The sequence below is a fragment of the Tetrao urogallus genome (assembly GCF_951394365.1).
Source record: "Tetrao urogallus genome assembly, chromosome: 13".
Classification (NCBI taxonomy): Eukaryota; Metazoa; Chordata; class Aves; order Galliformes; family Phasianidae; genus Tetrao; species Tetrao urogallus.
The window spans coordinates 14,718,328-14,790,416 of NC_136826.1; the positions used below are offsets into that span (position 1 = coordinate 14,718,328).

The 72,089-nt window shown below is 42.8% G+C and overlaps 2 protein-coding genes across 4 annotated transcripts in view; one reads left to right on the plus strand and one right to left on the minus strand.

Annotated features, from left to right (window-relative positions):
• Positions 1-33,255: 33,255 nt before the first annotated feature.
• LOC306951396 (transmembrane 9 superfamily member 2-like) lies at positions 33,256-60,222 on the minus strand (the record flags this gene model as incomplete). The annotated part of the gene is made up of 17 exons (XM_079541888.1): positions 33,256-33,323; positions 40,392-40,563; positions 41,188-41,299; positions 41,761-41,912; positions 42,472-42,631; positions 44,921-44,978; positions 45,157-45,276; positions 46,826-46,958; positions 49,581-49,689; positions 50,585-50,664; positions 52,779-52,890; positions 54,043-54,170; positions 56,387-56,516; positions 56,732-56,859; positions 58,323-58,416; positions 59,595-59,662; positions 60,106-60,222. 17 exons carry the CDS (start codon positions 60,220-60,222, stop codon positions 33,256-33,258), a joined length of 1,941 nt encoding a protein of 646 aa, XP_079398014.1.
• A 5,317-nt stretch (positions 60,223-65,539) lies between these two features.
• RBMX (RNA binding motif protein X-linked) overlaps positions 65,540-72,089 on the plus strand; it is a gene marked incomplete at both ends in the record, with an annotated part of 8,637 nt that continues 2,087 nt past the window's right edge. For all 3 annotated transcript variants that reach the window (XM_079542091.1, XM_079542092.1, XM_079542093.1), the window contains 3 exons: positions 65,540-65,648; positions 65,836-65,942; positions 71,162-71,333. In XM_079542091.1, coding sequence (XP_079398217.1) covers positions 65,540-65,648; positions 65,836-65,942; positions 71,162-71,333 — 388 coding nt within the window. The remainder of the gene's footprint in view (positions 65,649-65,835; positions 65,943-71,161; positions 71,334-72,089) is intronic.

Consider the following 72,089-nt stretch of genomic DNA (forward strand, 5'->3'; position numbering starts at 1 on the left):
AATCAAGGGGGGGAAATCTGTTTCTAAATTCTGCCTGCACCTCTTATATGTATTTGCATTTCCCATTAATTTCAGTCACAAGGGAGGGAAAGTGGTTGTGTTTACCTCTTGGTCTCTGAAATGGAAAAAGAAAACATAATTCTGTCTTTATAACAAATATGTGGGGCAAAACTGAGGATGTTTTTCTTTTTTGGTTGCTTTTATTTTTCCCCTCTCTGCTTCCCGTAAAACAACATTTTCAGATGGGAAGATAATCTCGGTATTCTCTACATGAGGGCAAAACGTTGTCTGTCACAGAAAGGGAATTTAACCTGAGAAATCAGCTGGTCGCCTTCCAATGGTTTTTCTTTACCTTCCCGTTTTTATTAACCGGTTTAATAAATTCTGACAGAGCTCTAAAAGCCGGTAGGAGCTGTTCTGCGTGGAGTTACGACTGCCCAACAGCGCAGAACAGACCCACGGCTCTCAGCCCGAGCACTGCTCTGCTTTTAATGGCATCGAAAGAACAGCTGAAATCCAACACTTGTAGCGGCCCGTTCCCAAAGCACACCCCAGCACTTGGACTGTGTGCTCTTAGAGATCTTTTCCAATCTGAGTGACTCTGCGATTCCGAACTGCAGAAGCAGAGGGAAAGTGATTACGTTCCAGAAACTGCTTGGCTGGAAAAGCTAAATTGGAATAATACAGTCATAACAGACCGAAAGAACGGAGTAAGTTAAAATTGCAACAAAACTGGAAGAGGAAAATTAGCTATTCAAGAAATTGCTTTTCCAACTAAATTACTCAAAATAGTTTATTCTGTTTTCAGTCTCTCCTGTTTCTGTGCTTGCTCATAAAGCGCTTGCAACCAACACAGCACCCACGTCCCATTGCAAGGGAGCAAAACATCAGTTCTGAAATAGAGAACAAAACAGGCGAGCAGCACACGGCCGTTCGGAAGGCAGTGGGCACATGTGATGCCCGTGTCCTTTTGGGAGCAAATTGTGAGATATCGAAGGGAGAGCCACGTTTTTAAATGCCAAATTGGTCCCAGTGAAAAAAAAAAAATATTTCTCACAGCTTTGAGTCGTTGTGAACGTTGTTCTGTTGAGGTAATCGGTGCATCGAACGTTATTGCTGAAATCTAAAATGGATATGTAGATTTTTTCTTTTTAATTGAGATCCACAGAAAACAGAAACTAATTAGCCACATGTATCAAAATTATTAATGTAACCTAAGCCGTCTGCTTGCCTTGCATTAGCTAATATATGATCCAATAAATAAGGTACCGTAACACAACTAAAAATAAAGATTAGGTCTCAGAACAAATTAAACTATAAAGCATTATATTCAGTGCCTGAAAACGCCACATCTTTCACTTTAAGTTATAATTTAAAAGGCAATAAATGCGGTTTCGTAAAATAAGGAAAGCAAACTTGTCCTGGGTTGGTGCGAAAAATAATTGCATCGACCAATTTTATGGAAGGACTTTGCAGTAGAAAGGCACAAATAAAAAACAGTGATTACAAAATAGCCATCATCATCTGGGAGGCGTTTTACATGTTTGATGCTTGTAAAAATTGGAGATTATAAATGTACACTGCGCGCCATAAAACCCTGCGTGGTCGAGGGGAGGAAAAACACAATCGAGAGCACCGCTGCTCCACACGCTTCTACGTCACATGAATTCACTCTGGGAATGCTTCTAAAATCTGTCCGTAGGACAGGGGTTGAAAATGAAGGATATGTGTTTGCTCTGCTCCTTGTGCTTTTCTCACCGCAGCGTGAGAGCAGCCGCTGCGGTGCCCCATTATTCACAGGGCAGAGTTGGTCCCACTGACCCTCATCCTGAGCACGGTGAGGTCTGAGCCATCCAGAAACGGGGCTGTTTGCAACAGGATTGGCCTCCCAGCTGGAGAGGTGGGTAACGCCGGCTGTACCTGAACCTCCCTCCGCTCTCACACCAACCCAGGAGAAATCTCCTTGCACTGAGTGGATGTGAATGGAACCAAAGGGAAACAAGCAACTTGTGCTCTGAAGTGGCGGCAGAGTTACATAGAAAAAGCAGATCATGCCTTAAAGATTTACACAATTCTATTAGTATTTTCCTTTTTTAAGAGAGCACACATGTCCCAGCTGCATGCTTAGAAACACCCCAAATCTTAAAAAATTAACTGATGAAGGTTAATGACAACAACAGATGCGCAAAGAGAAATCCCTGCAGCAGCTTTCTGATTGCATCAAAGCATGGTGTGGGTGCAGCAAAAATGCTGGAAATCCACATAAACTGGGAGAAGAATTGTTTTTCTATTTCGTAACCATGCCAGGCAAGAAAGCTGCCCCAAGAGCAGCTGCAGTTCCTATAGGTAAACTGCCCAAATCAACATCACATTTTTTTTAATACCTTGGTGCCCCCTTTTGGTCTGCACAGTTCAAGGCATTTCCCCATTTCAAAATGTAATCATAAAAATACAGTCACTTCACACCAGGGAGAGCACAGTGGAGAGCCTGGTGGCTGCAGGGACGGTCCCATGGCCGGTTATCGATCCACCCCGCACACAGATAGCACGAGGTCAAAGGAAGAGCTAATTTCTATGAGAAAAAACTGCCCCCCCCATCCTGCTTTATACAGCCTAGATGGAAGAGGGGAAAAGAAAAGAGAAAAAAAAAAAATACAAGACCCAAAGACCCATTCATTACCTTTGCTACAGTACACTCAGTGGGGGAAGGCCGGTGTGCGGATGGTGACTTTGTCTCGCTACATTTGTGCGTGCAACAGTGAGCAGAGGGCTCCCAAAGTGGTGGGAGCCTTTGCTCAGCTCCAGGTTGCCCACAATGTGCCCAGAGCAGTGCTGCAGGCCTTGCACCAAAACCCAGAGGAGAAGGAAACAAAGTTTGATTTATATTAATTAGACCAAAAAAAAAAAAAAGTCTTATCCTGACGACTTTCATATTGCAGCGCTAGTAATTATGCCACAGAAACAAGATCTTTCCACGTTCAACATCACTGTGTGAAGACGAGCTTATTTCCAGCAGGGATATTGAGTCCTGCCATCTGAAGGGCCAATCAAGTGTGAAGTACAGTATAGTTTTAGACTCAATTGAAAGGAAAAAGCTTGACTACTAGTTCATAGCATGACAACTTTCATGGATTAGCTCAGACCCTATTCTACTCCTTGAAAGGGTATCACAGCATGAAGACAGTTTTCAATGCACTAAACTTTAATAGCTGAGTGGGGGAGCCAAAGCTTCCTTTTGGTCTCTATAGAAACAGTACAGCCAAAATTTGAGGCAAAATTAAGATTCTTGGGTTTCAGTCCTGTATTTACCCTCCAAGATCCCTATTCACAAAAAGTCTTCAGACTTTATATACATGTAAAATGGTATAGATAATTACAGATGTGCTTGCATCTGACGCCTTTCCAGAGCCAGATGAAGTGAGTTAAGCCCGGTAACTAATTCCCCAGAGCCCCACTGCTGCTCCCCACTCTCTCCCAGCCCCAGCAGGATGCACTGGGTGCCCATGGAGCATCCTCCTCTGCCCCAGTGCTGTCCTCACACTGCCCTCTACTCCATCTCTCCCTGAAATCTTTGGGGCAGCGTTAGGATGTGGGCTCCCCTAGCAGCTCACCGAGGAACGCAGCACTGTGCTGGCTGCTGAGCAGCACTGAACCTCACACAGAGCCCTGGGAGGGGACAGAGGCATCACCTGCACAGAGCAGCACCAAGCGAGCGGTAGTACAAGTGTGCTCAACTTTCATTAAGTGCCAAGACAGAGGAAAACACACTCCCATGAGAAACTTTTCCCAAAACACGCAGAGATACAGGAGCCCTGACGTCAGTCTGCCTGGCCATGAAGAACCGTGAGCTGCTCTGCAGCATGACCCTCAGCCCTTATTTCACACTTGACTGTGAGCAGCTCCCAGCCCTCGCTAACTACAGCTCCCAGTAGACACCACTCCTACAGCCCGACACACGCGCCAACACAGTTTTCTCTTCCCACCTCCTCTCTGCAACCCTTCAACCCGCAATAGCTCTGCTTTTCCAGCTTCAAATCAAAACAAAACAGCAACAGGCAAAGCAATCTGCAAATGTTCACAAGAAGCAGAGGGGGATGCATGGAGGAGGGCTGTGCTGGGAGCCAGCACCTGGGACACACACAGGAGAGCAGTGAGGGATGTTACCTGCACGCACCCGCGCTGCTGTCGGTTTTGACGCCCGCGTCTGGGTTGAGTCGGCTGCTCAGCAAACTTGGCCGGGCCACAATGCTTCCCCCTCCCCTCCCTGCAGCTGGGATGTATGGGTGCCTCCTATGGAGAGTCTCCATCTCACTATAATGCTCCTACCCGTCCTTTGTAGAGCACTAATCCTGATGCACCGGAGCCAGGAACATGCTGTGCACAGTCAGAGAAGCGATCTTTTCCCCCTCCCTTTTTGGGGGTTTGAAGTTAATCCAGCTCTGGGCAGTGTCTGGTGGCAGCGTCCCCACGATTGCAGCCATGAATTCTTGTGCAGGCAGTGGTTTTCCATTGGGATTTGCCCCTGCAGGCACGGAGCTGCTCAGCACCCAAGCACAGCTCTCCTCGTCCACTCAGGGGCACATCCAAGAGCCAGTATCAGGCCAAGGCTGTCACCAACCAGGCAGGAACCTGCTTTGGGAATAGGACCTAGAAGCAGGGGTGGAGTTGCCAGAGAGTTCCCACAGTCAGGGATGGAAGGGACCCAATGGTCCTACAAACACCGTGTCGCCTCCAAGTCTTATCTCAGCAGCACTCCAGCAAGATTCAAGGCTCCTGATGCATGCTAAGAAATCCCACCTTTGCCAGTCAAGGCTCAAACACATCCTCCATCACTCAGACAAGCATTCTACAAACCTTTTCCCAGTCACTCCCCTCTGTACATTTGCCAAAGAGGCTCTAACAAGGCAAACTGAACTAAAAGCACTTCTACTCATAGAAAAGCAAAGATTCCATATTACCTCACCAGTCCAGCATGGTTCAAAGCTGCTCTTGTTCTTTTCCATCACAAAGAATCACAAGGTCCCAGAAGCAGCAGCTCCCTGCCCTCTCAGCATGCTTTTCTTGATGCAAACACTGATGCTGTCCATCCTGTCCATCAGGAGCCTCTGTCCGGCTGTTGTCTGATGAAAGTCAGATTCTGGAGCCACAGAGAGCAGCCAAAAGTCAATAGACACCAAATGACCTTAAAACTCACGTTCCTCACAGAGCATATCCCTCCTTGGGCATCATATCACTGTTATGCATATGGGCTGAGTTTCCCAAACATCACATCTGTGCTCTCCGGAAGATGTTCCTGGCCCATCTGCCGGGTGCCCACCACTGGCATTTGTGAGAAGCAGCACCAACGCTATTGCTGTGTCACACATAAGCTTGTTTTTCCCTTGGCCCCGCAGCCAGCCCTTGTATTCTTCAGGGCTAGACCATGGCCTCCAAGGGCACCTCCAGCTGCAGAAGTGTGGCAGCAGATCAGGGAAAAACACGTCCTTGGTGCTCAGGGCCTCTTCTTGTCCCATGGTGGAGAGGCTGAAATCCCTGTTGTGTCGGCACTGGTAAAACTGCCTTTGATGCTCAGACCCGCTTGTGATTAGGCCTGTAAGCAGAAATTAGAGAGACATGCTTACGGGTAAACACTCTTTCCTCTGTTGGATAAACACTGCCTATTTCTCCCTCCATTAAACACAACATCTCCAAAGCCCCAGAGTCTAATAATAACCCTGAACAGAGACTTTTCTCTTTTGTGCAGTGCTCGGCTATGCAGATTAAGTTTAAGTGATTTCCTTTCAACAGGTTGGAGACAGCCACAGGCAGCAGGGCAGCAGCGACACATGCAATGGGTCCCTGAACAGCGCTGGGACCCCTCTGCTCTGCGCTGGGCAGGCTGGTGGCAGCTTCATCTCCTCAAAAGAAGGCAATGTCCCTGAGAAACCTCCATCACGACAAGTCCTGGCTCTCTGCAAGGAGCAGAAAGTCCAAACTTTGGTCCATCTGCATGCACTGACAGCTCAATCGATGGCTGGCTCCTGCCACAGGCAGTCACGTGCACGCGGGCGGGCAGATTCAATGGTCCTATTTAAACCTGCTCCCAGAGACCTCAGGCCCTACATGTGTCACTGTGTAAGATGCCATTGATGCCGAGGCAACTTCTTTGCAGGACGTCAAAGCATAATGGAGCAAACCCCTCATGTGTGAAGAGAAAGCCGTCCTTTTGCACCAAGGCATCGCCTCTATTCAGTCGGGGAGATTTTTATGTTTGGAGTCGAACAAGACAGACGTCAGCGCGGCCAAGGGCACAAAACAATGGGGACAATTAGCCAGGGTGTAGCACAGCCACCCGTGGGATGTGGGGAAAGGAGGATTTGGGGTTGGCCAGTGGGAGGTGAGCTTGCCTTTTCCCCCAGCACCCAATGGGGAGGAGCCACCCCTTCCATGACAACCGCTCCATAAGAGTGGCACCACACACCAGCACCCCAGGCAGCAGTGGGGCCGCTCGAATTTTCCGCTTGGGAGTGAGATTGCAAAGGTAGCAGAGAAGAGCTCAGTGGCTTCTCCTTGCCTCCAGCCGTAATGCTGAAAAAGCTTCCCTAACACAGGCAGACTCTTCCCTGCCTGGGAGAAGCTCTGTGCAGGACAGGGGTGGCACAGTGCAGGTGACACGGCAGAGGCTGGCAGGAGAGATGCAATGGACATTAATAGATTGTCACATTTCCACACTGGGTGAGGCTCTTTCTCTGCTCTCCACAGCTTGCTGTCCCATACCAACCCCCAGCAAGCACTGAGCTGCAGACCCCTAAGTGAACACCAGTCTGATACTCCCTTTTACCAAGGCACATTGCCTTCCTCCTCTTTCTGCTCAGGCTGTAGCTTTGCCTTCCTTCTGGAAGCACCATCTGAAAGATCTCTCATGCTTTTTGCTGCCCGATTTTTGCAGCAATCTAGGTATAAACTACTTGGTAGATGCTGAAGGGTTTGTTTCCCCAAAAGGTGCTGTTTTGTTCAGCAGTCTCTTTTCCTACCTCTCTTTTCATCATTTTAACACGAAAACTAAAGCTTTTGAAATCCCTGTCTCATGTCAGGATGTTACATACCTGAACTCTTCCCACATTTGAATCCTGAGTCTGAATGTGATCTTACCCCAAAAACCTCAAGTTTGCAATTTAAGGAGTTTCCCTTGATGTATTATTTAAACGTACGTTTTAATTATTAATTGAGGCAGTTTAGTGCTGTCATTTTGCATCCAAACCCTACACTGGGCTCAACCGTTACCTGCAGCAGAGCATCTCTCCTCCCTGGCACGTGGCAACCTTCCTCCCCTCTGCTGCTGCCAAAACACTTCATTACATCATTTCAACAAGTTCCTCTAACTCGTGTTCAAGGTACTCAGTTAATGACAGACTTAAACATTTTCAAACCCAAACTAATTGGTTTACAAAACACCTGGAGCAAAAAAATAATGATAGTTTTGCACAAAATCCTGCTTCACGATGCATAACTGGAGGAAAGATTGTGCCACCTCTATTGTGTTTAATGAGGTTGTTGCCTGTTCCTTTGCGATGTCTTTATGGAGAGTGGCAGATTTCTTTTGCAAATGCATTGCCTGTTTTCTCCCTTTGTTTCCCCACCTGTGTGGCTGCAGCCACTGATTCCCCAGGAAGGGACCAGAAGTTCCACCTCAGACATCATCCATCCAGGTCAGGGCTTACCCCACGCCCTGGGTTTAGAGCTGCACGGTGCTTGGGGCAGATACAGGAGGAAGGGCTGTCTCTGCTTCTGGCAGCAGGGAGCTGGAAAGGGGATTTAGGGTTTTACGGCATGGAAGGCTCACAGCAATAGCAGGGACCTGCAGGAGCAACAAGTGCCGCTGCTGCCGGATGGCCACAGAGGAACCAGCAGGATGATTTATCACCTCTGTGCTTGGAGCCCGAGTCACATATTCCCCAAGCCATAATTAACTGCCATGCTAAAAAAAAAGTAAGAATCACACTGAACAAAAGCCCACGGGCTGCCCCGATGAGCATGAGGGCTGGCCACACAGTGAGTAGGGCCATTGGCACCAAGCTCACCCTCCCACTCCTCCTGCCTTTTGCTCCAGCACCCAGCCCAGCTCCCTTGGGCAGTTGTATGCCAAGCACGGGCATCCTAGGGCACATGAGTGTGTGATTTTGAAGTGATGGGATAAACCCATCCTAACAGAATGAGTTCCCCCATCCATTAGGTTTGGATAAACCCATCCTAACAAGCATGGCTCATTGGCACCGTTTGGAAGACTGATATTATTGTTGCCTCTTCTGCCCTTGGGCCCATCAGCTGCTCATGTCCACCTCTGCCCAGGTGTGATTCGCTCACCCTACACACGCCTAAAGCCACGGCGACCACAGCACAGATTTCCCCCAATGCCATGGGATGCTGCAAAGCGCTCAGCTCCTAAGAAACAAATAAATTAGCTCCACACAGTAAAACTGAATTTGGCTTCCTTTCCACAAAACCATGAAGATATTTATATATAATTTATCTTTCTAAGTTGTCATGTGGCAAAAGACCTCTCGCTGTGAGGCAAGCTTCTCTTCCTACTTAGGGAGAATTACGTGATTAAATAGAGACCTGAAAAGTTGTGAACAAGCATTGAAGAAGAAAAGGTTTTCCTCTTAAAGCCTTAATGAAGTGGGTTCATTCCTCCTCCAACATCAACTTAGCCTTGTGTAGTTTGTTTTCACTCTGGTTAATCACTGACCAAAGCTGTAGTGCGGACCACCAGTTCCCAATAACCCATAAAAGGCAGATCAGAAGCTATTGTTCTTTTCTGTAGGGCTTAGCAGACAACAGCTGAATAAACCTGTTCAAAGTCAGAACAGTCAAGGAGGAACAGAAGCCCAGTCATCAGCAAGGGGGGGATCCTGAAAAGGAAATTCATTTATTATGACATAATTGATAGCATGCGAAAACACAGACCTGGTGCAATCTTAGGTAATTAAATATGGAGCAATTAATAACAGTTACAGAAGCAATGTTATGGCAAAGAGGGAATTCACGCCCACCCGCTCCCTGTGGATGCAGGCTCCTGGTATCCCACTGCTGAGATTTTGGTTGAGACCTTCACAGGTTGGGGGGGAAGGAGATGAAGAAAGAACCAGATCTTTGGAAATTGCACTCTGTGGAAGCTGTACAGCTGAGAGAGGCTGATGGGGCTGCAACATGCTGGGAAGGGACGTGGTGCAGCTGCTGCAGGAGGAGCCGAAGGAAAAACACAAATTCAGCCTTGCTTGGGAGGCACGTTTTACCCTCTTGGTTCATTTGGAGTCACAGCACTCACACACACACCAGTCCTGTGCTTTGGCTGCTACAAGGGTCTCTGGTGCCAGAATGACCTGGCCCTTTCCAACTCAAAAGAAAAGACTTCGCAAGACCATAGCTCAGAAATACAGAACCATCGAGTAAAGCAGTAGGATGGGATTGTTTCCTCCAAATTTGCTTCTGCCCATACAGAGGCTGTGGGAGGGAAGGTCTCTCGCCCGCTGTCTCCTCCCAGCCAGGCAGTGGCTCATTCCCATGCCATGCTCCCACCACCCACTGCCACCAGTGTCACCTCTGCACTTCACAGGGCTGCTGCCAGCCGGTACTGCCTGTGCACAGCCAACACTGGGCCCTGGGGTGAAACACCCACCTGGGGGTGGCCAGGGCACGTGCAAAGCACCACAGCTCCCAGCCTGCCCAGTACAAATGGTGGCACCCACTGCAGCCAGGGCGCAGCACTGCTTGGGCTCAGGAGGGTGAGGGGAACACATGGGAAGGCTGGGGGAAAACCAGGAGCAAAGGCAGCTTTCCTCCTCTTTGCTTTCCCGAGTTAAAGCAAAATAAATGAATAGCACTGGTAAAAATGAAGATTAAAGACTGATCAGCAGATGAGGCTGATGAACAGCAGCAAAGGCTGAGGCTGAAAGAAGGATTTGTTGTCACTGCTGGGAGGAGGGAGAGGGGAAGAAGGGAGCAGGGCTTGCACTGCACACCATCAACTTTAAGTTTTAGACGTCATTTTCTATTTTTCAGCAGTTTATTCCTCTCACCTGCGTGCTCCATGGGGAAACACTGATTGCTTTAATTCTAACATTTGGAGTGGAACCCATTCACGAAACTTTCTGGCTGTGTGATTCAAACGAGCCTTCTCTTTCCTCTTTTTGTTCTCACAAGAAAATCAATTCACTTGAAGAGCCTCTTAATCCCATTTTTGCAATCAACAATTGCCACTTGTATATCGCTCTAATAGATTAAGAAGTGGGATGATGCGGTTGTCTGGTCTAATTCAACCCTATTCAGGTAACTGCAGCCCGAGGCACTTTGTAGTGCCAAGTGTAGAGCTCTACAGGAAGACTTTTGCTATCATAATTTCCTGTGGAGCTATGCACTGCCCCCACTGAGTAGCCTGAATTACTTTGAATTAGGCCCGACAACCACAGAGAGCAGAAATCCAACAAGCAACAATAACCAAGTCTTTGAGCATGACTTGCATGGGTTATTTTTTTCTTTGCATTAGAACAGAAAGGAGGAATTTCAAAACGCGCATCTATTTAAATGACAGCGACCTGCCATAAATCAAGTGTGAAACAAAAGGGGAAACAGTTTAAGTGAGGGAGAAGTTGAAGCGGAGGAAAAATTAATCAAAACAGTTTTCAAAAACTTCATCGTAAGAGCCTGTGAAAAAATTTCAGGCCTACAGCATCTCCATGGCAACAGAGAACAAGCACATGTTGGATACCAAAATCATAAAAGGTTTGTTTTGAGGGGATGAAACAGAAACAGATGGATCAGCGCTTACTTTTAGTTTAATTTGTTAAAACGTTTCGGGCTGTTTATCATCTGGAATGCCAAACCAGTAAAGAAATACTGGAAAAAAATGTCTGCACCAACGGTGCTGTGACGTGCAACCCAAGGAGACAGAAGGGGAAAGAGTGGATTTAAGGGCACAAACACACGGCTGAGAGCTCAGATCTGAGCTGAAAACCAGGCAGGCTTACAGCAGGTGAAACAACCCAACACTGCTCCTTGGGTGTGCATTTGGATCTCAGTACATCTACAAAGAGATGATTCCCTGCGCTGGAAAAGATAAAAACGTGGCACACGTTAAACTGTTTGTAGTTCAGAGAGGGAATAAACTGAGAAATGTGAGTAAAGATGCAGCATCTCAAGGAGTACGAGTTTAAAACATTCTGGGCAGCCAAACTCTAACCTTGGAAGGAGAGTTGAGAAGAGGTTTATTTCCTTTTCCCTTTTCTTTTTTTTCTTTAATTTGTCACCATCCCTTAATTATTACCAACACGGCAAAAAAAGAAAGTGAATGAAATCTAAATAAATATCGAAGGTTTCTCTTCTTAAGAGTTTCAATCACTATTCCTACTCTTTTACCTTTCTGTGTTCAGAAAATAAAGAGAACAAAGCGGGAGCCCTACTGGTTCAAAACTAGCAGAACAGACAAACAACAGAGCACAACTGTTCCCTCATGCATGCCTGGGATTAGGATAAAAGCAGAAAAGACTTCTGAGAAAAAGAAAACAACAAAAGAAACAGGAGTGCTGACAAAACTTTTTTTCTTTCTATTGAGGCAAAAGAGAGAGAAAAAAGGAGCTCTGCTAATAAAAAAAAAAAAAAAGAAAAAAAGAAAAAGAAAAGGAAGACAGAAAGAGAAAGAAAAAAAAGAAAGAAAGAAAGAAAGAGAGAAGTAAGAGAGAAAGATAGGAGAAGAAAGATTAACAAACAGAAGTAAGGGTTTTCACCTCCTGTTTTACTTTTTACTTTTAGCCCAGTCTGGGCGGGGGAACAAGGCCAGCACTGCGTGGTGCTGCCTGCAATCCCTGTCCTGGCCCAGCAGCGGGATGGGATGCTGAGCAAAGCCCAGGGTGCAGCTCAGCACTTGGATGCCCTGGCGCCTTTACAATCAACTCACACCAAAGTGTTTGCATTGGGCCAAGGAATAACAGTGGATTTTTTTCCCCACGTGCAGCTTCAGAGCCTTACATTTCAGCAGAATTTGCTCATGGAGGCCCACAGCTGCTTCAGGCGTTTCAGAAGCATCACTGATGCCCATGGAGCACAAGAAGGGTTGATCCACTTGGGCTGTGCCAGCTCGCAAGGGGCTCATCTCAGTCCCAGATTCTCAACGTTGGTTCAAATCTTTTGTACATCGAGCTTTTCATACCTTTACTTAGGAATACACGTGTGCTCCTGTGCACAGCTTATACCACCCATCTGTTATAGACAGATCCATGCGTAGCAAGATCAGCCTTTACCAAATACAGAGGGGAGAAGCCCAAGCTGTCTGCCCAACGAAACCTGCCCCAAACAGTCTGCAAACACAAGGACACGTAACGTCCTGCACAGCCCTAAATCTCTCTTGGAAGAGACAGGCGGTGTGAGCTCATGTGCTGAACACTGTGCTGAGCCCTCCAGAATCCTGCAGGCAGAGCACAGCAGAGCCCAGGTGGAGGCAGGCGCTGGGATTTCTGCTTTTGTTGGGAGAAAAGCGTCTGTGCCATTGCACAGCCCACCGCAAACAAAGAGCAGGGCGAGAACTTGGGAGTCTGAAAGACATCTTTGAGGTGGAGAGGAGGGAAAACAAAATAAGCACAGAGCGAGCCAAGTCTGTGACTTACAACACCTAGAAATGGCAGTTCTGTTCTGGGGTGTCCCAGTCCAAAAGCTCTGGTGGCCAGGTCACTCAAGACAACCCATGCACCTGTGGGACACAGATCTCCCTGGGGCCCAGCTGAGTTGCTGAATGACAGACCTCTGGGGAACGGGCACTGATTGCTTCCAGTCCTCCTTACATGAAATGCCTTACAAGAGGCATTCAAGCACGTGCCATCCGTGCCATGTTCGAGGTCGCACGCAATAAGAAAATAAAGGCTTTGGAGACCAGCAGTTCCATGTGGTGGGTGGAAAGAGGCTCTGGATTAAGCCTCTGAAGGTGCCATTCTCCTGCCGTTTACACCAAACACTGTCCTCAAACCACTGTCACAGCCATGTGGCTGCAGACACTCGGCCCAAAGCCACTGTGCTGGCATCTCCCTGACTTTGCAGTGCAACATATTGGAGGCTGCCACCCATGGGAGGCTCTGGCTGGGCACCCACTGCTGCTGGGGCAGATCTCTGCCAGCATGACCCCAAGGTGCTCAGCCCTGGCCTGCAGAGATGGCACTTGTCTCAGATTAGCCCAGCTGGCCACTGGTTGTCACTGTTGCACCATTAAAATCAAGCTATGTCCAGTTTATCCTGGCTGTATGTAATGTAATCCTTAATGGCAGGAGCTCAAAAGTATTTCTTGGAACACAGGGACAGTTATGCTCTTTGGCTGTGATGCAGCATTAGATAACTGTATCTTGATCTAACTCTGCTGGGCAATACCACTGCCACCAACAGGCATGTCTTCCACAGCAGTGCCCATCACTGCAGATCTCAAGTTTCCTTGCACCAGAAGGAAGTAATAAGGGTGTTACTGGAAAGAAAATCAGCCTGCAAAGTAAGGTTTCCATTATTTGGTTTTTAAATTTTGTCTATTATCAGAAGCTACCTTTCCATACAGCATTCCTTGCCTTCAAAACACAGCAGCATGCATTTCAAGGAGAACTGCTTGCAACATAACAAAACTACAGCAATCTTGTTGAGAAATATGTAAGAGCCAAACACAGACCTCCCCCCTCCTCCCTCCCCCCCCCCCCCCCCCCCCCCCACTTAAACTAGCCCACATTAAAAAAATGTATCAGGAAATTAAGAGGAGTAAAAAAGAAAGCTATCAGATGTCAAACACACCACTGAAATGCAACCTAATGGGTCTTCAAGATGTCTGGGACCCAGCATTACAGATGCTCAACCCGTCGGGTTCACCAGATGCCCCCTCTGCCCCAAGCAACACAAAATAGAGAGAAGTGTTCAAGTCATGCAAAGCTCTAATGACAGAGAAAAAGACAACCAGACACAAGTTAAATCATAAAAAAAAAAAGAGAAAACAAGATGGCAGAGCAACGGCTGCTCACAGGAGGGTAAGTTCCATTACTTAGCGACACAAGTGAAGAAAACGTGCTGATGCTGTAGTGCTGGCAGCAATTAGTGTGTCATTAAAACCATTCCTGCTCGTCTAAAGCACAAGCGCACGCTTCACAGTAACAAGGGACTCCATTCCCACTTGGGAGACCAGGATGCTTGAGCACACATTGAATTGCTTTGCTGCTTGTGGCATCTGATAGGCAGCTCTGGTTTGGGGTTTCTGCAGGAGCAGCTCCTTCACTGCCTGCATAGGCCGAAATCCTGCACTTACCCCAGGGGATGTGGAAGTTCTGATGTGTGGGAAATCCTGCCTGCATTTCCCAAGGAACCCACTCATCTCAGTGACTCATCTCCTGGCTTTTAATCCCACTTTCAAATCACACGCTCAAAAAAATCATGTAGAACTATCGAGATTAATAATGTAATCAAACCTCATTTGGGAAAGATATCATCTTGCTTGTGCTAATATTTGATTTATATTACAAAATCCTCGTGCTGTTAAAACCTTCCCCCTCCAGACTAGTTTGTAACACTTGCTGCTGAGGTTGGGAAACACCAAACCCCCACACAGAGGTAAACCTCAGATAATTATTTTGTGCATTTACATGGAGATAGCTCCAGTTCTTACAGTATACTGAAACACTGGACTACAAGCAAAATTAATCTGGCATAATTAAGATGGTTTCCTTGTATATTGAGGCTTAGTATATCTCACATCTCTGTTACAGGCAGATGCCAAGGACCAGAAAGGTTTTCAGATGGCAGCGTTGCTGTTTGGCAGGCAGCTCATTAGCAACAGAGCACTCGTTTACTACAATGCTGATGCAGCTACAAGTGTTGCATAAACTCCTATTAGGTGATCTGGGCTCGATGCCACACACTTCTTAGGCAGCAGGGTTTTTTGGGGGGGCAAACAGATTTTACTCCTTTCATGTTCAAATATGAAACACTTTCATGCCATGTAAAATTATGTTAAAACGCCCAAACTTAAACACTGAAGTTTATTTTCACCAGAGAGGCATCAGACACATATAGATAAAATGGAAGGATATTTCAGAGTTGCGTGTTATAAACATTCATTGAAGTCGAGCAGAGTGGCTTTCACTGACTTCAGCAGACATTGGATGAGATCTTTGAAGATCAAAGGGTGCAATTATATCTTACTTGCTGCTGTGAATCTGAGTCTTAAGCAAATTATTATGTTGGTCTCTTTTTGGAGAAAGCTTGTTCTGAAAAGAGAGAAGGGACAGCTTTGGGACTGAAGCCTGTAAGAAGGCCACAAAGGAATCGCTACGCCCCCAAAAAACATCTGAGCTGTCAGCCTCCTTCAGGGTGGGAAAACTTACATTTAGAGCCACGTTCTGTTTGAATTCCAGGGGTAATCAGCAGGAGGGGCACTCGCCAAGGGAGAGGGCAGGTGACAACTGAGAGCTGCTGGGTGTCCTGGGGGTGACACTGATGGTCTGAGTCAGGCAGGGGTCACACCAAGTCCCAGGGGCTCCTCTGCAGCAGGTACACTGGGCCCATGGTTTCTGCTCATTACCTGAATCGTGCACTCATTACGTTTACATGAAGGGAGAATGGCAGCACGCAATTATATAGTTCACCAGCTAATCACTTCCCATCAAAGTTTCCACTTGGCCTCTTTTATTGTGAGACTTCCCGACGCAGCTCACACATGGCTGAGCATCGCTCCTGGTGAGGACGCGGCTCACAGCTGGGCTGGGGCACAGCTCAGCACCTGCAGAGCCTCTGCACAGGGCAGTCACACAGCTGAGGTGTGAGGGTATGGGAAAGATGTGGACTTGTGCACATATCTTGTGCTGTCACAGCAGCATTGGCCTGAACTTTGGCTAGATTCGGCCAGCTAGTGCTTGGATGTGAAGCAGACACGGAGTGGAGCCTCATGCAAGTCTTCCTTTCTTCCCATCCGTTTCCCCTCATCCCTGCCCGACCTCCCCTCCCACCCCACAGCCCGTGCCCCTGCCCTGGTGCCTGTCTGATGGATACAGCTGCAGCCTCGTGAGCTGCTGTGGCTTTTTGCTCAGACAACACTGTCACCAGCAGAGCTGAACAAGAACTGCAGCTTCAGCTATGCTCCCACACAAAGCCTGAGACTTTAAGGAGCTTTTGGTGCTCAAACAAGAACATTTGCCCAGCATAGAGTCCTGAGATGGATGCTGCTGGGGAGAATCGGTGCCACATCCAGCAAGCCAGTGACAGCGTGTGACAGAAACCTCATCCTGGTGAAGGTGGGTGGCAGAAACCCTATATTGCAATCAAACAATATTCCTCCCCCCCAGAAAAAAACCCAAGGAGTGCTATCTGGAACCCCCCAGGACCAGCACTCAAATGCAACAACAGCTCAGCGTGGCAGAGGTTGAGCAAACGCAACTCACTGACAAACAGATCAAACCAGGCAGGATTAATTAATTAACATCTGTAAAGGATTTTGGAAAGAACAAGGAGCTAGAGCTTCTCCATGTTGGAGGGCAGTGGGTCCTGGAGCTGATGGCTATTTGGAAAGCCAGCATGCCAGCCCTGTCCTTCTTCCATGGGGAAGTGTGCTGCTGCTGGGAGAGCACTGGGGCACAGCGCTGTCTTTGAGAACAGAGCCTCTATTGCAGAGCCCTGAAGGTGCAACTTTATCCATCCCTAACAAATTCTGCAATTCACCTGCACCAGTAGACAGAACTGAATGAAATTTGCATTTCTATAGCATACTCCAGCCAGCCAGAAGCTCAAAAAAAAGCTGAAAACCCACTCGTGGAAAGCATTATCAGCCTTCCCAGCCCCTCACAGAGCCCTTCGTTGTCCCTCTGCCCTGCAGCCAGGAACACTAACACTGGAAGTGCAGCCCAAAGAGAGAGCCCCAAGTCTCTCTGCACCAGCCTCCAATCCCTGTGACTACCAAACCGTCTGGGAGGACAATAACTCTCCCAGTAATCAAGGAAATAGTAAATTAGCAGTAAATTATTGCAACGTGCACACCAATTCACAGTGCAACCCCACTGACTGCAGGGGCAGCCACGAGCAGAGCAGGGCCAGCTGACAGCCAGAGTTCAAACAGATAACACGGCAAAGATCAGCTAACTAGCCCCAAAGTAAGGAGTTCCTGTTTCAGTGTGTTTTACTGCCATGTGCCTGAACACTTTACTAGACCAAGCTTGCAAACCTCCCCCGCAACGGGAACCCCCCCACCCCATTCATGTGTATTCATTAAAATCCTGTCCTAATTGCTCCCTCATCAGCTATGAATTTAAGAAGCTTAGCTGTTAAGTGCTTAAACTGTGTTTGCTGACAGAAAATAGAATATTCACCAAAGATGAGATAAACGGTTAGGACTCAGGCTCATGTGAACAAGGCAGCAACATTTGTGCTGAAGGCCCAGGGATGGGATGCAGTGCCCAGCACTGCCCTACAGAGCTGATGGGAACAGCCCATTCTCTACATATTGGAGGAGGCACCCACAGTGTTTTAAGGCTTAACCCGAAAGAAACTCGCTCTGGTAGGAACGCAAATATTAGCTTCATGTTTTAGAGCCAATATCCCCTGGCTTCCGCTCAGCTGCTGCCGTGGGGCAGCCCTGCCTTGAGTGGTTGATGTATTTATGAAGTCCTAACTTTCAGAAATACTGCCAGCAGCAGGCCGTAATTCTCTGACGTGTGACCTATGGTTTTTAAATACTGACCTGAACAAACCGGCTACTGGAAATAGATGTGTTTTTTTTCCTTCCCAAGTTCTCCTCTGAGACATATTTACTGAAATACTTTATTACCTCATCACTGAGCATAATTTAAAACTGCAGTTAAGCACTCAGCGTTTAAGTAAAAGCATGCATCATTCTGACAGCATTCGGTTGGGAGGGGAGAACGTTTTCCAAACTATTAGCTCCAAAATTTCTGCAGATTCTCAGCTATCAGCTTTGCAGAAATGTTCCAACTTCGGCACGTTCGCCGAAATGCATCTCGGAGCTTTAGCTTCAGCCTGTGCTTTAAGGTAACTGTTGTGGGTTGGCAAAATGTGTGAATTTAATTAGTGTAATCTAAACAAAAGAATCATTTCAGGGCTGCTTTAATCCATATGAGACCAATATGTTGATTTGTCAATGTGAATTTAATTAGTGTCTTCGAGTCTAAACTCCAACTCCCCCTTCTTTTATCTAATTATCACATTTATAAAAAACATTATCACATATTTGTTGGCCTAACCATTTTGCCATGCAGTCAGACTGAAGTCCCAGAGTCAACATACACTTCTAATAAGCTCAATGTGCTTCGAGAGCACCGTGCAGAGCTAAATAGCATCCCACCCAACGCCTGCATGCCTCCTCTCAAGAGGCCAAGGGCAACTCAGCAGCCATTGTATCCTTCTCCTCTCCCTTGCCATGCAAAGAAAGTGAGATCCTTCTGGTGGAGCTGTCGATGAAGCGCATTAATCGTGCACCACTCCGGGGATGGCCACCACGAGGCATTCACTTACAGATGACTAATTGAGCAGAGAACAATTGCTATTCATTTCACAAGTGGTTCCCAAGGGCTGGAAGGGAACGGGCAGACTGCATCAGTTTGCTGTTCATCAAGTAAACATCCAAGTCATGTAAGCATGACCTACATCCCTCCAGAGTGGTTAAAGATGTTCTCATTTCTCCGCACAGCCCATATTTGTTAAAGGCAGCGGGTGGTTCATAAGGCTGGAGCACAGCTGCTGGCAGGGTGCTGGCCCTGGGGATGCCTTCAGTGGCCAGGGACCTAAAGGAAGCCCTGATGCAAGCTGCTGAATGTCCACATACCCACCCCATGGAAACAACTCCCATGCAGAGGGACAAGCAAGGGGAGTTCGCCATCTGGCCACTAAAGAGCACTGCACCCACCCTTGGAGCCTCTGTTGGGCCAATGCTCCCAATCTCCCCAGAACCTCTTCATCACCTGCCAAAAGTCCTCAGCCTGAGTGAAATCACCTGCTGGAGGCATGCATGGCCTGTTGAATCATAGAATGGCTTAGAGTATCATTAAGATTGGAAAAGATCTCTAAGAACATCTAATCCAGCCATCCACATACCACTAATTGTTGCCCACTAAACCATGTCCTAAGCATCACATCTCCACATTTCTTGAACACCTCTAGGGACAGTGAACCCACCATCTCCCTGGGCAGCTTGTTCCAGTATCTGATCACTCTTTTGGAGAAGTTTTTCCTAATATCCAACCTGAAACTTCCCTGGAGCATCTCGAGGCCACTCCCTACACTTAGGTGCAGGTATTGCTACACACCTGCAGAAGAAACAAGAAACTCACTCGCTCCTGGCTACAATTGCACTGCCAGGTACCTTTCCCTATAGGGAGAAGCCCTTTTGTACATTATTTGTCAGGGAGCACAGCGATACAGTTCAAGGGGGTTGAAAGTGTAGGTGCAGACATTATCTTACAAGTTAGGCAAATTACTCCCAAGTTCAGCCCATTGTAGATACTTCAAGATAGATAATGACAGGAGTGATCCCAGGTCATTTTTTTGTTTGTAGCCCCTACCCACATTCAAAACCACCTGAATCCTCACCCACTGCCTTCATCCTTTTCCTACCACAAGCTGAGGGAACCAAAGGCAAAGGTTTTAAGAGGCAGAACAGAGCATTTCTCTATCACAGCCACATCCCATCCTCCAGCTCATTCTGCAACCCACTCTCCTTCAGCATGACAGCAAAACATGGTACAGCAACACTGCAATACACTGCAAAACCTTCTGCCATCATACAACATTTTCCTTCGTGTAAAATCACTGCATTTCAGGACAAACCTACCTTCTGACTCTATTGTGATTATCAGGCAGAGTATGAGATACTCTCAAGGAACTTCATCACTGAAGCAAATAGCACAGGGCTTTACAGGGGTGCTCAGATCAGGTTTCTGCTCAGAAAGGCAGACAAGCTGTGCTTGAAGAGCTCAATCCTTCCAAAGCTCCTATTGCACTTTAAAAACTGAACTACTACTAGTTGGTGTCTGTGTGAGCAGTTCAGCTACTCAGCTCCTGCAGCTTGTGCCAGGCAAGGAGAGGAGCTGAGCTAACACAGGTGGATTGCATACCCACTTTAGAAACTAGGTGCCTGAAATTGTAGAAAGAAAAAAAGAAAACCTTCAGAAAATTGGTCTAGAGAAGTTATTTAGGTAAAAATTCCCTGGAAGTCTTGACCCGTGGAGGAGTGAGGAGCTGTTGCCCTCTAGAGATCTTGCCTTGTGTGTGTGGTCCTTGCAGATCTGGTCTCCTTGAAGCCAGCAGGGCAGCAGATAGGATGGAGATGGAGCAGGGGATTTGGGGGAGTTCACTCACACAGCTGGTACAAAGAGCAAAAGCCTAGTCTCACACTGGCTGGAGAGAAAGGGTTGCAGAAGGGTCAAAACCAAGCCAGATCCAACTGCTAAGCAGCCAAACCACTACAAAGCTTTCCAGAAACAAAGGATGAGGCCAGTGCTGGGAGTTGCACAGCCAGCCGTCTCCTCCAGCAGCTGAGAACAAGCAGCAGCCCGAGGTCTACACAAGCAATATGGAGTTGGACCAGATGCCCTGCTCCTTTCCCCTCCCTCAATATATCGTGCGAGCCTGCATCTCTACAAACACACTTTCCATGCTGCTCTAAAACCTGCCAGTGCTGGAGATGCCCTGGGCCATCCCATCCAGGGACTCCTTGCATCTCAGAAGGGCTTTCCAGCATGAAGCCCCACCCATTCCTGCTGCAGCTCAAACCCCTGACTCCTTGCCTTAACCCTAACAGGTACAGGGCACAGATCACTAATTTTTCCCACAGCATTTCGGGTATTTCAATGCCATGTGTTTTCTCCTGTGTGTGTGCGAGGCGGGGTGGCAGGAGAGGGGGAATCTCCATCAGCGAGAGCCACTCTTTGTCATGCAAAAAGATGAAATTCTTCTTTTTGGCAAGAATGAATTTTCATCAATTCCCCCAGCTGGAGGTTCACCATTTTCCAGAGGAATTTGGCCATTTTCCCAGTGTGCAAAGCCTCTGTGGGTTAGCACCAGCAGGGTTTCATTTTCACAAGATCAGCCTCCAAATACGCAATACAGCCTATTGTCTAAATGCAGTACGAGCGCAGCCAATGCCACCTGATCAGGGCCTGGTTTCCTGGCATTTTACTTCCCCCATCTGTTGGCTTTTAGCGTAAATTGGAGCGAGAGTGCCTGCTAATACTAGTCTCTCATTTGAACGTGCTCATGAAGCCATATTCAAACACGCAGCGCATGTTGGACCGCGTTCAGTTTATGCAAAGCACAAGGCACATCCCCAAGACAGAACTGAAATTGCTTTGAGGGTGTATTCTTTGACCAGACCACTTTCTGCTACATATGCACATGCTGGAGCCTTTTTTTATTATTTTTTTTTTAAGAAAGAGAGAAATGCATGTAAATGGGAGCTTCCCCCAGGCTAGCTCTGATCACGTTCCATTTCTCATCTGACCCCCAGACATCCCAAACGAGCTGGGAGGAATCAAGACATTACATGAAAGACACAGAGCTTCGAGTGCTGATCTCCCAGATTTCCTTGCATGTTAACAGCAGGGATGGAGTGACAGGGCTCTGTACCTGCACTCACCCATTGCCTTCGTTCTGCTCCATGTCACATCCTGGTGGAGTGGGGCCACTCGCGTGTCACCAGGGATTGCCAGGCTCACCCCAGACCCAGGTTTCTGAAGGTCAGTTTCCCCACAGCCCGGGCAAGGAGGGATCACGCTGATTAGGTGCCGATTTTGGTAAGCTTCTTAGACCCAGCCCCTGAAGCTTTTCTGGATTTGTGTGCCTGTAATTTCAATAAAGGAGCTTCTTCCATATGTGCACCTTCTCAGCATCTCCATTTGCCTTTATCTTTGATTCATCCTTCAAAACAACCACAAAAGGTGCAATTCACATTTCATCCCCAGTTTCTCAGAAGCGCCTTCCAAGGACAGAGGAGCACCCAACTCCTTTCCCAGAGACTGCATGTGCCTGCACTGATGGCATTCACACACCCACATGCATTGACTTGGCGATACATCCAATATTGCACCTAGGCCACCCCCTGGGCCCTGCTCTTTGAGCATCCCTCAGCACATCCCTCTTATGTCAGCATGTTATCTTCTATTTTATATTCCTCACAAAGTTGCCAAGACCCTATCTGCATCCCTGCAAGTGTAGAACAGACAAACTCCTTCTAGCCCAAACCTCCTCTCTTTCCCCACAGTGCCACATCTGGGTTGGTTTATATGCTTACCACCAGTCTGCATCACTGCCTGCATGAGCCCTGAGCCCTTCCAGAGAAAGAAGAAAAGGATGCAGACTTCAACTGTGGCACAGACATCTCCGTATATAGCCCTGTGCTATTCTTATCCCCATGCAGTTCTGCCCAGCGAAGCCACTGAATGAGAGGCATAGGCAGAGCATGTCCCTTCATCCCATGCCCCAATTGGAGAGACTGAAAGAACAATTTCTGAGGCCAGTGGTACTTCCTATGCCTGTAGGAGATGCCTGGTGATGCCAGCCCTGCTTGTTTCAGGAGCAGCGCAAGCATTCAATCCATGCAACATCGCTCGTGAACCTCCACTCAGGCACTGCCGCTCCTTAAGGTGGGTCTGACTTGCCCCAAAACATCACCCACCATTTTTATTAATTAGTTTTACTCTCCAGTCACATTGCAAGAGGCTCCTTTACCTCTCTATACCCAGGGGCATGCTCTCAGCCCAAGGGCCCCTCTCCATTAATGCAGTTTTTGACAGCAAACCAGAAAATACATTTACAGCTGCTCAACAGCATTCTAGTGCTGAAGCTGTAAATTCCCCCCACAGCCTGTAACTGAGTCTCCTGTGCATTCCCTCTGTGCTGCAGGGCTGCCCCAAAGCAAAGCTCTACCAGGAGCTGCTATGCTCTGGGCTCCCCATACCCCACACCAGTGGGATCAACAGCCAGGGCAGGCACAGATCTGCTGATGTAAGAAGGAAAATCGTTCCATAATGTACCACCCTAGACCTCCTCAAAAAGAGCTCCCAATGAGGCTTTGGCTATCCAGAGCTGTTGGATTGGATTACAGTCACCTGCAAGCAATACCCACTGCTTTTATCAATTATTTTTACTAGCCATTATTTCATCTAGACAGACCCATGAACATCACAGCCTGCCACCTTCAGCTCAGGTAGGAAAGTAACAGCTTCACGTTGCTCACACACAGCAGTGGATCTGAGTGTTTACACAGAAGCATCCAGCATAAATCACATAAACCTTTCATTTCTCAGTAAGCACCCTCTGCCAAAAAGAAAACGTTTGCACTCAGTTCTGTTTCTACCTACCCCAGCAGGCAACTCTGGGTCTTTCTGGCTATCAGGCTATAAGAAGCCTTGCACAAGGACAGAGTGGGAGCATAGCCAGAGCTGGCCAACAGCTCAGCACCACTGCAGCATCAGGCCTCAGGGAGCCAGCAGTCCCACACTTGGAAGCAACTCCAGCACCCACTGGATGCAATCTCCATCCTGGTTGAGCTTTGCATGGGGAGAAATGAAGCAAGACAAACCTTAGATCAGCATCAGTCCATGCAAAACACTCTGCCTCTGATGTTCCCAAGCACTGGTCCAGCCCCAAGGAAAGATGCTCTGAGTTTAGGACAAGGATGCCACTCCTACAGACAACCTTTCCAGCAGGGCACCTGTCTTCCTTCAAGCACAGCTAAGAAGAACACGTGCTTTTTAAACACTGAGCATTGCACATTGGGTCAGTTTTAGAAACGCTACAGTGCCAATATGCATTTTGAACGTGTTATTAAATAATCAAAGCTAAGCAATAAGGTCTCCTCGAGTCAAAAACACTTCCAAACATCAGTTTTGTCATGACAGCATCTTTCTGTAACGGTGCAGCAAGAGGCAGCCGGCGGGCATGGGGCTGAATACCTCACACACTTGAGAAAGTGCATTTACACACATAGCGTGCGGAGAGCCCAGGCTCCTGGAAAAGCCTGCTCCCGTCAGATCAGATCAGGCTTATAAACGGGCTGCTTTGGGGGAGGGGAGGGCAGGGAGGAGGCTAATGGCTGCTTTATTGCATTAGGCAGTATCTTCATTAAGGCAGAGAGGAGTAACTGAGGGGAATGTGCACGTAGCGTGACTTCTTTGCTAGAACCCCAACAAACAGCCAACTGGCAGCTCCTTGGCTCCTGGCCACCCAAATCCAAGGGACCATCTGGCAGCTGGTTCAGTTATCCCTCCCCGGTTAACAGATGAGCGCGAGATGGTGCGGGAACAGCATTTTGCAGAAGCAATTAGTTTAATCCTCAGCTAAACAGTTTAAATTCCAAGCTATTTGGAAAAGAAAAAAAAAAAACCCAACCCAAAACGCAACAACAACATAAAACACACCAGCTCGCTTCCAGTGTCAGCAAGAATAATCAACGAGCAGCCAGTTGTGGTGGTGTCACCGCAGACACGCGTCCACGGGGCTGGTGGCAGCTGCACCTGTGCTTTGCTGCTCCTTGCTCCACGTGCCAGACAGCAGAAAGCCACCAACCAGACTGATTCCAAGGCTGCGGCCAACATCCCACCACCACGTGGTGCCACAGCGCACCCAAAATCCAGCTGGGTGGAGGTGGTCTGCAAAACGCAGAGCTGAACATCAGCTCCCAACCCTGGGAGGATCGTTTGCTCCAGGAAACGGGGCTGCTGGTGGGATCCTGCAGCAGGAAGGTGGAATCAATGGGGCTCCGCAAAGCACTTGGGGAGGCTTGAATGAGAGGAATCGTAGAAAATGATATTATTAATTACACTAACTGATTAATTGTTATTGAATTAGAATAATTTTGTTCTCTCAAGAGAAGAAAGATTTGTTTTCCACACTCTTCTTCTGCTCGCTTCCTTAAAAGAGTGACTTTCTAACTGGAGAAGACTGAATGAGGAGCTTAACCCAAATAAAATAAATTGCCAGTAATTTCTGGTATCCCCTATGCCATTATTGAACAATTTGCATTTGAATCAGGGCTTTTTCCATCACAATCCAGCTTCACCTGATCCTGCTCTATAATCACCATCCCCATTTATGAAATCTCAGCATGTTGCCACAGAAATTATGTCACAAATTCATCATTATGACTTCCCCAGCAGGAGCAATTGGAGCTGAAGATTGGCCGTAAAAGTTGCCTTTTTACCAGTCCTGCTTTAAAGATATTTTAATATTTTTAAGGTACAGAAGTGAGATTAGCTACCATGGGGAATTAGGTGAACATGCCATAAATATCCTAAGGATATGAGATTACACTCGTGTGTCACAGGAACCATAAAATATGATCAAGAGACTTTATGGAGGATGATCTTTGAAATCAACTCCTAATCTCTGAGAGATTTACATAAAATAGGTTTTTAAAGAAAGTATACACAAAATTCAAAAGAGAACCTAGCTGATAACAGTGAAATTACAATTATTTCTATCAGAAAGGATGGAAGCCCATCCATCTACTTCCATTTGTTAGGCCCCTCCAAATGCCGAGGCTCACAGGTTTGGTAACATGATAATTAGCCAGCTACCATGGAACTTTTGAGGAACATCATTCATATTTAAATAATATTTCAGACCCTTCCCACTAGCTCCTCTTAATGCCATTTTGCAAAGACTGTCACATGCTGTATTTCCCAACGAGAACCATCGAGGAACTTGGACGCTTGGGAAAACCTCAAAACAAAGAATATTTACACTGTTAGCAATGTACTTTGCCAGTAATTGTCTTATTATCCCCCTTAATTATTGAAAATAAGCCACATTGGAATAAAAACCTCTTTGTACGGCAGCTAAAGCTGAGAAAATCATCCAACAGAGAATTAAGTTTGCCTTACGGAGAGCAGAGCGCCCAGTTTGGGGAGCACACGCAGCCCTCAGGCTGCCCTGGCTTTGCAGATGCTCTGCCCATGCATCATTAGTACTCTGTTAATCACCCTTCCATTGCTGCTGTACCACCCCACATCCACAGGGTGGGCACTGCTGTCACCCCAGCTGCCATCCTGCTCCAGCTTTGCTAGGATAACACTCCTGCTCTACCTTCTGCATTCTTGTAGAGAGAGATGGAAGGACCCAAATATCCCTTGGCAATTAGCAAGACAAAGAAGTAAAGACATTTCCTTTTTTTTTTTTTTTTTTTTTTTTTTTTTTTAAATCCTGTTTCAGCCCTCTGAGTCCAGCAGGCCCAACATCACCGTGATGCTTGGCAACTCATCCCATCAGCTCTTGGAAAACATGTCCCATCCTTCAATGTTCCACCAGTGCCTCGAGGAGCAGCTAACAGCACAGACAGCATCCGGGATGCCATGCACAACAGAGGAGAAAGGCTTTGGAGTAGGAAAGAAGGAGCAAAGGAAGCAATCTAAGTTTCCTCCCAGCCATCTCAGGCTCTTTTCAAGGGCTTGTCTCACCTTGTCCAGGTGGCCAGAGAGCCAGAGCCCACCAGCCCCTTCTGGTTGGCTGGACAGGTAACTGCTCTCATAGCAGAGATGGAAGCCACCTCTCCAGCCCCTTTCCACTCAGTCTGTTAACTCAAACCACTGCCAGTTCTCATTTGAGCTAACGCAAACTGTGGTAGCTGGAAAATTACCCTGCTGTAAATCATGGCCGCTCGGTTGTCAGCCATCCGTCTGCCAGTTGGATGCACAGGTTCCTCCCCTTATCCCCAGCAGCTTTCCACCTTTCCTAAATTATGAAGCAAGGAAGCCAGCTGGCAGGTATGTCCTGTATTTAGTAACAAGAAATCTTTCTGTGACGTTAAGCAGTCTGGCAGGTTAATTAGTTCTTTGATAGTTCCTGGTGTGCACTGTTTGACAGGTGCGGGAGGCACCAGCCATTTTTAACCAGCTAGAAAGTGCAAAACACTGCCAAAAAGGTGCAAAACAGGGCAGAGTCGGGGGGTTTAATTCAAGAGATCTGCATGACATACCACCAGTAATCATCAGCATGTAGATCCCCCCAGCTACAAGCAGGGGTTATTTAGCACTGTTAAGTTTGTAACACGGCGACCCTTCCACTTCTGAGCAGCCACAAACAATAATTAATTAGCAGCAAACACTCTAAAGGCTATTTCATTCCTATTCCAGCAATTACACTCTTTCAGCCAAGAGGTCCGTGCCTGTGTGTTCCCTGCTCAGTCCCACAGAGCACAGCTCGTTAAGGGAGAGCAGGAGGAAACTCTGTAGCCTGAAGGAGGTGAGAAATAAAGGGGCTGGGCCATGTGGCTCGATCCCAAGGAGCAGCTAACGAGATCCCCACCATCAAGCTACTTCAGAGACAGTGAGGACATTGCTGAAACCCAGACACCAGATTACTTGCAAAGAGCACCCACACACACAGAGAGGGGGAGATTTGGCCAGAAGGCCATGGACCCACTACATGCCTCCACAGAACCTTCTGCCAGGACATTCTGGAGTAGAGCCTGAAGTGCAGGAGGTCAGGGCACCCTGCCTGCACCCCCAGCGCTGCAGAGCTCCATACACAGCTACCTCAGCCTGCTTATCCATAGAGTGGGAGCCCTGAATGTATTATAGATGCAACTGAGCGTACCACAGACTGCAGGATGAGAGCGAGATGTGACCCACACCCCTACAGCCCTCCTGGACAGAGAGAAGCTAGCACCAAATGCAACAGGAACACAACCCCACTGCCATCCCTGAGGGCAGGATCCTCTCACTGCCATCACCCAGGACCCTGCACTTGCTGCAGCAGTGACTGCAGCCTGGGGACACTCTGCCAGGACCACGGTGGCACAGCAGCCTGTCTGCTCAGAGACAGCCTCAGCTCCTACCTCACCACACAGCCCACTCCTGCTCCACTATCTCCCATACCACGTCACAGCCCCCGGAGTCACTGATGTGATCACCCCCCCCTCTTCCCAAGCACCCCTTTCAGAAAGAAAAGATGAACTCACATCTTCTCCTGCTGCTTGGGAGCACAGGACCAGCAGAAGTGCCCAACACATACCAGCTCCTCTCCTCCTACAGCTGGGAGCACTCACATTGAGGCCCTTTGGGCTTTGCTGCTTAACCACCCACAGCTGCACTAGTAGCACCAATTTGCTGCTTTTCCCTTTTTTGGTGCTGTTCACAGCCCATGCAGACCCATGATGGGCCATATCACCTGCTTTCATTCTCCCTCAGCTTCCCTCATTCTTCCCTAGCGCTCCTTTCTGCAGGGCACAAAGGGTAACAGGCAGTTGTTTCAGCACAATTTCACTACTACAGCAGGCAGGAGGAACATGAGGACAACAGAAAGCCCACAAAGAAGAGGCAGGGCTTGTTGGGCTCAGGACAGCGAGGAGCAAAGCTTTTCAGGCAGAGGGAGAATTCAGCCAGCTCATTTCCTACACAGCCCTTTGCTTGGAAAAGTTGTAGTCTGCTTACATATGTCCCTTCTCTGTTAATGGTAGCTCAAGAGGGAGATGCGAACTGTGGAGCCCAAATATTTTTTGGTGCCTCCTCGCATTTTGCAGTGCCTGTCAAGGAGCGGCACAGGAGCAAAACCGAAGCAGAAAATATGGGAGGCACATGTGCACACCTGATTAACCTGACTTTTTATGATAAACAAAGCAGCTCAAGGGCCCTGTTATCTCTGCCCTTGTAATAAATCTCCCTGTTTTACTGTTTTATAATGTCAAACATCTAAGAGGTTTTCCTTTAGTTGCAAATAGAACATAAATTACCTTGGGTAAACTCCTCCGAGGCTAATGTTATCTATAAAATCCTGGCCCTAATAACTTCATGGAATGTCTAATGGCTTCCCACTACTGTATGAGCAATGCTAATTAGTGCATGCAGCCTGTAACTAAGAGGCATCTAGATTGGGAAGGCAAAGTGCTGTGCTGTGAATACCATAACTGTAGCTATCAAAACAGACCGTGACCCCGACCTGAGGTTTTGGATATAGGCTTGCAGCATCTCAATAGAATATGAAAGACATCCGGCCTCCTTTTATCCCATCAAAGTCAAAGACGTCCCACCTGGGTGCAAAGGAGTCGTACTAAGAGCGATCCTCCATGTCTCTGGGAAAGTTGCAGGGCTGGCTGTAATCCCACTGAAAGCTCTATGTGATCGTTAAGCCCTTTCCTACCTGCTCTCTGCCACTTTTCCCACTTCTCAGATAGGAGGAGCTCTGCTGAAGGCAAAAGGGCAGCCCCAGATGCAGCAAAGTAAGGGAAAACTAAGTTGCAGCTGCTAGGGGAGAACACAGAGGCACAGTATCTAGTTTTCCAAGAGATTTTAACAGCAATGCATGAACGCCACGTGCAAATTGGCATCTGACTTGCACCCTCATTGTAAATCAGCACAGCCCTGTTCTGACGTTTACATTCTGAATCAGGAGCAAAGGTGAAGCTGCATATCTGTTCAGAACTATTCAAGCAAGTGGAATTAAATGTAAAATATCCGCAGTGAACATCCTTCTTTCTGCGAGGCTCTGTTATAACTTGTCAGATTTTACTTAAAATGTGACAAACAAGATGTTCTACAGAGATTTGGATAGTTAGTACAAGAAGAGTCTTACAAGGGAGCTGCTTTCCTTCATCATCTGAGTCCATTACTGGGAGCACTGCAAAAAAAGATCAGTAGATGTCTGTACTTCTGCTTCAGAAAAACGAAACCTTAGCTTGACTTATTTTTTTTGTTGTTCTTTTTAAATACAGGGCAGAAATGCCCAAGTACCTGCAACAGGAGAGAGAATGCTTTAAGTCCATCGTTTGAATTACAGTAGATGAGTTCATTGTTAGTTCCACGTCACGGCTGTTATTCCCAAGTTAACACAAAGTGGGTTAAAGATCACACACCAGTTACTGGCAACCTCAGTACTTACAGCATCCAAGTCCCCATGCTGACCACTCCATCTTCAGGGCACGTGGCTGATTCAATACACAGTGAACGAGATCTTCATCCACACCACTTACAAACTCCCAAAGAGCACTGAGGCTTACTGGAAAATCACAGTTACTGGAGCCCATTCTGCGTCCAATAACATTTAAACCAAGCAGTTTGTCTACAGCTTTCTGGCTAGGGCTTACACCACCTTTAAATTGATATATGCTTTTAACAGTTTGTATTTAACTTGCAGCCTAGCGGCTTCCTCTAGGGAAAGTAGGAAGCCAAAAGGCAGCTTTCAGCTTTTCCTCAGCCAAAACTGATGCCAGAAAATTCTTACCAAAGGCTAACATCCAGATTCTCTCCAAACTGCCAATCTCAAACCTGGAGCCAGCAAAAACATTTAGATGTAGAGAACTTTGGTGATGAGAAGGGCAGTTGCCTCTTGGCAAGCAGAGTGCAGCTAGTGAAACTGGGAGATGCAGATGGGAAAACAACCACGGACAAACCATCTTAGAAACACACGTCGGTCACTGTGGTTTCAGGTGCCACCTCACCTCTGGATTTTTCTAACAGCCACTGTTTGGATATTAGTCAGTCATGTTAGTGCCTGCCCCAGACCATCTCTGTAAAAATTCTCTTTAAATAGATGCATGCATACAGCTTACAACAATTACAAAGGAATAATTGCCTTGGCAGTGAAAATATTAAAAAAAAAAGTGACCAAAACTAAAGCATTTTCCTGATTGTTTTAGATAGACATTAGAGTTGTGCAACACATTGTCTCCACCACAAAAGCTGCTCAATTATGCAATTTCAGATTTGCAAGAACGGAGCCAAAAACATCCTCTGATGACTGCACGAGAATGACTGACTTTACTTTTACAGCTGTGGTTCCAGACTACTTGCAAGCTTGAGAGACTTCCTTAACCCAGCCTTCCTGTTAGCTCGCTGGTATTCACAATAGAGCACAGAAAGCTCTGTGAATGTAATTTTACCACTCAGTTTATTTTGCCTCCTGTGAAATACATATTTATTAATCTGGCAAAATTTCCTGCTGGGATTTTACGCCAATTGTAGCTCCAAGTTTTCTCATGAATTCATTTCCCTTTGAACTTGTAAAATTGCAAAGGAGCTTCAGCCAAAAATTCTCATAAAAAAAATTTTAAGTACCCAATAAAATAAAAAAACTTTAATAGAAAGGACCTTTCCAAACAAAGCAGTACCAATTTCAATACGAACATGAAGCCTTTAGCAGAGGGAACAGTGCTTTTGGACCAGCAGATAACTGCAAGTTGATCTCCCTAATGGCAGCTCCATAGTTTTCTGCCTCTGGGAGAAGCAGAAGAGAAGCAGAGATCTTAGTGGTACAAGGGAAAACATTTGGGAGGCCAAGTTGTGATCAAAGCCACACCTGAATCTCACTTGAAACTATCTCCATAGTTACCAGCTCCTCCTGGTACCCTAACTTTGAGTTGCTTAGACCTTCTTATCAACCTGCCTTCCACAGAAGAAAATTTATTGTACTGGGACAGTTTTATGAGCACAAACTCCTGACAGTACACAGAATGACATGTATTTGAGTTGTATATACCCCACAAGTTTTCATTTGGAACTTCTTCCCATTTCACTTTGGAATAAAATAACAAAAAAAAAAAAAGTGTTCTACCAGCAATCTTCCCAATATCTTGAAAGCAGCAGTTATTAGTACAGCCCTGTGTAGAACAGTGTAACAGCCACACCTGCTAATGCTCTAACTGCTACAGCAGTAAGGTTTCCACTGTGGCTCCATGCTTTACCCAAGCTTCCTCTCAACTATACATTCCTATCTTGTTCTCCAAATCACTTTCTTCATTCCTCTTCCACAGGCACTGTCCTGAAGATGGAGCGTGCACTCATTCCAGCTTAGCCAGGTGACCCATGCCACTTGTAAGAGAACTGGAAGAAATAACTACAAAAAGAGGTGAGAATTGAAATCCCTATCCCAAAGTTATAGTATTTAATATCCTTTCAAAAATAACTACAATTATCTGGTATTTGTATGAGAAGATATGGAGTCATTTTGGGTCCTGTTAAATTGCTGGCTTAGACTCTGAAAAGCAGCTTCCAGCAATGAATGTTTCCATATGCCAGTTAATAAGCTTTGAGTATTTCACCCATTAATCTGAGCGAACATCCCCTTATTCATCTCTAGCAGGGCCAGCAATGCAGCCATTTGAATTATGTCTGCAGTGACTCTGCTCAGCCTCAAGTGCAATCCAAGACTCTGGAGAGTCTCTTTAGAGCCTTGACATTCTCAAGAGAAGAATGTCTGCAGTCTTATAACTCAAGAAGCTATTAGAATACTCCATATTGTGCAACCCAGCATTTAAACACAAGCTCTGCAGAGAGGAAAGATGAGGTTTCACCTTTAAGAGTTATCTATTCCCAACCTCACTGATTCAAGGCTAAAATTTTCAACAAGCTGCACTGTTTTCCCTAGGATAAAGAACAATAAGGTATGTGTTTCAGAGGGCTGAAAGAAGGAAAAGGGTTTGCTCTGAACAATGCTTTGCAAAGCAAAAGTGTTCAGGAGGAAGAGTAAGCACACAGCGAAAGCACAGCAGCTTCAGAAGCCTCTTGCCCATCCTAGAACTATGGATTCAAGTGACCTACCACTCTTTCTGACTGCACAATTTCTACCCACACAAGAAAAACAGCACATGAAAGTCATAGTCAAACTGTTTACAAGCAACACAAAGTGGAGAGCTATCAGTGGGTCAAGTCAATGTGATCCACATTCAAACAGTGAAGGCCGAATTAACATGAAGAGAAACAAGCCAGGTGGAGTTGTACAGTTTTATTTGAACAAAAACCAGTGTCGGTATTTTTAATAAAGTCTACATTACACTAAATGCATGTACATTTGTAAGAAGATATCTAGTCGTAAAGAAGGTGCAGGATAATATGTACAATCATAGTTAAGTTAAAAATTCACATTTTACATTGAATTACTCGATAGTCCTGTGCTTTGATGGTATATAACTAGAAATCAAGAGAGGTAACAAAAAAAAAAAAACAAAAAAAAACCAAGAAATTCCTGCTGGAGGACTGTATAATGCACTCATTTCTGAAATGAACTAGTTCATAGGATTTTTACTTGTTCTAAATCAAATTTTGGATACAATTTTTAGAATGATTAGAACTAACATGTTCCATGAGTACTGTGATGTAAACATTTTTCCAATGGTGCCATTTCCTTCCATGAAAGCCAGTATTTTATGTTGCAGTCTGCTCTTCGCTTTTACAAATCAGAACTTAGAACTACACAGCATGTTTCTCAATACATGGTAAAAAAAAAGTTATCAAACAGCAAGGGAGATATGTTCAAAAGACACTTTGAAGCTTGTCAGTCCACTTTCACAACACTGTAAATCTTACTTACAAACCAGAAGCAGGCGAAAAATCCAATAGTCCCTAAAATGAGAAAGAGGTTAGTTTATCCTCCAGTCTGTGCCCAGAGAAAAAGGTCTAACAAGTATTTTCCAGCAGGACAGAACATAACATTGTAACCCTGCTAACCATCCCAAATAACACACCTGTTAGATTTAGCAATACATATTCATCCCTAGTTTAAGTTCTTGACTTAGACCGAAGATTACTTGATAATACATGGAAGGTGGTGATGCTGGCACCACTAGCAGGCACACAAGCACCACTTAAGAAACTGAACTTTATACACAAGTAAAGTCAGCATCTACCTGAAGTCATTCTGATTTTAAGATCTACAGCTCACAGCCAGCTTACAAAACATGACTTGGGAGAAAGTCGCCTGCTCTGGTTTTCTGTTCATTGTGTTCTATTGACACTAAAGAGCAGTGACCTCCATGCTCTGTATATCCTAACACTAAAGCACTGCAGCTGGGAGAAAGCACCAAACAGAACTAGCAGTAGCAAACAAACCAAAATGAACAATTTTATGTAAAGTGTATTCAAACTATGGATTTGCTTACCACAGGTCATTATGGATACCACAACACACAATGTTTCAGGCAACTGAACAAATTAATAAACAAAGAAATCCAAAGACTATTACTTACATCATTTTTAGTGTTAAAAAAGCCCTTAAGCCACGGCTGATGAGAGGCTGGGAAAAAGTACTACCAGCATACATGTTCTGTTCTCACATCCCTGCCTGGGAGTACTGCTGTTAGGATGCTTGCAGAGCAGAGCTGTGGTCTGGCTTGGTATAATCTTCCTCAATTTCTTACCAATCCAGTTCTTTAGTCATCCAATAGTGAGCACCAAAGACAACACCCAACCCCCTTGCAAGTGCTTTGGAGCATATGTCAAGTCCTACGGCTCAAGTTTCCAGAGTACAGAATAAGAAGCAGCACTAACTTCATATAATCAAGTCCTAAGCCTCTACTTTAAGTGAGACACCATTTCTCACACTTTTAACTACAGGAAAACATTCACACAAATACTAATCTTTACCAGAAAAGAAGTAAGGTCTGTACGCCAGTCCCATGACAACCTTACCAGCTACATCTTGCAGTACTTGCAAGATGATGCATTCAGCTCCAGCACTCTTACATTCATATTTTTTTGCTACTACAGCCCATGTTTAATACCAGCTCCAACCTTTCCCATTATTCCATTGAGACTTATGTACTAAATAGGAGCTTCATTATTGGGCATTTGTCTCTTCTACATTCATTACACTTTCTGTCTTTCAGGTCACATCGATGCACGTGGTAAATGAGAAATCTCTCTTTGGATGCTTATTATCTATACACCAATTCTTGTGTCCTTCATGCTACCATGTATATTGCAGTTAAAGGCTTTCTGACAGCCTATTATTATGTGCCACAGATTACCCTTTCCCTCCGAGCTTGCAGTTATCAACCTCTGAAACAGTAGGTGACAGCAGATTTACTGCTCTTGATAGGAGATCAGACACCAACCTCAGAAGGAATTTAATTCCTTTGTAGGCCTGACATTGCAAAGTCTTTGCAGTTTATGGTCGATTCCCAATCCTTCCTACTGTGTCCAATACTCCAATATTAGCATTGTTACTCTAAGCCTTACTCTCATGTTTTTTTTTTCCAATAATGGTTGTCGGCATCTGCTTTCTAGCTGTTTTTATAATATAGCCCACTTTGAGCCTCCTACGGCTTTGAAAGCAATGTTTCTTCCAAATGTTTAACAGATCGTGTACCTTAAAATCTATCTGCTGTTCCACAACCAAATTACAATATCATAAGAAAACTGTATAATTTCAACAATACAAAAACTGTATAATTTCTGAGTGTGCCACAACTTACTATGGGAACACACTCTAAATCCACAGCACTTTCCTCTGATGACCCTCGTCACTCTGAATCTTTCCAATACACCAGCTTTCTAAAAATCACAGTCTCATTCACAGCAGACTACATACTGTGAACCAGCACTTCATCTATAAACAGATTTCTGCAGTTTTCAGTAACACTGATCTTCAACTTCCCTCTTAAAAAGGTCTGTTTAGTTTAGCAAATCAAAGACCAAATACCCCCAGTTCTTTTTTAAAAACTTGATCAGAAATTTTGCCAACGTACTGGAAGCAGCCTAAGTCTGTTTCTAGCACAAGAGATAAGTGGCAGTGCTTGTCAGACATCACATTTGATCCATGAACTTACAAACTCAAGGGAGAAAGGTTAGATTCGCAATCCAAGATACAGCCTTACATACTCACTATCTTCTTTGTCAGCTGAATTTCCTTCTGTTGTTACTTTCACAATTCTTTAGCCCTATATCTATAGTTAGGGGGTAGCAGGAGAATAATTTCTTCTTCCTTCCCACATATACAAGCATATCTTACACAGCTGAAATCCATAGACTCACAACTTCAAAACAAAGCACCAAACTATGTCATCAGTCAAAAGATTCCTTCCCTGAATACCTGGAGATCAGAATGGTTTGAAAGGTGCTGACAGAATCACAGTGAGGTTGAAATCCACCTCAAGAATCCAACTGAAGACTTAGAAGAGAGAATTAATCTCAGCAAGTCAACTGGGTGAGTTTTCAGTGATCACAGTTGTTTTCTTTTCTCATTGACGTGGGAGGGTCCAAAGAATGAGGTCAGCACATGGTGGTGTTGGTACTACAGAATCAATACCAATAGACAGCAGCAGACATGAGGTAAAGAAACATTTATAATGTTTCTATGTACTGTTGTTTTAGGGTTAGAATGTAAGCACCACAGTGCCTGGCTCCACTGAAATCCAGGTCTTTTCCCCCCATCTCAGACCTACAGGTGCTTGTGAATCCATGTCACTAAAGAGGTCCACAAATTTTGTCAAAAGGCTTCCAGTTTTCCAAAGGAGTGCAAATATCCCAATCAGAAAGGGACGTGCAAATGAGTAATGGTTGAAGAATAACAACAACTCTGAACTAGACTGGTTTACTTAAAAAATTCAAGCCAGAATGTCTTCTCTATTTTAGTCCACTTCACAAATGTGCTGTTTGTTACCAACTTTAGAGCTCTATCCAAAAACAAAAAGATCAACAATCAACATACTGGATCTATAGCACAGTGCTGAATCACACTGCAGGTTCTCAGGTTCCTCTTCTGCCTGAACTACTTTGACCAAGTCCACCTTAAAACACAGATAAGCACACAAGCTATTGCCCATAACTGCAGCTTGACCCAGTAAAATGGCCACTGCTAGTTGTACTGCTTAAAATACAACCTTGCCATTTCAAGTAGCCACGTTTGAAATGTATTTCTTAAAAACATACTCAGCTCTTCAAACTTGAGAATATTTCTAAGCATATCCTGCACCAAAATAATTAATTCCTCACTTGAATTATGCTTATATTATGCTCTCATTAGAGTAGCAGGCCTACTTAGATAAGCTTCAATCACTCGAGCATCGCACATACGTTTTTTCTTTCAAACACACTCAAACTGAAACCGAAGTCTCGAGGCACTATCAACAAAAAGCACAGCTCTCCAGCTTGCTGCTTCACTGACACACATCAATGAACACAAGGAGACAGAGAAGAGATACATACAGCTTTTCTCTTTAAAGTAGCTAAATTCTAACATTAAGTACTTAAAAAAAAAAATTAGTTCAAAGAAGTAACCTCTGAAGTTACTTTATGATTGGTCTAAACTCCTTTCCATTGTAAGGTTTTTGCAGCTTTAATATGCACATCTATTAAACATCACAGCACAAAGTATCAAGCGTGACACCTGTTTTCCCACTGAGACAGTAAAGCCTGTTTTAAGCCAACACGATCATTTAATGTTGTGGATAATGATTACTTTAACCAGCCCTAAGTACTCAGCGGCTTCAATAACATGAAAAAGCAGCTGAATAGCACGCATTTAAGAACTTACTTTTGCAGATAAACCTTTATTTTTTCCCCAAATGAGTGACCCTTGTTTTTTATGATTCTACCTTTCTAAACAACCCTTCCTCGTCTAGGAAATTGATGCCATCCTAGAGCCCTGCAGTCCACGGTACAGGACTCTTCATCCAAGAGAAGCACAGCCAAAAGATCTGACTCGTGCAAAGCAGTTTGTTCCTTGTCTAGAGAAACTACTCAAGACAGCTTCACAACTGGGTTCTTGAATTTCAACTTACTGCCCAATTTATACTTATACCAGAGATCCTGACATCTGTTGTTTTTTGAGGTTTTGGTCTCCAGTTCCCATCCTGTTGAATACAGTGGTGTATATACTCTAAGCAACAGTTTTCTTATACTCAGAAAGAAGCTCAAGCTGGTATCTAACTGCGTAAGGAAAGGTTACTAGTAAATAGTTTAAATTCCATATTAAAAAACAAGGATTATTCCACAGAATAATGCCTAAATACATTAGGCAGACTTCTCTGCTCTATTCATTTCTTCCAGCTTTACTGTTTAATGAAGAAAAAGGAATTCAAAGCACGAACAGATTGTAAGAAAGCAAACAGAAAAAGCACCCTGCACTTGGCTGATACTTCTTATGTACCTTAAAAGCTCTCTGTATCATACTGGTTTCAATCACTGCACAGTGGTGGGTGCTTCAGAATCTCGGATTCTAAACACAATCTACCCAGAAGATCAAAACTCAATTTTGAAAATGGCATTAACTCACAAGTGAAAACGATGTTCAAAAATAGAGGTCACTAAAGCAACACGCTCTGACTACAATCAGCATTTTTTGTCTCCTGGCATAAAACACATGTAATCACATAGCTTCCCCATTAACCATACTTACTACTTCTTGAAAGATTAGCTGCACTTTGTACATAAAATCAAATTGTCTTCTCTGGGTGTGCACACGAATTGTTAGCTTTCTACCAGTCAGACTATATTACTGTCGCTGTTGCCATACAAGCATTCAGCTCCTATTTTGTTATTCACTATGATCTTTCAGGTGATGTTCACAGTAACACACTGCCATGCAGGAGGTATTGGCACTGCCCTTTATATTTCTGTCACAGCTGTTGAGATCTAATGTGCAAGAACACAGAACACCAAAATACCTACTGCTAACATAAGTGGAACAGCTCAAGGTCCCATTTTGGAAACATACATGAAGAATTATTATTATAGTGTAGGAAATTGTATTAGTAATCTGACCTCTATAAACTTGAGAAGCACTAAAACTTTATGCTCCAAAGCAAGTGCTATCAAGGAATATTTAAAAAAAAAAATAAAGCAGAAATCTCCTAACTTTTGAGTAATCTACCTGTAACAGCTCACGTCAGCCCAAACACCAGCCATCAAACTAAATACAGGAAAGAAACTTAGCACAGCATTTTACATTAGTGAAGATGTATTACATACAAACCTCTCACCTTCCTACGGAGTGTTCTATAGCTTTAAAAAGTGTAAGTGCACCTACACAGCTGCTTTCCTTATGAACTACAAACACAGCACCATCACTGCTAGCACAGTTCTAAACAAAGAGCACTGCCACAAGGACAGCAGCACAGCAATAAGCAGCAGTACCATTTATTATTGCACTTTTGGGGCCTCACTGGCCTCCACGTGAAGAACTCCAGGATCAGCACATCTGAAGCTTTTAATACCATTTCAGCAGCTGCCATGACAGTTTCAATTATCATTTTATATATGAAAGGGATATTTTTAATTCTACCAATTTGCATCTTGTAAGTGAAATTGAAATTGGCAGAACAGCAACTAACCTACACTAAAACCCAGACACGTTAACATATTGCTCTAGTTTAAAAGTAATTAAAACATTTCAGACTACAGGGGTTTTTTTTTGTTGTTGTTTTGTTTTTAATATATATATACATTATAGAGGACATCTGGAGCTTGTCTGTTCAGCCAGGATTTAAGCAGGATTTCAACTGGCAATATGCCAACTTCTATGTTCGCCCTCTAATAATTAAAAATTAGAAGAATTAAGTCCTCTTAAAAAAAAAAAAAAAGCTTCTCTTGACTTTCCTTAGAAGAAAGGCACATCTAAATAACAACAATGATAAAAATCTAGGAATAAGTGCCAGTTATCATTATTAAAACAAATAAAGACATTTTCTTCAGTGTTTTGCTGGTTTTGGTTGGTTTGCTTGTTTTTTTTCTTGACACTGAATCAGTATTAGAAGCAAAAACAGGGAGGTCCCTCTCTCTACTGACCTGGCAAAGTCTGATGTTAAGACTTACTTTCGTTACTCACTTCAGCCATTCTTTTCTAAATTGCATCAAGGGATGCAACAGAAAGCAGTTTTCAAACAGCAGGTGGATGTTAAGTAATAACATGGATGGCATGATGGTCCCCAAGGACCTTTTTTTTTTTCCCCTTTCCTCTTCAGTCTTAGGAATGAACATAAAGGCTTTACGAACAACCTATCATACAGGAACTAGCATTTTGTTTAGTTTTATCACTGCAGTACTTTAGTACCTGAAGCTGAGTGGTACTACTAAACCTAGCGTATTAAAACTCCATATATAACAGCAGCAGTATGAGTAACACCAACATGAAACACTCCTGACTAATAGAAGCTTCAAAGCGCTTCTAATTTCACACAGTAGAACTGGCACAGGTCAAATCAGCCTCAAAATTATAGTTTGAGCCACATGATTATGAATAATGGAGTAATTGTGTAGAAGGCAGTCTGCTCGAATACCATCAGGAAACAAAAGCTGGACTACTAAAAATAAGAGCCTTGGTTCTGCCAGGTAAGGTCCATTCCTGCCATTAAAAAGAGTACCACAACTCAGCAGGTAATGCCACCTAACTAGAGCTCACTTCAATACCCTTGGTATTTAAGAACAAGTGAACAAGAATAGTTCTCTGAAAATGCAATGGTTTGAGCTCACTGCTAATATATAATGAAGGTAAATTGCACTGTAAATAAAAGTAATTTCAAGTTAGACAAAAAACCTAAATGGATATCTCATTATGACATGCTATAACACCACACACTGAGTGATACAAAAGTAACACTGACTGAATTAAGTTTCAGATTGAATTGAGAAATGCTAGGTGAAGTTTACAACAAATAATGAAACTCCTGCATTAGTTCTGAGTACTATACTCACCTGTGAAAAGGAAAAAAATCAAGACCATGATCATTGTGTAACCAAAGTATAAGATGGTGCTAGCAGTTCCTGTTATCTGGAGTTTAGAGAAGAAGTAATGAACTGCATAGATAAAGAGATAAACAGCTGTAAAGCTGCTTGTCAAGAACGACCTCCACCACCAGTGATAATCCTGCAAGAAACAATAAACCTTTCAATATGAGACATCACATAGAAAGCAGAAAATAAGGAAAAGTTAGTTGAAAAAACATCACTGTTTTATTAAATAAATTTGATTATCTGAAAGGTAAATCCAAAACGTTTCTCACACAGCCACCTTTCCTTGCTCATAGTCAGCTGTACTGCTTCAACCACGAACATTAAGTTGTTCAAGGATCAAGGCTCTTAACTGTGCTTAACTACTGCAGATGGTAGCATAAAATAAAGTCTCAGGTAAGTGAAAATTTTTCTACTACCAAGTCAAACACCAGCATCAAATGAAGGCTGAAGCCTTGCCTGACAAGTTCCTGTAGCAGTCTCCGATTTACGAACAGAAACAGACAGCTGGTGCTGACATCCACGTACTTGCAGAAACGCCTGCACCATTAAAGGCAGCACAGTTTATAATGACAGCCTTAGAACTACTGGGAAAACTACTCCAACATTTTGAAAGAAAAATGTTTCAGAGAAGTGGCTAGGATAAGCAAGCTGAGGGCTGGCAGTACAATTCGTTTGCGGAGTCCAGCATACCGCAGCATGGGAGAATACCTCAACCTCTTTTCAGCTGAAAAGCATTAGCTACATTGAAACTTCTTACCTCTGCACAAAGATGGAAGTAGCACAGCAGAACTGTAGCCTCAGAACACGTAATTAGAAGAATTATAAAAACTAGGAACAGGAAACCGAACATGTAGTACATCTGATGGGACCTAAAAGAAATAAAGAAGAGAGTATCATTTTTGGTTCTGAAGTTACATGGCCAGATAAACCCACAAATATAACCAAACAAAAAACTATCACAGCGAAAACTTGGCCTATTGGCCAGTTCCTATGATCTTTATTCTCTTTGCTTGAATGTGCTCTGTTAATTATCTAGTCCTTCATGCTTGCATTTAGCAGGGTCTGTTGTGATAGGACAAGGAACTCTAATTTCACGCATTACACTTATCAACACAACCAGTTTTGTCATCTTTTATTCTATGGAGGAGAAAACAAACAAACAAACAAACAAACAGATTCTGGAGGTTCCAAAAAAGTCTGCAAGAAGATAAAAAACAAAAAAGAAGAAGAATCTGCTATCCCTCATACTCAATGGTTTGGGATGTTCAAACCCACTGGGCATATGCCATTAAACCAGTATAACCAGAACAACAAAAAAAGCAATACTCACCAAATGCTATTCAGAATGAAGAAGAGCTGAATGAAAATGCAGCCAAAAGGCAAGATGCCCCCCATGATGATACCAGGCAGTGGTTTTGTGAAAAAGGACTGTTCCGGGATTTGGCGAGGAATCTGGTTTGTACGAACTGGGTGTTCAATAGGCTTTGAATGAAATTAATGTGATTAAAAGATAAATTGTTACATCATAAATAAGATTACTTTCCCCTAGTATGCAACACCTAAAGATGGACTTAAATTTTGGTTATTTTCGACCATAAGCCATCATAGGTTACTAAATCTGAAAAAACAACCCACACTCCTATTGTACTGTTACCAAAAATGCACACACGTTCTTTAGACACTGCAGCTATTGGTTATTTGGCAAGTCAGAACATGAAGAAAATAACTTCTTCAATTGCTAATAGAAAAATAATTCTTAGCAGCCTGGCATTGTCTCAAACTACTGAAGTACAAATTGAAGTACTCTGAAATACTACTGAAATACAACAGGCAGTGAGACTTCCACATGAGCACCAGCAAATTCTGACTCTGAAGAATGGTCAGAAAAAAAGTTTGGCGCAACTTTATGAGGACATAAACAGTTTTAAAATCATCAGAAACAAACATTTCACAATTACAAGGCCTTGTTTCTTGCACTAGGGATTCAATGGTCAGATGCAGAAGGCAGACCTATTTCTGAAGTGTAAGCTAAGAGCCCTACCTTCTCTTTGAAGCCAAAATATGCACCGATGAAGGTCAGTGGGACTGAAATTCCAAACCACATGGCTAGGATAGCAACCAAAGTACCAAAAGGGATGGCAGCTGAAGATCCTTTCACCCACAGAATAAGGTTCATAATGAAGAAATCAGCAAAGACAATCCTGAAAAAAAAATTATCAGTAAATACATCAAAATATTCTGGAATAATAATATATCAATAAATACCCAGTACTGAAAACAAAACTGTTACAATATTTGCCAGAACCAACATTTTTTTTTCCTAATACAACCTTTCATTCTCTAACAGCCTTAGTTACTTTCAGCAATGCTGCAGTTCTTAAAAACACTTGCAACATTCAATGCCTCTAATGCAAGCATCTATGGTAAAGCCATCATTTAAAGAAAGATTCCACACATAAAACCACAAAGCAACAAAAAGATTCTATTACAAAAAATCTATACACAGTGTGTTAAACAATAAAACAAATTAAAAACTTATCTGAATCACTTCTCCTACTATGGCTGATCTTTTAACTCCTTTATGTTCATTCTCCCACTAATTTCTCTCTAAAAATACATACTCCGTGATAGAAAAATCTCATATTTAGAAAGCCTTGTCAGTCTCACAACAAACACATCATGCCACAGCAACACGGCATCAGAAGGATGGACTACAGCATAGACTCTTCCTTCTAACAAGAATTTTTGTACTGACCCCTCATGAAGCTGCACAGTTAAGCAGCCCACGGATCTGAAGTAGTTAAACAAAGAAATCACCAGTTGTGACATCTCTCCAGACCTGCTCTTTCCTCCCAAGTTAAATGCATCTGCCTTGTCTTGGGAGAACAACTACAAGAAGTCTGCTGAAGATTCCCAACATCCCATTGTGAAAATAATCAAACTGTTCTGCAGGAGAACCCCATAGCCTGTTTGAATTTCCACTGCCTATGAAGCCAGAGATTTGTCATAGCAGATCCAAAAGAAAGGGCTCTGGTGAAATGCACTGCTCTCTGGATTTCACTACAGAACACTTTCTTAGGCAGAATCTATGCTGCCCTTAAGTGAACATGCATATTCCACTGTATTTAATTAAAAAAAAAAAAAGGAGGAAGGGGGAATTAGATTAATAGTCAGGCTCCTTTCTTCCTAGGTGAAAGCTTATGCTTGTTGAAATTGGGGAAATAGACTTGTTAAATAAGCACACCCAAGTTACCTGTGATATAAGCATCTCATTCATTACGAAATAAAAATCAAATCCATTTTAGGAGTCTTGGTAGCCTTTATAATCTGCCAACACTTGTAATACAGACCCCAGTTACCCCCTCCAAAGTTAGAGAAAAATACTGCAATATGAACTCCCATCAGTCAACTGAGACTGTAAATGCCCCAGGCTGTTTATGATATTATGCAAATTCATGAACTAGCATAGCATAATCAAGACATCTGTTCCTATTTTACCGTCCCCAATCATTTTACTTCCTCTGTGAAACTTAATTTATTTGAGAGTTTAAATGATCAGCATGATATTTCTTCCACTGATAAATTCTTCTCTCTCCAGATAATATCTAAATGACAGCAGGGAGACTGAAGCCCATTTTGTTTAGAAACAAGATTTCCTCACTAAAAATACTACACTCAGTTGTTAACAAATGCATCACATTTCATCTCATGAAATTCTACGTTACTTTACATTACATTACCAATTTATATTTTATTGTCATGGTTTGTTTTTTTTTTTGCAAAAATACCTTAAGAAATGACTTCCAACCTTCTCCTCAACCTTTTCCAAAGACATTTGTACTGCATGCAGCCAAAGATGCATCAATGAAATACAAGAGACTCACAAAATAAATTATATTCCCTTTCTTCACTGACCTAATTCTCAAAAGGTCTTGCAAGCTATGAGAAAACAAAAGGTAGCAGTGCTCTCCCACTTCCCAAGCACAGCAGCATTGGTCATAGTATGATACACACCACAGCAATCTCATAAATACAGGTAATGTGAGGTAATGATCAATTTCAAAAAGATTATAACCACTTCATGAGAATCTCTGCACTCTGATTATTCAAAACCATAATAAACTTTTCCAGATTATTAGATCTGTTTTGGTTTTTCTGTTATCTATTAAAGGCAGAGCTCTACTGCCAGTGATAACTTCCTCAGCAACATTCTGCAACAGGTCACTCACAAGAACTCCAAGACCAACTAAAGCAGTACAGTACATTTAGATGTTATTTCTGCATTTGTAGCAAGAGATGGATAGGATATTCCACGCATCTCACCATTTCTATATCCTGAACCTGCTCTTGGAGTGGCCTCAGAAACTAAAACAAAAACCAAAACAACTTCTAGCTTCGTGAGCTAAAGCATTTAGGCTACAGGAGTACAGAAATAAGTGTTCATTTAGAGTTAAGGATAAAGGAAAATAACAAGGAGTAACAATACTAACCCAGGGCAAAGCAGAGCTGTAAGCAAAACATTTGTCTTCCACTTCTCGCCTCTGAATGCTAAGGGGAAAAAGTAAAAACAATTTCAAGATGCAGACTTTTTTTCCAACTGTTCTGCAACATGGCACAAAGAAGCAGGTTTACTGTCTGAGACATCAGCTCCAGTGTGAAGTTTATATAAGCCCAGCAATTCTGAGTTTAACCTGCTGTGCCACATTAAACAAATGCTTGTACTTACTCTTGTACATCCTAGCAGACACATAACCAGCTGGAGTTCCTAGTAAGACCCACAGCACAACTGCACAGGTCATCAAAGCACCACGGTTGGCAGGAGAAAGAAAACCAAGGCAAGCTAGGACTAAAGATACAAAAAAATCTTTAGACATGTTGACACATTAAATTCCCCTGTAAAATATATCAGAACAAAGACTTGCAAATATTCAAACGATGCTCAGTACAAGCTCTCATATATTCCATTATATGAACGTACCCCTATTGTCAATGCTTGCCTTTCTTTTTTTTTTTTTAATTACAAAGTACCTTATCTTTTAAAGGGAAACTGTGCCATAGCCAGAAGACTGAAAAACAGAACTCCCCATAGATGAATGAACTTGAACTAAAGTGCAGCTTGAAAAAGACTGCTTCCAACATCCCTACACTCCTGCTTGCTGCAAACATATGTGGCCACTATTCTTAAGTGATAAGTAATAAAATAAGTTCAGTATATGGCATAAAGAATGGGAGAACATTAAGTCTGGAGAAGCCAAAAACTTTGACAACATTAAGGGTTGTGGTTTGTTTGCCTTTCCAGTTAGAAATAAGTATGAAGGTATCATGCTCATACAAGATACATACAATCTTGTTATCTTGTATAAGCATGATACCTTCATACTTATTTCTAACTGGAAAGGCAAACAAACATATCTTACATCTTAAGACCAAGTTAGTTGTTTGAAATTCTAAAGAAGTCCTCGGCCACCATGATGGTTAACACGTTCCAAGGTGTTGCTTTGAAAATAACTCTATTAATGAAAAGCTGTCCAAGTCCAAACTAATTATTAAGGCCAACAAATTGAGATCCTCGCAAAAGGAGTTTCTCAGTGATCTCTAGTAGAAAGCTTTGGGTTTTGGCAGAAAAAGGATTTTCTCTGCCCTTCATTTCTTTCAACACCACTCCAGTTGCACAAGAAACTACTGAAGTTACAAAAACTGTGATCAATAATGAGGGACAAATCCCTCAGGAAAAAAATGTTTAACTTGATATTATTTTCAGAGCATCACATAATGAAAAGAAAAAAAGGAGCAGATCTCTGTAGCACTGACAGCTCATTGTGTCTAGGAAAAAAAAAGAGTGAAGTTTGAAAAATCCTGCTTTTGTAATAAGTATCCATATGCTTTCCAATTCTTCGGTACAGTAAAAAAAGGAATTATAATATACTTTATAGATAACATACTAAAGCAGTGACTTGTGCCAGGTACCAGTGTCATGTATCTGTCTAGCTATTTACAACAGGCTGTCATTATCCCAATGTTGTGTCAGAATTATTTCATTGGCATGCATTCTAGCTCTTATTTCTATATGGCTGCAGGCTGTTGTGTCAAACATATTAGATAAAAAAACATTCTGAGAATATTAAAGCTTTGATTATGTGTCTTTGAACTTGCAACACTGGATCCTTGGATAATTTATACCATGATGAACTGCTTTTGGTTGGTTTTTGTTTGTGAAGATTCAATTCTGCAGTCAGAAAGACTATGACGTAACCCAGGTACCAGGACATTTTAAACAGTATCACCTACAACAGGATAAACTTCTATGAGAAAGCTTCTAACACTGTCTGAAAACATTGTATCCTTCTTACACTACTGTGCTACAAACACATTACCTTACTAAACTAGTTACTTACACAGAGTAATAAAAGTCATAATGAAAATTTGTGTTCCTTGACCCAAGAAGACAGACAGCAACATTCCCTTCCTTGGAGGTCTGAACACATCTCCGTGAACCAGCTTCCAGCCAAATTCCTCTTGGGCATCTTCCTGTACAAAATCAGCAACATCTTTAGCAAAGATACATAACGCAGTAGGGAATTAACACCAGCAAGATGTGAAATACATCTTTAAAGTTTTATTAACTTCCAGTTCAGTTCTGAAGACAGACTAATTGCATCTGATTCATCACTCATTGATTTTTTTTAACCCCCTAATGGTTTTCACTGAAAGCAAAAAGCAGGATTTATCAAGAAGATCCTCAGAGTGAGAAAAGAAACAAAATGCGATTAGCCAAATCACGTAACATCATTCTACATTTAAACCAAAACAAAGCATTCCATTTAACTTTGATTATACCATTCCAATCTAGTTCAAGCTTTTTTTTTTTCCTCCCTCTCATAAGGCATATCAGTCTCAGTGACAATACTGAAAAGAATTAAGTGGTTTGTTCCCTGTACTCCAGCAGAAAGTCTGCTCCCTAGACTCACTAGGGACAAGCACAAACATTCTTTGTTCCACTGACAGAGGTGAACGGGTGGATGGCATGGCAGAGATCCTCAGTCAGCTCTGCTTTTCTCTGAAGTTGCTAAAAAAAACAAATACTTCCCCTCAGAGAAACAAAAATAAAACCACATAACCACATACAATGACTGAAGTAGATCAGTTCCTTCCTCACACGGCTTTCATTCAACCCAGAAGTACTGCACGCAATTTGCTAAACTAAATACTTCATTAATGTTTTGTCTCACTAAATCCACACCACACAAAGTTAGTGCCAGTTGCTTTTAACTGAACATTAAACACACATATTAGAACTATAATCACAGGGTCATGCATTTATCTCTTCAAGTAGAACCACTAATGTTCACAATGTGTGAGATGCTAATTTCCTTCACTGCAGCTTCAGCCTTGCTCTTCTCCTGTACTGTTACTTCACACCTTTCTAAAATTAGTTCCTTGAACTACAGCACATTGTTAAGTCCCTTATAAATGGTTGAAAATGAGGGTTGGTGGTTTTTTTTTTTTGAAAGTCACACCTATTGCTGCTGTTATCCATAAAAACTAAGCACACTTCCACAACTCCATCACATGAAGAATGACCAGCTAACAAAGACAACGCGTTATGAGATACTGAACGTGACTTAATGGAGAGATCAAACAAGAGCTTCACAGAACGAGAGTTGAAAAAATGCTGAAAAATGCTTCCACTTTAATTGCTGCCTCTATTTGCATTAACATAAGATATTAAATATCAAAAACACACAGAAGAAAAGAAGTACTCTAAGATGTTTTAGTTTCAATATGAAACATTTTTGTGTCTTTTAAAGTATTTCTTTATCAAGATAGCCAGTAACTACAGCCTTTGTAGTATATGACTTTATTCCTCATCTTTGACTTGCAGATACCAATTTATGTTAGCCTATGTTAATCATAATCTCTCCTGTAATATTTAGGAAGATAACCACCAGTCCTCACATGGATTTCACTCAATTATTTTTGCTTTTTGCTATAATCACTTGTTAAAAGTTATTTTCAAAGGATTTCCCTTGCCCACAATAGTATTTATATATTTTATAATACTATTTATTTATAGTATTTATTTTCTCTTGCATACAACAGTATTTCTCATGAAATTTAGACCACAAACTTCCTAAACTTCACAAGCCACATGCTATCTCACTCACTTTCTGAACAAACTAAACTACAAACTACTACAAACCACTCTGGAACTAGAAAAGTTATAATAACTGAGCTTTTTAATGCAGCTTCAGATGGGACAATACCTGGCAGCTACACTTTTCAAGCTTGATTTCTTACAAAAGGGAAAGAAGACACCTATCAGTAAAAATATCTGTGCTCTTCTCAAATTTGGCTTTTCAGACTTCAAAATGAATGCTTAGAGGGAAAACACATCAAGACCATAGCAAAATCTTTGTTTCTGTGCTATGCACGTGCCTGCAACAATTACAGTGCAGCACTTACACCAAAGCCATTTAATACTACTGAAAATAGGCTGCATTGAAAAGGAATATTTGGTGTCACCCCAGGTTGCCACTGTCAGGATCACCGCCTGATTGAAGTTGGAAGGAAGCTCCCAAAGTGATCTTGATCACCCCCTACTGAAAATGGGCCACTGAGAGCAGGTTGCCCAGAACCATGTCTAAATGGCTTCTGAGCACTCTGAGTGATGAAGGGTGTGTAAGTAACATACGGCCGCTCACATCAGCGTCATAACTGCTAGCTGTGCGTTCAGGCTGACTCCAAAATGCAGCCTCTCAAAAGCAATTGGCACCTCTTGATGATGAGTCACTGCCAGAACACCTTCCTTCAGCTTTTCAATGTCTGCACTGTGGCCACTGGTTTAGCGAAAAGAAATACTTAGGAGAAAAAAAAAAAGCAAACAGACAACAGCTTTACTTTGTTGAGTTTGCCCTTGCATATCACAAGTTTACCAAGTGACACCCAAGGAATAAGGCTGTCACATCGGCCCATTTATTCCTGCTGTGAGAAAAAATAGCAATAAAGCTATTTTTAACCCCAACATATATTAGCATGTATAAATTCTTGATAGTTACACAACTCTTCAGATTGTATTCAGAAAGTAACTGATAGCTTACTACTGATATTGGCAGAAAATGTGCTCACATAGAAAGTGTAAATCTTACTCACAGAAGAGTCAATTTGATTATATCTTGCAATATCTTTATGAAGAGTCCTCAGAATGATCATAGCCACCATGCCAGATAAGAAGAGAACAATCACAAGGGAATTCATTATACTGTAGACAAAGAAAAAATCAAACTTTCAGTTTACTTACTCAGACTTCAGGGCATGCACCCCCAATTCAAAACCCCAAACATAGCTCAAGTCCAAGGAATAGTCTTACATACTCAGATGTAAGCTAAACAATTCCATTAGACATTTCAGTTCTTTCCCACCCAGACACAATAAGCTGTTCCAAGTTCTGTATCTTCATGACTTCATAGGAGACAGAAGGATAGCAGTTTATGATGTTATTTCTCGAGACAGACATATTGCATTTCACCATCTTCCTTCTTACATATTGCCAAAGTGATTTTCCCTGTGAAACAGCTACAGCTCCCAAAGCTGATTTGGAAGTTACCAATCAGTCAAAGCTGTTATGAACAAATTAAATCTCCATCAGCAGTAAATAGTTTGTGGATACATGTTTAATCCAATCAGCCTTTTCAAACACTTAATATTGCAAAACATTAGCATTGCAAGATAAGTTATTTACTTACTCAATATGCCTCTTTTCCTCATAAAAGAAGCCCTTCTTTCTACTTTATGAAGCTGCTGAGTACAAAACAAGCAGTACACATACATACCTCTCACTTCACAGATGGAGGAAGCCAGACAGTAACAATAAGAATGCTGCAGAGCAGAAGCTTCTCAAAAGTTTTACAGAATGAACTAAGCCCACAGAGGCTGCTTTCCTTTTGGACGCTAATGGTGCATTCCTTTGGTGAAATGCAATACTATAGTTGGTCCCAGGAGATGTAACACTGATAAGTTACTATGCATATGAAAACAAGAAACTTTACTTGCCTGAAGGCTAACAGATTTTGTTTTACTACAGCAGGAGTTGTATATCTCCAGAAGCCTTTTGTGTTCCCCTGCAGTGCTGTTCAATGAATAAATGCAAATCTTACCTAAACCACTGGATGTTTGTGTGTGGCATAGACTCCAAGATGTAGTCCCATCTGGAAGCCCATTTAATATTATTCTTTTCCTATGAAGACATTAAATAGCAAAAATTAAAGTTTGCTGCAGGCTCTGAGAAGGAAGACACATAAAATCTCTTGCACAAATCCTCCATTCAGCAATAATATCTAAGCTCAGCATAAACCCTGGATGTTAGACCTACCTATTGAATTAGTTCTTTTTATCTCTTGAGCCCTTCAAAGAATTTTACTGGAATCTCCCATCCACGCATTCTACCTTAAACTGAAGCTTCACCAACCCCTCCATCTTTCCATGATTTGGTACGTAGCTGCCTGCAGTTCCCAAGCTGGAAAACACCCGTGTCATCACCTCAAGGTATTCCCAACATAGCATACACCTGAAACATCAACTTCGTTCAACACATTTCATGTCCTGGATCAAGAATGGTGCAAAACACCAATACAACTAAATAGCTGTAATTACTACAAATTATTCCTCACCAGCACAACCTGTATCAGCAGCTATCAGTAGCTCACAGCTAGTTTAGACAGATTTACCAGACCTACAGTTCCCTACTTGAGTGTCAAATTGCTCACATGCTAGACGTTCAGCACACGAGTGTACAAAACAAGTGAGACAACCATGTATACCTCTCACACATCTCGAGCTGAATATCTGGCCTGTTGCAATGAATTAAACACCACAGCCTTCTCATAATCAGCTGTCATATCAAAAAAGGATCATTAATTATTTATGCATTTTACCTATTTAGGTAGTTAAGCTTACTGAAACTAATGTTCTCTTTTTAAATATTCTTCATCAACAAATATTCTCCTTCTAAATACACTTTAATTGTTGAAGTTTCAAAATAAACAGTTATTATTTCATTCCAAATCAAGACTAATGGATAACACAGAAAGTTAATTTTGAAGTGCCTTGAATGCCATCTGCTGGAAGTGTCTGAATCAGCAGCAGTTAAGCCTTACCTGCTCTATGCTGCAGAAAAAGAGAAAAGATAGCCCAAAGGCCTAACACACTGTGTGAATAAATGGGTAAATATTGCAATTCTGCATTGCAATTCATCATCAAGATTTAAACAAAAATGTTAATACATAGGAGGCTCATTCATGTAGTAAAATCAGAGAGTTTAAGGAGGATTTAGAGAGTCAAGGGAAAAGTAAGAGGATATAGAGCCTTGCACCTCAGGGTCACTGGTTCAAATCAAACTCAATTTGGTACAACAAAAGCTGTTACCATATGATGGCCATTCAACTAGCTATGCAAAAGAAGCTGGTGGTCTCAAACCAAATCCTTTAAGATCATAGCCCAAAACAGAAGAAAAAAATCAGGCTTTTAGGACAGACTGGAACTGGGGCACCAAGGTTTGAAACAGCTCCCCATATGAGGCTCACTTTCCATGCTGGGGTAAAGAACTCAGTCTCTCAAGAAAGTGTGATCTCCTCCTGCCTAAGTTGCAGCAGGCTGAATAAAGCACATTACAGTAAGAGTCGAATGGCAACCCACTCCAAACAAACAGGAAGCAAATAAAGAAAAGCACAGCAAAACAACACACCAACTGCAACCTCACTAGAAAAACAGCCTCCTGATATGCTCATAAATACTTAAAACATAAGTCCCCAAGCACTGTATAGACATTTCTTCAACGTGAGACTCACATAAACCTAATTGAACTCTGAAAACATAGAGTGTATCTCAAGGAATACAACAACTCCAGTTAATCAATCTAATAGCCTGTTCCTAATAGAACAAAACCAAAGTCTACATATTTTTATTTGTTTTCTAAAACCAAAAAAGCTGGTTCTCAATAAGAAAGTAAAGATTACAGTTTGAGGACATCATCTGACCATCAGAGTCCTGAATGACCATAATTATTTGGGAATCACGCTGTTCAATTCTCTAAAACATGGATATAGTTTACAAAAAAAAGACATGATTTCCTATCTGAAACTGGATGCCAGTGGGGGGGAAAAAAGGCTTTACACGTTCCAAGCATCACTTAAATACAGTAATGGAAACCTTAATAGGTTCTGGGAAAACTGCTTCACAAGATGATCCTCAGGGAATTTACACTACCCAGTTATGGCTGCCAACACATTACCTACTTGTTTCAATTTTGTTCTTCTCAGGAATTATGTATTTTACAGAAGATTCAATACTTACTTCAAATGTCACTGAGTAAGTATAGATCAAATTCAGTTTGTTGGTGAATTCTCCAGGAATCTCCATAGGTGGACCTTCACAGCTCAGGTTGTTTTCATCCGTGTGTTTGTAGCTAAGGAAAAAAATAGTGAAATAAAATACAATCACATCTGCTCTACTATTCAGAGTGAATTTTTAGGTAATTAGGACAAGTTTTTATCAGGTCAGAATGACAAAATTAAGGTTACATGCAACCTAATTGTGCCCCCTTGTGGTCTGCATCACTAGTGAACAGACAGGTATTCTTTCTTCTCAACCACTTAGGATACAACTGATAAAGCATTAATGAAAAATGGAGATGGTTGGTACAGTGTTCTCATTGCCAGCCAGGAACAGAGGAAAATAGGAGAACAAACTTGCACAGGAAGTCTAGTCCACTAAATATACACCATATCTTTGCAACAGGACAAAATGAGCTCTATCTAAATCACGCTATACTGCAGATGCCTGCATGATTTGAGAAGTTGTAGCCTCATAGGTTAAGTATGCACTTAATCTCTGTAGAAAAAGAGGACGAGCAGTTCCCAAATACTGGTAAGTACAAACAGACAGACATGAGGCCAAAGTAATTGCTTCAGTCTATTTCTCTGAATTCTTGTATCTCAACTCTGGTCAACAGAATCTACAAAGCTGCTGTTTAGGAAGATAAGTTAGTCTGAGATATTTTTGCCACTTTGGATGACAGTATTAACTCAACATTTCACCTGTACCTCACTATCCAAACTAACACAGGAAAAAACATAACTGTACAAATACTAATTTGTATTAATTATGTTTAGGAGGCAATGCAGCAAAAACAAGAGAGGTGACATGGGAAACCATAACTAACAGACATTTCTCATGGATTTGAAAGCACACATTTTGAAATAAATCAACAATCAGATGCAAATCAATATAAACATGAGAATTCTTCTGTTATTTATCTCAGGTTATAAGACTCCACATATGCTTACTTATAAGACTTCCACATATAAGACTCCACATATAAGACTTCCATTCAGGAGGGACTTTGCTGAACATCTGAAAAGTCAAGTTCTATGATGTTTGCAGAGAGCAATTCCTTGACTGCAAATAGTTCCAGCTGTGAACCAGTATAATGAAAACTTCACCACAGTTCAGAATCATCAGTTCCTCAGAACTCACTGACACCAAGAACCATTTCTAAGTTTAAAACTACTGTTAGGCCTCCCTAGCACTAAATTTTGCAGCTTTAAAGCAGAATTACCTTTGTGGTCTCAGTCGTGCCATCACCAGTCTTGCACCAGGCCAGTTTTCATCCTTCCCACTATGGTACATGATTGTTATATCAACATGGTTGAAGAGGTAGAAAGTGTTCTTCTTGTTAAACTCTGACTGCAAAATACCATAAAGAGATTAAAAACTGCCAACAGCAGAGGGCGCAATGCAGTCATGAACTTCAGAATAACATCATGTGCAACAGAGGAGTAGGAAAGACTGTAAACACATCGGTCTACATGCTTGTAGAAGACACTTATGCATTTTCTTATATACTATATAGTAACGTGTTGTATAAATAAGAGCTAATTTAATAGTTGGAGCATAACGTACTGCTAACAGGATTTTAAAAGCATTTGCCACCTTTTTGTAGTTACCATAAAAAGCTGCCAAAACAAGTTCAAAAATCTCGATCGAGTTACACATAATTCAGATTCACCACTGCACTTCCTACAGTATAAAACCTCCTTGGAAAACACTCCAGCTACTGAAGCTGATCAACCACGTTCTTCTAAAAGCTACGTTTCATTTTCAGTAGCTGTTCTGCTACTCACACCCTTCCAGAATTTGGAATTATGAAGAACTGAATAAAGCTCATACTAAAAAAAAAAATAAATAAATAAATCACAGATGATACATACCAGAGTCAATTCAAGTTGACTTTTCTTCTAAAAAGTGTACTGTTTAGAAATCTTCAATTAGAACTTGAACCAAGGGACCAAGATGATAGATTTCTGGTTGAATTTTGAAGTTTAAAAGTTCCTTTCTTCTTTTGTAAATCAGACATTCTCCAATTGCCATACAACATACCTCTCCTGCCCCTCCCAACACTAATATTAAAGTGTATTGAGCTAAAGTTATCCAGATATCTTTCACTGAAAGGAGAAGACCAGAATCACACCTGTATCATACTATAACTGTATTTTTATCTGTTTCCTTCAATTTCAAAGCAACACTTGAGGCAGTAATGTTAGCTGGATTAATCATAGTTCTGCCACTGCATTATAACAGCTTCTCTTCTGCCCATTTAAAACAAATAATTACATCTCTTGGAGTAGTTATTTGGGTATATTTCTAGATGATACTCCCCAACACAGCCCAGACTGCAGTTACAACCACTGTGCCATGTCCTTACTTGCCCATGTAACAATTCTTTTATCTAGTGCTACACAGTGCAACATTCTCACTGCAATGTGAATCTGCAGTCTACAATGGAGGCTGAGCACAGCAGCTATATTAGCTACAGAGCATCCACAGCACGGCTAGCACAAAGGACATGTGCAGCATTTCACCATGCACCCTACGAAGTCCCCAAGCACTCATTAAGAAATTCAACCATTGCCAATTATGTATGAAGATCCTTCTTCCAAGACAAGATTTTCATTTAAATTGCTGACTTTGTCATGTATCACATAGCTTCCAAGACAGCATACACCAATATTAAATCAATACAAAAACTACTCTCTCCATAAACTACAGTATAATATCATGAAGTGATAGAGCTGAACACCTAGCTACAACAAATTATTCAAGTCGCTGGCCATTTTCAATAGTCTATGGAGCTAGAGGAGTAACCCAGCTGGAATCCAGCTAGACAGAATTAACTGAACACACATGATAAATACATGAATTCTGCTAAATACAAGTACACAAATGCACTATCTGCAAACAGCATGTGGCAGAGCACAGTCACAGCAGATTCTCACTGAGAACAGTGTGGTCCTCCACATTAGGAGAAGTAAAACTGTATCACCATTATACCTAAGGGTATCAGTTCACCATACAACTCCCAGGATGAGTCACACATTTCAAATTGTTGTGAATATAGCTCTTCTATCACAGCTGTGTCTTCTTCCAGCCATTTGGGGAAAAAATCCTGACATATTTAGCTTGTAATCTGTGCTTGGCATAAAACTTTTACAATTACAACACTGCTCATTTCTAGATCTTCACTAGAAAGCTTCTGTGTGAAATTGATAAAAAGCAGGTCTTCACACAGAAACAACTTCAAGTTGCACTGGCACAGTTAATAGGTACGAGGATGGATACATATGAAATTCCAACAACAAAATCTCCAAGTTTCCTAAGGCTTTTAGTCAATAAGACAGCTTTACGTATAATGATAAAAAAAACCCACTCAAATAAATATTTTTGGACAGTTACATAACTGAGATGCTGCACAGAGAAGAAGCATCCAGGCTTGTCAGTACCCATATTGTACACATTAACTATGTTTACAAGGATACCTGTTTTTTCCAGGAAAACAATGCTCAGAAATAAAACTTCAAATGAAATCAGATCTACTACGATAAAGACAAAGTTCCATTACTTACATTTATAACACAAGCATCTTTAACTCTACCATCTGGAGTAACAAAACATCCTATTGGGAATCCTGGATTACAGAATTTTTGTCCATCCTCCACATCATAGCACCATGTCACAGGCATGTTATCAATAATCCTAGACAGAAATAATCAAAGAACAAGTCCTTGCACCTTATTCACACTGACATTTACCACACACACGTACACTACTGAAAACTCTGCATTAAAAGATGCACAGTAGAGGACAACAATCAGATAGGAAAAGGAAGAAAGCAATCACTTAGGATATAGATAACATTATGCTAAAAACTGAACAGAAAAAAGAAAGATCAAACACGTATCTCAGCTTACCAGTGATGTTGATAATTCAGCTGCATTCCTTTCTTCAAAAAAGCCAGCTTGCTTTTATCAGCACTGTTTTCTGGGTCATAAGACCTCATACAAACTTTCTTACATGTTTCCTGCTTCTTGAAAGTGAACTGGTATGGAAATACACAAGAAGAGTAATTTAGATTTTGCTTCAAAAACCTTGTCTTTTTTTTTTTCCCCCCACATAAAGCCAACTTCTTTAAAATAGTTCACCTCCTTGCTATAAAAGCTTCCCAACTACAATTTCCCAGACAGTAGCTTTAACCAATTTTTCAAGAGTTTTATACATCCAGAGCCAGCATTCTGGAAGTGCCAGAAATGTCTGACAAGCCAGATAAACTACCTTCAAATAAACCTTGAGAATCAAAATTTGAACATTAGTAGGAAATGATTGCTTTTTTCTCTACTGGTTTGTTTTATTTTGATAATCTCATCATCTGCTACATCAGACTTAACTATACCTTTTCTGAACATTCCATGTTAATCCTAGCTGTGTTTTCCACATTATGATTAAGTTATCAGACAATGTTGTAAAAAACACAGCAGGCTGCAAAGCATCTGTACTTCAAGAGCAGATACCACCAAACAATAACATTCCTAACCTAGTTAGGATTTACCTGCTTTACTGAGCTAATATACTTAATTAAAACCATGACACAAAATTCTAACATGATCAAGGCTTAAGTGCTAACAAATGGTAGGGCTTTTTCAATTCTCATACAGCATAACCATTTCAAAAAGAGTAACTGTTGCAATACTTGACCTGCTCTGAGTATTAAACCCAAATAACACATGCTCCACATTTAAAAGCTTCAAGTGGCCAGCAGTTGTAAGACTTGAAACTGTCAACCAAGGAAGAGGAGGTTTCCAGGAACGGCTTACACAAGGGAGGAGGCATCATCTCCTTAAGAGCTCTATGAAAAGAAGTGGCTAGGTCCCCAGTGATTGAGCAGCAGTAGCCTCAAACTCTGCTGCCTCACTGTTCTGTGCGGATTTGGATTATCTAGAAATGCTCACACAAAATCATAGTTCAGTTTTCAGCTTCATCAGGAATTCTCAATTTGGAAACTTCATAGACAAATGACATGCATCAAAAATGAAAGTTTTTATTTTAGACAACAGATATTAAATGCACACAAGCAGGATAAAGCAGGGATCAAGCCCCAGCTTGGCTTTCATTCCTACTCTGGAAATTTCCTGACAGCACAAACAAGTTACACCTGAAACAGTTCCTGAACCAGCAGTTTACAGCCCCCAGTATTACAGTTTAAAAAACGAATGATTTCATATCACCTAACATTACTTATAGTTTCTAGATTCCTCTGTCACAAAGGAACGGTAAAGAAGACTGAATGCTGGCCCAGCATCCTAACTTCCATTAGCCATCCTAAGATGCCCTTGGAGTAAGAACAGTTTTTGCTTATTTTTATTAGAAAAACAATGTCAAGTTTAAACAGAGAAAAACACAACAACGCCACACAGTTATTAACCCTTCATCTATGCCTGTGGATTATAGCCCTCAAGAAGACAGCACTCCAATTAAACCACGATCACGTTTACGGTATAAAATAACCTTATAAGGCGACGATGCTATTCTCTCTCCAAACAGCACTTGCCCAAGATTTTCTGACGGTCTTTTCTCTTCCTTATCTTGACAGAAGTCAAAACTGGAAAAAGGGGAAAAGGTTACCTTTAATTTTTAATTAACGTCTAATTGTAAATAATAGCCTAAAACAACTTATTAATTTCTGTTCGTAACATGGCAGTTTTGTGCTTCCTTCAACAAGTCAGCCATTGGCAACAAAAATTTGAGTGCCTTCACAGAAACTATTTAGAAACACTTCTATTTTGATATCAGTTTGAAACAAGATCTTTCCTAGCTAGAGTACATTTAGCAAAATGCAAGGCTTTTAGTCCAAACACTCTTTCCAAATGGCAATTTAAACAAACAATAGCATGTTTCACATTAAGAAAAAATAAAGCCTATGCCACAAATTACCCACTCTTCTGCAAAAAATACCAGAAAAATTACTACTCCTCCCCCTTTCCATTCCCAAAAGAATCTTCACAATGAGCATTTAATGTGAATCATGTTCCAAAGAAGGGAAATGTTGTCAATATTAACTCACCACACTGCCAAATGCCACTAACCAATTCTTTTCAACTCAGTATAGTCCAATACAGCTGAATATAAAGCAGAAGATACAAGTGTTCCCAATGTCTGTTATTTAAATATGGGTAGCAGCAAGTGATGAAAAAGAGAAATTCATATATCTTTGCTGAATACGTACTTTTTCCTCAATACATGGGCCTGACTTCATTGCCTTTGAGAAAGTTCAATGCAAATAAAGACATTGTTGGCTTTTTGAGCTAGCTTGTGGCTTTGCTGCTACACTCACACTCCACAGTGTAAGACTTCAACAGTGCAGTGTGCAACATACAACAGTGACAAATTTCTCTTTTCTATATGCTCGAGAACAAGACTCTTTGATTGCGTATCAGTTTTAGAAGACGGATTACCTGCCTTCGTAAAAAAAAATTACAGTATTCACCAGCAACAATCAAAACTAAAGTAAAACAAACAAGAATTAGACACAAAGTTTTGGTGGCTGCAGGTAAAATATTTTCCTTCATTTTCCAGAAAGAAGGAACACAAACCTGTCTTCCTAGGCTTCACGTGTAGGAAGGACTTTCAATGTGACAAAGAGTTGACACTAAATCTAAAATTCAGCTCCAACATAAAGAACCTTTGAAAAACTCACCGGTACATCCAACGCTCACTGTGACATGAGCTGCACCATGAACTAAGAACAGAAAGCACAAGTGCACACTGGGATGTACTTACGCGTCATACTCATAGGGCAGAACTGATTCAACTGAGTCCAGTCTGTTCACAAAGAGCTCAATCAGCGACTGCAACGGAGAAACGAAGTGTGAAAAACCCAAACCTGCGAAAGCAGCCGCACAGCCAGCATGAAACACACAGCCGGCTGGCAGGAGCTGCCAGAAGTTATCGCAGGGCAGTTACACACTTCTGACAGAGCCCGACCGCGGCGCTGGGCCACGCCAGAGCCTCCGCAGGGCCTGCAATAAGGAAGAGAGGACTGGCGAAGGATCCTCGGCACCGACCGCAAAACGAAGCGGGAGCACGGAACGCTGCCCCACGGCCACCGCCGGCTGCGCCAGGGGAAGGAGCCGGCGCAGCGTTCCATCCCGGTGGAAGGGTCGTCTCCTGGAAGGGACCGGCCGGGCTATCACGCAGTAAGGACAGGGACCCTCGGGGCGGCCCGCAGTCCCGTTCGGTGCCCGCGGGCAGCAGGGAGCACCGTGCCGGGCCCTGCCGTCGGGGCTCTCACCTTGCAGCCCTCGCTCTCCTTGTCGTCGTCACAGAAGCTGACGGGCGCCAAGCCGGGCAGGTAGAAAGCCGCACAAAGAGGGGCCAGCAGCAGGAGGCCGGCCGCCGGCAGCCTCATCTTCCAGCCTGGAGGAGCGAAGGCAGCATGAGCCGAGGCGACAGCTCCCGCGTCCCCGGGCAGCGCCTTTCGGAGGCGGCCCCAGGCGAGGCCGCAGCGTCACAACGGCGCCTCGGCGCGGCGCCTGCGCCATGACGCGTGAGGCGATGGGCGCCATCTTGAGTGAGGGCACCCCGAGGCGCGAGGGCTCCTCGCTGAGAATGCTGTGCTTGGGTGGGATGGGCTGGTGAAATAAAGGGAAAACAATAATTGCTCGTCTCTTGTACCTTCTCAGCTGAACCTGAGTTGTTATTTCAGGCAGCTCCGTTTATAGCTGAGGGGGTTGTGATCCACTTTGTACTGTTAGAAAGGATCCACAATTAGACTTCCAAGCAGGTGATCTGGGAGGAATGCATCATGGAGCAGCAGTTTAGAAATAATTGACAAAGCCAATGCCAGAAAGAATGGCTGCTCTGATCCCCTGTAGCCTGAATTTATGAAGTAAAAATTTTGAATTTCTATAAATACCCATGAAGGGACAGCTGCCCAGAACATTGCTCTTTGTCATGGAAGTATTAAACTGATCTTTTTGGTTATTAATTTTTTTTTTACTATATTTCTGAAGGGATTTATGTTCCTTTTTTATCCATTCTGATTGCATTTCCTGATGTACTTCTAATTCCTTGTCTGCTCTGACATTTGGGAGACATGGAGTTAGTGCTTTGTGTTTTGTTTTAGGCTTATTTGATTTGGGGCTGTTTGTGCAGATCTATTTCTGTGATTTTTTTTCTACGCTTTTTGTCCTGGTTTTCTAAAAATGAAAACAAAACCCCACACAAATGAGTCTTACGTGACCAGATTATTTATGTATTCACTAGTCCTCATCCTCCAGGCTCTCCTGATCCCCTTATCCAGTTTAAAGCCCAAGTATGATGAACTTGGTAAAATGCCAATATGTTTGATGAGAATGTGCAAGCATGTACCAAAGTACTGCCCTCTGTATAAACGTGTTTGTACTGTAAGCTTAAATATGTTGTTAAACTTCATATGGTCAACATAAGTGTGACATTATAGGTGAAAGCTATCAAAAAACTTCATAAAATATCACCTTTTACAGAATGTTATTCCATCTATGTTGGTTTCCTACTCTAGGGGCCAGCATTAGGTGCTTTTTACTGCTGTTTTAATTTCCAATCAGAAAATTAGAAGCTGAGATACCATTTGCAAAATAAGTGGCCATAGCTCATCAGCCTTGAACTTTTGACTTGAGTATAAGAAGGATTGGTTTCCATACAGGCTGCAGTTTGTTCCCTAAAGATTTCTGTAACTTTTCTAAAAAAAATACAAAGAAGGAAAGAAAGAAGCATTAGAATTGTAATATATTATTCAGTCTTGGAAGAAGATCTGTCTTACTGAACTTGCAACAAGACTGTGTGTGACTGTGTAAGCTATGTAATGGACGATAAAATACTGCTCCAGTTTGCAATGTCTATGAAACTAAGGTTTTGACTAAGGCCTGACAAAGGTATATTTTAGGACAAAGGACAGAAAAAAATGGCCTTAATATAATTAGAGCAGTTATGTTCTAATGCTGTTTCAAATGTAATTATGTTAGCGCCAATCACATCTAGCCACATGTACAGCATAGACTAGGGAATGTTAATAAAATGAAGCCTTGAGTTACTAATTGCCCTGGTTTCAGCTGGGGTGGAATTTATTTTTTCCTTCACAGTGTCTGGTATGATGCTATGTTTTGGCTTTAGGAGAAAAACAGTGTTGATAACAATGCTGATAACCGATGTTTTCAGTTGTTGCTGAGCAGTGCTGCACGGAGCCAAGGACATTTCAGTTTTTCAGCTTCTCCTGCCAGTGAGGGAGCTGAGGGGGCACAAGAAGCTGGAAGAGGACAGAACCAGGACAGCTGATCTAAGTTGGTCAAAAGGGATATTCCGTACCGTACGACATCGTGCAAAAAAAAAATTGAAAAACAGTCAGGAGTTGGTCAGGCAGGCAGCTACTGCTGAGAGACTGACTGGGCAACAGTCAGTGGGTGGTGAACAATAATCATTACTGTAATCCTTTCTTCCCACTTCCTTTTCTATCTTAGTAAATAGTTTTTATCTCAACCCACAAGTTCTACTTTGTTTTGTTGGTTTTTTTTTAAGTTCTCTCCCTCATCAGACTGTATGTGCTTTGCTGCCTGCTGTGTTAAACTACAGTGCTAATTAAATATCTTACTATTTTAATCAGAGAAGGAAAAAGAGAGTTTAGTTTCCAATTTTTATTTCCAATTACCTGGGAGGCGATTAGCAAATACACAGGTGTAAGGCATGGAAGCAGACAAAGAAATTTCACATGCCATCCTATGATGGGTTGGAAAGGACCTCAGAGACCACGTAGTTCCAACCCCCTGCCATGGGCAGGGTTGTCACCAACTAAATCATGCACTAGATCATGTTGGCCAGGGCCCCATCCAACCTAGCCTTGAATACCTCCAGGACAGGAATTTAGCTGTATTGTTTTTTGGCCACTGCATTATCATCACATGCCATGCCCTCCCACTTTGTGACAGCTCATCTTCCCCTTTTCCCATGCCCAGTAATATCCCCCAGAAATGTTTAGCATCTATGCTGGAAGGGTAACAATCTTCGAGTACTCACTATGTGCTGAAGTGTTTGAGAGCTGCCTTGTATTTTCAACAGATCTGCAGGGAGTCTGGTGCAGTGTTGCATTCTACTCTTCCTAACACACAGAAGAGTTGAACGTCAGTAACTGAATGGAGGAGACTGAAAAATTAAAGAATAGTCTGATGTTCTCAGGATGTGACAATTTTACAGCATTTATTCAAGGATTTATTATGGAAGTCTTGTGGTCAGGAAGGCTATTTATGATAGATAAGATGTACATCTGGAAGTTATAAACAAAACTATAACTTTGAGCAAGCACCTTAATTAGGCAAAATGGCAAACATTCAAGGATGTTGCTCTTATTATATCACTGGTAAACAGTACATTTGGAAGTTATAAACAGAACTATAACTGAGCACAAATGGCAAATAGTTAATTCAGAAACATCTGGGTTTTAATCAACAGCTGCCTGAACAAAAGGGAGCAGTGTGCCCAGGTGGCCAAGAGAGCCAGTAATGTTAGTCAGCAGGAGCAGGAGGTGATTGTTTCTGTATTGAGCACCTCAAGTGCTGTGTTCAAACATGGAGGCCCTGGAGCATGTCCAGAGGGCAGCAACAAAGCTGTGAGGGGTGTGGAGTACAGATCTTGTGGGTAACAGATGAGGGAACTGGGATTGTTCAGTCTGGAGAACTGAAGGCTCAGGGGAGACCTTACCGCTCTCTAATATTTCTCAAAAGGAAGTTTTAGGAAGGTGGGGGTTGGCCTCTTCTCCCAGGTAATGGCAATAGGACCAGGGGTAATGGCCTTCAGTTGTGCCAGGGGAGGTTCATGTTGGATATTACTGACAGTTCCTTCTCACAGAGCTCAGGTAGCAGTACAGGCTGCCCAGGGAGGTAGGTGGTGGTCACCATCCCTGCAAACAGTCAAGAAAAGGATGGATGTGGATTGGTAGTGACGGGTTGATGGTTAGACTAAATTGTCTCGATGGTCTTTTCCAACCTTAACTGTTCAAAGCTGTAAAGTGAGTCTTCAGAGCAATCCCATCCACACCTCCCAGGCAGAGCTGCAAACAGACAAAGGGAAAAGCACCACCGACCACAGAACAACTGTTCCAGCGAGGACCGGAAAGTCCCGCTCATTCACGAAGGCCTGGCCACTCTACCCACAGCGGCGCGCGCCGAACCCCGGGCAGCTCCCGGCCGCAGCGCAGCTCCCGGCCGCAGCGCAGCGCACCGCAGCTCGCCGCCGCCGCGCTGAAAGCCCGGCAGGCTGCGGCCTCCCCCTGCTGGGCTCGGCGCCGCGTGCATCCGGGGCCCCGGCCGGCGGTGACGTCAGCGCTATAAAGGGCCGCAGCTCCTTTGTTCGCTCCCATTGCGCAGTTGGGGCAGGGTGGGAGCGGAGGTAAGTGCTGCGAGGCGAGCCGAGCGGGCCCGGGATCTGCGGGGAGGGGAGAACGGGGCCCTGCGAAGTGAGAGCTGAATGTGGAACGCGGTGGTGCGATGAAAGGTTCTGCCCGCGGAGAGAAGCTGCGCTCCGCCCGTCACTGCGGACGTGGGGCGAGGCGCGGCGCGGTGGAGCCCGGCCTGCCGCCTTCCCTCCCTGCCCGCCGGCCCACGTGCGGGGTGCAGGACGGCTTGGCGGGACGCGGGGTCCCCGGCGCGAGAGGCGCTTGGCCGCCATTTTAGGTGCGGGGGTTTCTTGGAGCGGTCCCGTCGCGCGGGCTCCGCTTCCTCGAGGAGGACAAAGGGAGGGCGGCTGCGGGCGCGCCCTGGGGCCCGAGCAGAGGGCTCGGAGCGAGGCTTGGGGCGCGCGGTCCGCTCAGCGCTGAGACGTTCGCCTGGCGCTGGGAGGGAAAGAAGGCCCTGCTAGAGGTGGCCGCCATTTTGTGGAGGTGTGTGGAAAACGCGGAGGGTCCGGCGCCCCCTCCTTGTTCTCCTCTCTCTTCCTGGCCCAGTGCGCCGCTTACGAGGCTCGGAGCGGGGCGGCCGCCGCTTGTCCGCCCGCGCGATTGGGGCGGCCCGGCCGCCGCCGGCGCCTTGTGGAGCCCTTTGTGCCTGTGTGCCGAGCGAGCCGGGCGCCGGGCTTTCCCGCCACTGGCCTGAGGCGTGCGGTAACGGCGGTCTGCAAGGCCGGGCGGAACGCCAGATGCTCCGAGAGCACGTTTGTCTCTGGCTCTTCTCGTTCCGCTCCTCTAAGCCGTGTTGGGCTGGTATCCGTTCAGGCTGTCGTGTTGTGTAGGCCTCGGCTTTGACTTAGTGTGGATGTACTTAAAATACCATAAAAGATTGGGGTTAATTTTGAATGGTGGCGCACCTGACTTTAAACATTTCGGTTTTATCTTAAAGTTAGTTGTTTTCATAGAAGAAAGAATCTGTGACAGGAGTGTGACAAATTGAATGCTAAGATGACCATCGGGGGCAAAAAAGGCAGTAAGCTTAGCTTTTCATTGTCCACCATTGTCTATTCTATAACTGTTCTCATTAGAGCCCTGCTTTGTTTTCTGGAGTTTCTTCTGGAAATAACTGCTTCAACCTTGTAGTTATTCTTTTTCCCTTTGTGCTTAACATCTCTTCTTTGGCATTTTGTTCAAAGAAAACTGGCTTGAATTTGAGGAAGAGAGAATATTCTATGCTATTGTCCAGTGATCTGCTGTAGTCTAATGTTTTGTTAATGACAGCTGTATGTTTTCTTAGGTCTCTTGTATCATCAAAATGGTTGAAGCAGATCGTCCTGGGAAACTGTTCATCGGTGGCCTGAACACAGAGACAAACGAGAAAGCCCTTGAGGCTGTATTTGGCAAATATGGACGCATTGTGGAAGGTAAAAAACAAAGGATACTCTTGCCATCTTGATTGAAACAACAGAAGACAGCTATGATGACTCTTACAATGTTGATCTTATGAAATGATCATCTTCTCTAAGAAGTTCTGAGCTTAAAGGGTAAATAAAGGTTAAGTTTTGTTGCTTAATTGCAGAAGAGGGTAACATGATTTTATTTCCACTGCAGTCCTCCTGATGAAAGATCGTGAAACCAACAAGTCAAGAGGGTTTGCTTTTGTAACGTTTGAGAGTCCAGCAGATGCTAAAGATGCTGCCAGAGACATGAATGGAAAGGTAGGAATTGAGATCATCTTTGCTGTTGCTGCTAAGCAAAAGTGCTGTTCGATGGAGCTAATTTAACTCATAATAAGACTTGGAAAGATAATGGACTAGAAGATTCTGGAGACAAGTCACAGGGTTGAATTTGTCAGGATGTCTTTATTTCCTGTTGTCTCCATGAAGCTGGAATCACTTTCCTCTGACTCTGGATTTGACAGTAGAAAGTGAAGCCTGGCTGTCATTTGGTTATCAATTTCTTTTTTAGTTAGCGATGGAGAGCTTTCTAGTAGACAGCTTTTCACTCTTGCATGCCTCCTCTAATTGTTTTGTACTTACTGTATTTGAATGTAATACTGCATAAATCATATTTTAGGGAAGTGAGTTGCCTGAAAACTAGGAATGTTTCCCCTGATAAGGGTTTGATGTGATTTGCCTTCACTGTGGTGTGTTGATGCATTGTTAATTTGTAGGTATCCTTATATATGTGGCGTTTCTTGCCAATTACAGTAAAACTGTTCTGCAGTTAACCAGCACTTGAATTTGTTCATACCCTGCAACAGAACTACACAGCTTTAAAAAAAAAAAAAAAAAAAAAAAGTACCAAACTAATAAATACTATGTCTTTAAAAAGGAAAACTGAATTTGGAGCAGAATTTGAGATTCACATCAGGATAGCTTGCTGGAGGAATGTAGGTTATTGTGATCTGATATTGCTTTGGTATATTTGAAAAGCTGAATGTCAGTTTGTGAGTTAGTGATCAACAACAGTTCAAAGAAATGCTCTCTTTAGATGGTGTAAGCTGTCATGTCAGTTGATTTGAATTTCAGACTCTTGTCTGTCATATGCAGTCAGAAGAGTTCAGTTGTAAAGATCATGCTGAACTGGGCTTTCTGCTAACAGCATCTCTTCTAAGGTTAAGAAAGCCTCTGTTCAGAATGGTTGAATAGCACTTGAGCTTTTGATAGTTGTTAGTGCAAAATAACGACTGATGGTTTTCTTTCAATTCAGCATAGTCCATAAGTAAAGCATAGCGAATACCTGCACTTATGGAGTAAGAAAATGAGTTTGTAGTGTTCACAGATGATGCTTATAATTAAACTTAGTTATTCCTAGTTTTGTGTTAAAGCAGACTTTCTGGTGTGTGTGCTGCTTAGTTTCTGAGTTCTTGAGGACAATCTGTTGATGATTGTTGTAACTTTGCATGGAGATTTGCTTCCACTTTAAGCTAGTCATTTTTCTTAGTGTGGAGAATAAGTCAGATGTTCTTTCTATACCAGTCCAAACATCCCTAAAGATGCATCTGTTAATGAATCTGTCTCCGTTGTGTAGCTTGCTACAGTTCTGAAGACCTGTTTACTGCAGTTTCAAAATCCTGATTTTCCTCTGAGTTACTAATTCAGTTGAACCCCCACAGACAGTAACTTTGAGCACCAACAACGAATTGTGGAATTAAAAGGAGTTCAGTTCCTAATCCTAACAACTGTTCATGGAGTGCAGCATTTAAATGAAAATAAATGGAAACTCAGAAAATAAACAGCTGTTCTAGGTCTTTAAATGTTGTATATTCACGCTGGAAACGTTCATAAAAGTCATGTTCAGTAAAGAAGCATTAAATGGCATGTAGCTAATCTGAGTTTGCCTGTATTTTGGAACGCGCCGTCTGGATCACTTGAGAACTAGGAAGTACTGACTTGTGGGTGATCATTGTCATGGCTTCTGTCTTCAGAGCTGCAAATCTAAACATACTTTCATCTTTGAAATTTGAACAGCAGTGTTTGGAAATAACATCCTCACTCAGGATTTGGGCAAGAATGGCCTTCAGTGTAAGCCTGCAAGCATAGCTGTGTATAGTTCCAATTCTGTACCTATCTAGCTTGGTTTAGTTGTGAATGTGGAAGAGGCAAGAATGTTACATGAGAAAGCCTTCTGGACAACAAGTGATGCCAATACTTCAAAAAGACTGCATTCTGTGTCAGAAGAGGAGTGATGCTTGAGGCATCCTGTGGGAGGAATTCATTCTAATCTGTCCAAAATGAGAGTTCTTCTGACTGTTTGGAAGTGATGGAGTGCTCATGAAACATCCAGGCATCTCAAAGGAGCCAGCAGCAGAAGCACTGTGCAGACGAGCTCAGGCAGTCTGTAATGAGAAACTTGACCTGCCTAGCCAAGGGGAAACAGGTGATGTATGGGCAGTGTGTATCTCAGTCTGTCATTCCAATGAAATTCAAAGTTGCAGCCAGCAGAAGAGGTGGAATTGGTTGAATTCTGCAAGAACATCGGAACGTATCTTCAGTTGCTGGAGTTGAGGGAAGAAATGGGGTTAAATATTTCATTCTGAAATGGAACAGGCATGAATGAGTCTCAGCTTGCTTGTTGAAAATTTTAGTCCTGAGGAAGGAGGTCAGGAGATAATGGTTTTGGGGGAAGGGAAATTTCTCAAATTACTTTCTCTGCAAAATTGGATCAGTTATAGCCTGGATGGCACAGTAGAAATTGTAAAGCATTTTACAGCAAATTCTTTAGGAAAAAAATCTTAATTGCAAGGCAGCGAAGTCGTCATCCTTGTGTCATAAAATGCACTTTCTTGTCTGAGTACAAGGGAATACTCCCAAGTCTGTAGTGAACTTTCTGTTAAGCTGTTCTGTTCTTCATATTTGAAGTCCTGAGTACAAAAATCTGTAACTAAAGAGAATGTGATTTTAGAGGAAACATCTGGGTCAAGCCAAGGATAAAATTCCATTTGAAGCATTCCATTCTTCCAGTTGAAGACCTGTCAAGCCAGTTGGAGCATGTTAAGAGCTTGGAAGTGAATGCTACTATCCACCACGGAAGATTATTGTCCTCTAATGAACAAACTTATTTCCAAATCTTCCTGTGAAGAAGTGTTATAATACAGAAAAGCTTGGATTGATAGGAAATGATCTTTGGTTCTTCCGTGTATTTAATGAAGAAAAGTGCTCATGTTGTGTTGTCAAGAAACACAAATGATGATGGAATTGCAGCAGCATCAACAGTGAAGTGGTCCATCAGAGAGGAAGCACCAGCATGACGTTAGGCTGCTGGTTCATGCAAGTTTCTTTGGAATATTTGAATTACAGCTACTCAAACTTTACAAATACACCTCATTTAACTTCTGTTTTGCAACATGGAGCAGTTTACAGGACAATTCTCTAATTGTTTGCTTCAGGTTCCTTGGGCACATTTCAAGACTGTATAGATTGTTCATTGCACATGCAGGAGTTTTTAAAATTGTGGTTGCAAATCTACTACTATCCTTAAGTGAGCATATATAGTAGACTTTATTTTTAGCACCAACATAATACCACCAAATAGTGCCCCTTTCGTATTAAAAATACTGTTGCAATACTTGGAATCAAGATTTTAAACACCAGTTGATGAGTGCCTGTTTTGACAGATGGTGTTTTGGACCCATTGAAAATTTCTTGCTCTGAGATAGCTTGTCTTGAGTTCTGTCTTATCAGTTAGATGAATTTTCGTTTGACTGAAAAACCTATAAAAGAAGATGGTTTTCCCATTCCAATCTTATATTTTAAAACAAGTACCTTCTGGTTAACAGCAGCAAAAACAAAGATTTTATTTTTGACATAAGACATGAATTAGGCTGCTTAAAAGCAGTTTTAAATGCAACTATGTTTTGCCTCAGTAATGTGCATAGGTGCAAGGCAGAAGAAAATAAGGAATAGAAATCATTAGGAAAACCATGCCTCTGGTGTTTAAGCAAACAAGAAGTTAAAAACACCAAGTTGGACTTGACATCCAGGTGTTCAGAACCCCTACTGGTGGGAAGGGATGATATTTGGGTTCAAAAATCCAAACAAATTGTTAGTAGTCTTCCATAAAACAGGACTCCTGTGGTCATGGTAGCAAAACTTAAGGCTTTAAGCCTACCTTTCCCATTGTGAGAAAGGTGTCTGGAATATGAGAGATAGCAAAACTAGTTATGAGCTAGGTATCAACTGTTAGGTTCCAGTGATTAGCAGTGTTCATGCGTGCTCCTGGAATGTTCTGTGCTTGTCATGCCGAATGTCATTGAGAAACTATATAAGCTAAATCAAAAGCAAGACCAATGTTATGTTGCTAATCTTTTTTTTCTCAAGATGGATTGAGTCAAACCTTTGGATATACACTCTCAGTTTTTCAGTAGTAACTACGGCTGTGTATAGAGGTGGAATATGTCCACTGCTAGAGTGGATGATGTTGGAAAGGGGCAGATTTCATTGGACAAGGAAGAAGATACAGTTTTACCTCCATAAACAACCACTAGCAGTGCAGAGTGAGACACTTACCAGGAATTCTTCTGTTGCAATAATGTGCAATTAACAACACTGCCTTATTCATTAATTACAGATATTTAGCTTACAAAAAGTCAAGCTGCATTTGCCAATAAAGATGTGCAGTAAACTAATTTCAATAGAGCTCTATCTTGACTATTCTCCTGACCAAATGTGTATTGTCTGAAAGAGGATGCCATGGATACACTTGCTGAGCTACTCAGTATGTCTTAACGCATGTTCGTATTTGAGGCATAATAGCTGGCTGCAGAGTTCCTGTTATTGCAGGTCTGTGCTCCAGAAAAAGCATCCACTTAGGAAAAAAAAAAGTTCACTCTGGAAAAGCAAGTAATAGAGTAAATTGTGTCAGTCACCTCCTTTTTTTGAAAACTCACCTTGAAATGGTAGGAAAGGGCTGAATTGCCATACTCGGTCTGCTTTGTAGATGCTGAAATTACTTCTAAATACTTCAGTGATCACCGTTTAATCAGGACATCAAGAAAATGTACTTAAAACGGCCTCCCCATTGCCAGAAACCCCAACTGAAGCTAAGATATCTTCAGCTTAATCCTGTAACTACTGGTGCAGTCAGTTTGGTGCAAAAGTCCGTGGCAATTGGAAGTAAATTGGAGCTCATAAATCATATTTCATTTACGCAATAAATGACATGGGGCTGCCGTAGTTATTGGACACTTTTATTTTGACTGAAAGTGCTTTCTGATGCTGCTCTGTGTTTTTTCATCAATACCACGAGAATGAAGTACTCTAGAAATTAGGCCCAACATGCTGCTGAGTACGTGGGGACTAATACTGAAGACTGAATCTGTTCTAGAGTTGCTCTAACTTTATAAAATGGAAGCCCTATAATAGTGAAGCAAGAAGGGCTTAATTTAAGAAATACAAACATGACTGAGCAATAAGTAAAGCAGCTTCTTCTTTAGTCATTAGATGGGAAAGCAATTAAAGTGGAACAAGCAACCAAGCCATCCTTTGAAAGTGGTGGTAGGCGTGGGCCACCACCCCCTCCACGAAGCAGAGGTCCTCCCAGGGGCCTTAGAGGTGGAAGAGGCGGAAGTGGCGCGAGAGGACCACCTTCAAGAGGGAGTCACTTGGGTATGTATTTACCTATCTCATTATATACTTGGACAACATACAAGACAATCCCATTGGAAGATGACAATAATCCTACTGGAAAAAGTCAAACAGCTGAATAGTGCACTCCTTGTTCGTTATTAAAATCATGAGATGTAATCTCGGCAGTTGAGTCAAATTTTTGATTAGGCAAGTACACCTTAAGAAAAAGGCTTTCAAATGTGAAGATTCCCTTCTACATCTAACGCTCTACTTGGCTTTTGGCTATGAAAGAAACAAAACTCCTGCCCTGCACGTGAGAAAGGAAGCTTTCTTGTATTCAAGGTGAAAAAGTGATTCTCTTCCACCAGGGTAAGGGAAGTGCTTTCTGTTCTTACTAGCAAGAGGTCTAAACTCACTAAACTGTAGCTGTTTAAATGATTGGGGTCACAGTGACAGTTAGGAAAGCTAAATGTTGCTCATGACATTTTTGAGTTGAAGCTCTCTGAAATGGAAGGATAGTACACAACTCGATACTGGATGTGCTTTAACTTAGATATACCTACTTATTCAGCAACTTTTCAGTACTAAAACAGTCACATAAAGCAGCATGTGTTTTATAACAGTAAAAGCTGTAGTGCAGGGGAAAAAAAGCCCTGAAAATAGTGAAAATTCTATTCTTGGAAAATCTATGTAGTAGGTCCTACGGTATCTCTGTTCCCTCTTTATGTAGGATCTTCTCTAGTGAGTCTTCCCAGGTGGCTTTTGTCTTCTGAGGACAGTAACTCGAGCATTTAA